This window comes from Carassius auratus, chromosome 30, assembly GCF_003368295.1.
Source record: "Carassius auratus strain Wakin chromosome 30, ASM336829v1, whole genome shotgun sequence".
Lineage (NCBI taxonomy): Eukaryota > Metazoa > Chordata > Actinopteri > Cypriniformes > Cyprinidae > Carassius > Carassius auratus.
In genome coordinates this window covers 19,229,153-19,301,241 of record NC_039272.1, presented here as the reverse complement: position 1 = coordinate 19,301,241, position 72,089 = coordinate 19,229,153, and the positions used below count along the sequence as shown (strand labels likewise).

The 72,089-nt window shown below is 36.7% G+C and overlaps 3 protein-coding genes across 5 annotated transcripts in view; 2 read left to right on the top strand and 1 right to left on the bottom strand.

Annotated features, from left to right (window-relative positions):
- LOC113049539 (tetratricopeptide repeat protein 33) overlaps window positions 1-16,064 on the top strand; it is a 19,797-nt gene extending 3,733 nt beyond the window's left edge. For all 3 annotated transcript variants that reach the window (XM_026211963.1, XM_026211962.1, XM_026211964.1), the window contains exons 3-5: window positions 6,261-6,342; window positions 11,982-12,113; window positions 15,469-16,064. In XM_026211963.1, coding sequence (XP_026067748.1) covers window positions 6,261-6,342; window positions 11,982-12,113; window positions 15,469-15,837 — 583 coding nt within the window. In that variant the 3' untranslated portion in view covers window positions 15,838-16,064. The remainder of the gene's footprint in view (window positions 1-6,260; window positions 6,343-11,981; window positions 12,114-15,468) is intronic.
- A 3,282-nt stretch (window positions 16,065-19,346) lies between these two features.
- LOC113049538 (prostaglandin E2 receptor EP4 subtype-like) lies at window positions 19,347-22,934 on the bottom strand. The gene is made up of 2 exons (XM_026211961.1): window positions 21,725-22,934; window positions 19,347-20,934 (listed from the first exon to the last, which is right to left on the bottom strand). The coding sequence occupies exons 1-2, from the start codon at window positions 22,505-22,507 to the stop codon at window positions 20,341-20,343; spliced, it is 1,377 nt and encodes a 458-aa protein (XP_026067746.1). The 5' UTR covers window positions 22,508-22,934; the 3' UTR covers window positions 19,347-20,340.
- A 31,829-nt stretch (window positions 22,935-54,763) lies between these two features.
- Window positions 54,764-71,802, top strand: LOC113049537 (microtubule-associated protein 1B-like). The gene is made up of 7 exons (XM_026211960.1): window positions 54,764-55,126; window positions 56,987-57,088; window positions 64,006-64,088; window positions 64,628-64,768; window positions 64,943-70,145; window positions 70,300-70,532; window positions 70,701-71,802. The coding sequence occupies exons 1-7, from the start codon at window positions 54,793-54,795 to the stop codon at window positions 70,854-70,856; spliced, it is 6,252 nt and encodes a 2,083-aa protein (XP_026067745.1). The 5' UTR covers window positions 54,764-54,792; the 3' UTR covers window positions 70,857-71,802.
- Window positions 71,803-72,089: the final 287 nt, after the last annotated feature.

The following is a 72,089-nucleotide window of genomic DNA, read 5'->3' as shown; positions in this document are numbered from 1 at the left end:
AGCTGAGTGGGTGTTAGGAAATATGAGATGGAGAGGTAAAAGGGCTTCTTCTCAAGTTTTCTCATCCTTTAACCGCTTAACCGGAACAATAAGTCAAATTAGGCCACTTGTTTTTTTCAGTGTCCAAAGAAAGGCAATAAAACGTCATAGCCAGCAAGCATTTGAAGAGGATAAAAGAATAGCTTGAACTTACTGGAAGATGGTTTAGAGGCGTGTATTAAACTCAAGCCGTTGTTATTGCAGCCTTACTCTGCAAAGCCTTAACAAGACCAAGAGAGGTCAGGGTGAAGTGTCACTCTTCATTTTTACAACCTTTTATCTCCTTCTTTTCTTCTTCCTCTTTGTCTCCGTCCTTGTTTGGATTCCTTTAAGAGCTAGTTTGAAATGTTTTTAATGGCATGATTAAGTAGCACTTTGGCTCGAACTGTGTAATAATGTGCCATTGCTTATGATGTGATTACCGTAGCTGTATGCCAATATTTGTTGCACCTGCTTTTTCAGAGAAATTAAAGGATGGCCTCATAGTGTTTGCTAGAAAATGTGATGATGTCTCCAAAGCGTTTGTAGCAGCTGGTCTTTGGTGGGTGGTTTAATCTATTTATTGCCAGACCAAGTAAGGTAAATGACAGGGCCACAGGTTTTAGTGTTTATGTATAATTACCTCTTTGGCTCTGTCTTGCTAAAGGACCGGTTGTCCTTGTTGTGTTCTTTGGCTGCAGATTTGGTGATTTGCATTTGGTGTAAACAGTGTTGGAGTTGGGCTCATAAAATTGACTGAAAACAGCAGGTAACCGTATAATTTGTAAATAACCAAATAATTTGGAACAATGCACTTATTGTGTTACATTACATGTATTAGGGGTGCACCGATCAAGAGCGGCCGATCATCAATGCGCATCTCGTCAGTAAAGCCGGTTCTCTAATCAGTGGTAATCTCCATCAGGTGCGTGATTTCCCATAAAGCAGCTGTTACTACACATAGCCGTTGTTAACCGACTAGCTGCGCAAGTAAATGCTGATAATGAATGTGGATTTGCGCTGCTAGTCAGTTAACAACGGCTCTGTGTAGTAACCCTAACATTTATAATTACACTGTTGACCCATCCCTTACATCTTAACTTACCCTTAACTACCCATACCACCAAACCTGTCCCTAACCTTAATCATATCCCACCTCAATTAGACCAGAAGTGCAACACTTTATTTTAAGATGTCCTTGTTTCACATTACATGTATTCCTATTATAATAACGATTAATTTTTACATAATTACATTGCAAGTAACCTTAAGTCGAACCCTAATCCTAATATAGTATTACATTGCAAGTAACCTTAAGACGAACTCTAATCCTAATATAGTAAATACATGTAGATAATTAATATTATTCAGTACTACACTGTAACAAGGACACATTAAAATAAAGTGTAACCAGGAAAATGTGTACAGGTCAACACAGCATTTGAAACTGAAAGGGTGAAAAATATGAGGTCAAGAATCGCCACTGCTTTCCAACTGTAGTGCCATGCTTAGAAGATGCATTATATTTATTTCTAACCCAATATAACAAGTTAGATCTTGTGCAGCATGGGAGTTTTGAAAGCTGGATTTTCTCAGCAGTTTGCTTACTTTGCCATTTAACCCTGAGACCAATTAGTTATCCCAGTATTAACATGAGTTTCACTTTGTTTCTTTTACTTTTTGGTGGGGCTTTTCTTTCTTATAAATTTCCACTCAGATCAAGGATTACAGCCATTGTTACTGATTATAAACTGCTGATAATGCAACAATTTAACAATTTTAACATGTGAAAATAATGTGCGTATGTGTTTGACTTTTTTGCCATGTGACTTAAGTGGAAAATTTAGATTTTTATCTCAATCGAGTCAAAACTCATCTTATTTAACTATTTGATTTTTCTCTTGGTGTATATCATAAAATTGTAATTTATGATTCACACAAGATGAAGTATTACACAGGTACCATATCTATCTATCTATCTATCTATCTATCTATCTATCTATCTATCTATCTATCTATCTATCTATCTATATATATATATATATATATATATAAAATACATATATATATATATATATATATATATATATATAAAATACATATATGTAGTTCAGTCATGAAACTCTAGACGGCGCATGCAGACAGGTTGTTAACGTATCTGATGATATTCAGAGAGCTAAACCACTTGGAAGAAGCTGATTGGTCCAATGAGCTTACTAACCTTCATTTATATGGCTGACTAGCATTCACTTGAGATTCTTGCACCACGCTTTCTCAGTTTCTCTAAAATTCTCCACCTTCCCCAGCTCCACCTGTGTAGATCTGCTACTGGTTCTTTTATATGCTATTTGTGCAGCAGCAGTATGTCTTAAATACTCATGGATATCAAATACCACTGTAACAGCTGCAGAAATGTACTTAGTTCAGGGATATGTGTATATATATACAGCCATTACAATGAAACAAAATATTATATATATTTGCCTTTTTTATTTTCATTTTAACATATAGATAAATTGAATACAAACCAAAGACAACCTGGTAGATTTACCCAAAATGAATGTTATTTTATGTTTAACCACTAAAGAGACATCAGAGCCAGCGGCACATATCAGAAGGTCTAGCCGAGGAGAGGCTGCTCACGGTGGATACAAGAGGACTGAGCTCCCACTGATCGAGTGGAGCTCACCGTCTCCGAGATCGGCGAAACACATTTTTAAATAGGCGCTGTCTTTTTAAATAAACCACAGATTTGAGTTTTAAACAACTACATTCTCACCTGAAATACTTTTAAAATTAAATTTCATGACACAATAACAGTAATATTTTGAAAATGATCTGAATAAATGGTGGTTGAACTCAACCAATGCTGCGTAAACTCAAACAATCAGGATGTTTAGCACCCAAGTCTCGCCCTCGAAAGGTCCGGAACTTTGAAAAAGTACTACCTCGCCAGCAGGGACTTTCTGAGGGGTATTTTTTTTACCACGGAACTTTATTTAGTTCCTGGTTCCTGCGGTGGAAACACACCGAGTACAAGGCCAAAGTCCCTAGTTCCTGGGTAAAGTTCCTGCGGTGGAAACGGGGCAATTGAAATATATTTGAAGTGGATCAAAACCTTTCATCAAAGTTAACCTAAAACCTATGTGTGTGTGTGTGTGTATATAGTGAAAGGGTGTGAAACTTGCTTTTTAACAGTGTGCTTGAATTATACTTTAAACAAAACATTGGTAAAATTTTACAATAAGGTTCCTTATTAGGTTAAGGTTAATGTATTAGTTAACATGAACAAACAATAAACAATACATTTATTACAGTATTAATTAATCTTTGTTAATGTTAGTAAATGAAAATACAGTCTTCATTGTTAGTTCATTTTAATTCACAGTGCATAACGTTAACAACCACAAATTTTGATTTTAATAATGCATTAGTAAATGCTGAAATTAACATTAGCTAAGATTAATAAATGCTGTAGAAGTATTGTTAAAGCATTGTTCATGTAAACTAAAGTAGTTGACTAATATTAACTAATGAAACTTATTAGTGTTATTAGTAGTGTTACCATATGCAGTTCAGTCTAGGAGAGATTCCTGTTTTGACCATGATTTGAAATCAGCCAAATTTCATTATGTGAAATTAACACCCTATAAACCTTATCTCATTGATGTTCTCATGAAAAAGTGACAGGACAGATGGCTTGTATCTCCTGTCAGTAATGTTGACACATGTCAGGGCTTTTCCACTATCAGTGGGACTGTTTCCTGGGTGACATTCATTTAGAGTTAAATTTTCCCGCCAGACTTGATCAAGTGGGATGAAATGAGACCATTTGAAAGTTTCCATTGCAGATCTTATTTTACAGATGCTAATAGTTAAAAAGTGAGAGATTTTGCTACCAAACAACAGAAATACTAGGTGTCTTATTATTACCTAGCGTATTCCTAATGCTGGACTCAAAATCTGCTCTTTGTTTTTGATAAGCATATTCTGTGATATTAAGACTGAATGTTTATGCTTAAGAGAGAAGCGATAAGATGAACACGCTTGACTCTGTGCTTTCTCCATGTCATTTGTCACACAAAACGTTTGTGGTTTCACAAAACCACACCCAAGCATGCTTTTACACTAACACATGCAGCACATGGCTTGCAATTCGGAAAAGAAAAATGACAGGATGTTTTGTTTTGCAAACACTTACTTACTGTTGTACTACACTGTACTACTAATCATTTACAGTAAGATTGTGACAGAGCATATATGTAATTGCAAATTTATTACATAGCCGGCTGACCTTTGTTCCCATAACATTACCTGAGGTGTTCCAACATATTATATTATGCTGTTGAACTTGATGTTAAATAGTGTACATTCCATGTATAGTATCAGTAAAACGTTTTGTGCAGGCAGCTAATTTTATGTTACTCTAGTGTGAGGTACTTTTGAAAATATGAACAAGAGTACACCTTTCAACATACCTACGCTACGCCCACTTTTGCAGGTACAGTAACACTATGTACTCTTTCCCTTTCCATAGCTTCTGACGTGTTTCACAATCATCTACTTGGAAAACATCTCATAAACCGACTTTGAGGCCTTTTTTTCTCTCCCCCTGTGGGCGCATTTCTGAATTCCTTCGTAGGAAGCCCTTATCTCACCAATTACCACAGGTCTCTGAAAAGTATCTCATGCTTCCGTTTAATCACTGTATATTATTTGCATGATAAACACAGACATAGCACAGCTTAACGAATCTAAACCATTTTTATGGACTCTTAGAAAACTGGCATGTTGTATTTCTCCAGCTGATGTTTAACACTAGTTTATTTTTTACTAGCTTGCATTGTGTAAATACAGGAGCTGCTTCTGTGAAGAGGAGGTGACTGCTTGGTCTGGAGTATTACAGGAATTTATAAGGGCTTCAAATTCAAAGGCTTCAATTTAATGCGGTGATGAGGTCTGACCCTCATTGCCTGCATTTCTAACAAGTGATATGTTTTGAAATTTGAACTTATCATTTCAGACTTTGTGACGTAGGTACAGTAATTACTTTGGTTTTCTTAGAAGGCTGCAAGTTCTGGCATAAAGCATTCCTGCACACAATGTACCTCTACGTCTGTTTTCAAAACAGCTGATCAATTAACCAGCAAACAGTTCTCAATTAACAAGCCTTTTGGTTTCTTTCACAGTGAAAAAAAATGGCCTGATCATTTACTGTCAAATTGTCTACGCAAGATCAGTAGCATGCCAAGAATCTGAACACAGCCTAGTGTCAAATAACATTCAGTCTGACTCCTTATTTTGGGAAATCTGACTCCTTTTTCCCCAAAAACATTCCTTTGCACCCTAAAACGTTTAAACGTATGATGCAAGTATCTGAAATATTCAAATAGCTCTTAATTGCTCTATAGTTATAGGCTGTAGACAGTTTTCTTTTGTGTAATGGAAAAGAAAGTGACTTTTTTAAAACCCCATTTTCTGATAAGCTATCAAAACACTTATTTAAACTCTTTCGTCAGTTAGCTTTTTCTGGAGGGAAGGAAAACATGAGAAGACTTGCAGTTGCATGTGTTAAACCTGTCATCAAATATCCTGTTTTACCCCATACATACCTTACGTTGCTCACTCTGCCTGAATTTTCGTGGGGGTCTGTGTGTGCATACATCAGTATTCTATAGTATATTATATATTTTGCAAACCAGAAAGCTCTCTGTTTATGCTTAGAAATATGTGTCTTGCCTTGATGATTAGCCACTCAAAATGCATGCTTTCTTTAGTCATCGCAATTGCCTTTCTGTTTACTAAAATTGACTCTAATTGCTAAAATTGACTTTTTTTCTGATGCTTACCAGTTAACAGACTTGCTAGAGATGTGTTTGAATCATCCATTGTATGAGTGTGAATTTGATTTTCATTCAGCCCAACAAATATTTGTTGTGCTCTTGGTACGAATAAGACCATTCGCCGACAGTTAGTTTAGCTTTTTCGTTGACTGTAGGTGCTAATATTTAAAATTCCTTTTGTCATATAAATCCACCTTGCTAAACAGATTTTGCATTCTAGACATTTGGCCTTTGATAACAGCGGTATTATAATGAAGTGATTTAATAAATGTGTGCAGCAGTGTTTGGGTTCTTGTACATTGCATTGATGTGTGTTTAAATATACTGTAGTTGTTATGCGTGTGTGATATTTTAAATGATCATTTACAGGAGTATTTTCTGTATGTGTTTTTGCTGTAGGAACTGGGAGGCATTGAAGAGGTGGGATGAGGCGATTCAGCTCACACCAGACGATCCTGTGCTGTATGAGATGAAGTCACAGGTATGAAAGAAAATTTCATTCACACTATACAGTTTGTTTGAATGTAAATGCAAGTCTGCAATAGTGGAATTTACCGCAGATGTAGAGACGCACAGCTGATTTGCTGACACACTATTTTCCTCTCTTCTCTCTTTCTCTCTGGCTGTTATTTTCATTTCCTCCTCCCTAAATTTAACTGGCCAAACACACTCCCTATTTGCAGCTTTATAACAGAACGTTTTGACATCTAGGGTTTTTTTTTTTTCATATTGTACCTTCTCAACTCTCACCGTCTTGTGCTGTTACCACACAAACTGTATCTTACATTGAGAACATAATGGACATACTGTATCTGTCCTTCACTCTGGATGGGATTATTATTCCTTGAGGACACCACTGATTTTAGATAGTGATCTGAATAGGCAAGCCACATCAACATAAATAAACGATGCCATTTAGCAGATGCTTTCTCATGTCTTAATGTAGGGAAAGCCCCGTTGGGTTTAAGTGTCTTGCACAAGAGCGCAGTGGTGATCTGACAAAGCTGTTACACTATGTCATTTACTCACCAGTTCATGAGTCACATTTGCTTGGGATCAGACATGGGATCCTTCAAGTTAGTAACCTATTGTGTGGTAATCATCTGTCTACCACCTCTGTATTTGTGAGGAAAGGCATTAAACACAATGACATTATATAAACTGTGTTGAAGGAGTGCTAATGTCCTAACCCTCCCTGACTAGTAAAAAATAACAAAAATTATATATAATTTTATTTTTGTTGTTCACTGAATGTTTGTTAAAATAATGTCATGAACAGGATCCATGGAGTTTGCTTCAGCTGATGGTGGGCTGTTTATAGAAAAAATATGTTTACAGATCACATTAATATGTTAACAGCTTGTAATGAATAGTAAACCTGTTTTATGAATGATGAATGACGGCGTTAAGACCATAAAAGAAAGAAAAGCACTTTGGCGACCCTGCAGGCGGGCTGCTCACTCATCCTTTAACAAGCCAGAGCAACGTCTTCATCCGGTGTACACATGGGAGAATGTTTGTAAGCTCCTGCTTTTATACAAATCAGATGGTGACAGAAACATTTGCATAATGCTCACAGAAAACCATTGATTAAAATCACGGATTAGATCATATTATTGTTAAGATGGCAGAGCTGGTAGAGCAGATGGTGGTTTCAGGTTATCATGAGCCAAAGATGGCCATTAGTTTCAGTCAACAAATGACCTAATCAGCCTTTTTATCTGCTCCGTCATTCGTTACCTCATTCATTCATCTTACCTTTAATATCCTGTCTTTCACTCTTCCTGTCCATTATCCACTCCTAGCGTCTCATCTCAGTTTTAGCTCTGACAGTAAAGATGAGAGTCTGCTATCAGGACATTACAGAATCTTGGATCTGGCAGAGGCAGATCGACTCAAAATATCAGTTTTTCTGTCGAGCATTTTCATCTCTTTGACATATTACTTGAAATAAATTTTGCTCTATACAGAGGGTATTGATAGATTGAAATGTTATGTCATTTATTTTACTTGTTTAACAGGATCTTAGTTACTGTATGTTTTTCAATTGTAGGTATATTTTTGTATATTTGTATTTATGTTTGTTTCTTGTAGTGGGGACTTTCACTATGGGGAGTAAAGGTGTAAATTACCTAGATAACTCAGTATGTTGGGAGGTTAAAGAAAAACTACAACTCCCACCATTGGACTACAACTCTCCTACCTGGCTTTCACAGGTGTGGTAATCACTGTTGATTGTACAGATGTGTTTGAACACAGTTATGTTGATTGCTACATTTATTGTCTGTATGCCCTGAGGATGGTCGTTTCACCGAAAGCTTGGTGATTAAATTTCCTTTAAGGATTCAAGTGTGGATTCAATTTTCAGGCATTTGAGATGACCAAATTCTGTGATTAAAAAACAAAGACCATTCTAAGCTTTAGACTTCGATGATTTCAACATATCTGCAGTCTAAGCTCGTCTCAGGAATTGTCTTGGATTGCATCATTTGGATTTCTCCTTTATTTTACTTCACTAGTCTGTGCAGAATTTGCTGAATGGCCCTAAATCTTGACATAGATGTTTGCGTACGTGCTTGTCTTACTCAATCATACTCAAACACATATGTGCTATAGAGCCTGTTCAGTGACTTAGCTGTACAGTGGCCCACTAGTGCACAACGCCACAAAATCACCACAACATAACACTTACTGTTGTGCTGTCATTGTGTTGTTGCTTGTTTCAGTTGTGTTGCATCTTGTTTCCATTGTGTTGTGCTAATTTTGTGTATTGCAACTTTTTTCCATTGTGTTGCAACTTGTTTCCATTGTGTTGTGCTAATGGCTTTTGTCAGTTGTGTTGTGACTGGTTTCCTATTTGTTGTGCTAATTTCCTTGTGTTGTCTTGTTTCCATTGTGTTGCGACTTGTTTCCGTTGTGTTGTGCTAATTTCGTTTCGTTGTGTTGAGTTAATTTTGATGTTTTGTGCTAAATTCGTTGTGTTGTGTCTTGTTTCCTTCGTGTTGCGACTTGTTTCCACTGTTATGCTTATTTTGTTGTGGCTTGTTTCCATTGTGTTGTGCACTACTGAGCCACCGTATAGCTGTTTACTGAGATGAGTGCACACACAAACACAGTTGTTTGCTCTCTTATTTCACTAACATAGGACAGATTACATCCAGCAGCCGTCATTACATCTGGTCTTAACCCTGTTTTGTCTTTCTCATCTTTAACTGTCTTTAATCTTTTTCTCTAAATTTCCATCCTCTATTATTCTTACTTTAAAACTCCTCTTTCATCACTCTACATCTTATGTTTGGCACAAGTGTCTTGGGTTTGATGTCTGTGAACATTGCGGTTGTAGTTTTGTTTTTCATGGCAAAGACGAGTGTGAGTGAATGACAGGTTGGACTTTAAAACTCCTTTCGACTGATTGATTTCCTGATTAAATTTTTGATCAAAGCAACAACAGTCTGTTCATGTTCTCATCTAGCACTCTCATTCAGAGATCTAGCACAGACTCGGTATGTGGGTGTTAACTTCAGGAACAGGATAAAGCCTAAATCAAATAGTCTTTGCGAAACTGTGAATGTAACCGTGATAGAGCAGCTTTTATAATACAATTGGCTCTCTATTATAGGTTTTCAGAATGAATAAAGACATACGTACATGCATAGAAACATTTCTTTGCAAAACACTGCATCTGGAAAACCTATAAAGTTGTTTTTCTACATGCTATAAAGAGCAAGTCAATAGAAAATGGTATGAAATTAATTAAGGTCATTAAGTTTAATGATAAATAATATCAGTTAAAAGTATATAACAAAGCATTGCATTTCTTATGTGTTATGAATGATTGGCAATCATTGCATTGAAGTGAAGCTTCATTAGAGGCTGAACATCTGTTGGTCATGTCAGAATGATCACAATTTGTTGAGCTGATTTTTTGAGTTGAGTGCACATGAACAACACCGTAAAGGAATAATTACCAGAAGAAAACTCTGCACTTTCTTTCAAATTGCTATTGATCACAATTACAATACAATATACACAATATATATTGTATGTCATAGACAATTGTCTATTGTATATTGTATAAAATGTGCATACTGTTGTTTTTTTGTTTTTAATCTTGTTGCTTGTACTGCCATAGCACCGTGAAAGAATTTCACCATCGTTACACTATATGTGTGACAAAGAGGTTTGATTTGATACATTACCATGAGTGCTGACTTTACACTTGTAATTGTTGCAGTTGCACCTAATGTGGAGTTTTTTTTTCTTCCTGCCAATAATAAAACTGTCCAGGCTGTCCGTTTAATAAAAAAAAAAAGAAATAAATACTTGAAATCACATCATATAATTATGACTTCCCAGCTCATTAGTGGGAATTTCCCAGAAGCACTTAAGTGCAGGATAGGTCAGGTATTCATTTCAGCACTGGCTGTCCTTATTTACTCCTTCTTGTAGTGACCTTTTCCTGACTGATCACATGATTATATGAGGTGAGTCCTGAAAAGAGTGATGATTGAGTGTGTCTCTCATTAGTAACCTGATCACATTGAAGTGGCAGGTTGGCTCTGCTCTTGCCCTGATCCATCAAGAAGCAATGTTTCACATCATGTCGAGTTTGCATAAAGTTTATTTTTAAATCGTCCTTCTCAATTTGTCCTTTCTTCTCTCTCACCGTGTCCCCTGCATCTGCTTACTACACACCTGCTTAGCAGTGGCTCTCAACCTCATGGTGAATCTAACATATTTCAGCCTCCCTGCAAAAATTCAGAGCCAAACCTGCTGGAAACTAAGATTACAGCCCAGTTTTGTCCTTTAACTGCTGTTACTCTGGCAACACCCTGCCCTGTATAAAGCTTGTATTTACTTTGATTGTTGGGCTGACCTGAATTTAAAAGCTTTAAGTAAATAAAACTCCATAATGGAAAAATCTGTGATGTAAGAACATCCCTGTGTTACCACGTAGTGGAGTGTTTGCTCACCCGTTGCCATTATATAGTCTCTCTCTTATGGCCTAAGTGGATGCTTTGTGTTGTGATAACACTTTATTGATGTTTAAAATGTTAAATTACATCAGCTTAGAAACTGTTGTAACTGAGTAAATATAAATAGAGTGGCTCATTCTTGACATTTAATTTGTAGACCAAACCTGGAGGCTAATTAACCATGTTCAGTCTGGAGAAGTTGGTTACCATTGCCAAAAGTAACAGCCAGTCTGAAGATTTTGGCCAGTTGGAGGAAACTGATTTCACAGATGGGCTCAAACTCCATTTTTATCTCTTTAGTTTCAGACAGTGATCCCATTCATTTGGAGGAGTCCGTTTTAGAGCTCATAATGTTGTGTTTTGTCATGTGTCTACTAGCAATGAGGCTCATTTTCTGTTTGACTTTGTTGTGTTGGAAACAACCGGTAGTCTGGTAGATTGTGATCATCATTCATTTGGTCAGTAAGTGTTTGATGCCTAGGGTTTTAAAGTGCTCCTAATATGCTATTTGAAAGCTTCATAATTTGGTTTTGAGAGTTTCCTACAACAGGTTTACATTCATGCAAGGTTAAAAAAAAAAAATTCTTATATTATGCATCTAAATGTATCTTATTTCTCAGCAACGCTCAAATGATTTATTTGAAGATTCATCTTTCCAAACCCCTCCGTTGCGTGAAGACTACTCTGATTGGTCCAATGACCCAGTCTGTTGTGCTTGGTCTGCTGCTGCATACAGTGCATGCCGGAAACGGAGTGTATTACAGACCCAAATAGCAATTATGTGAATATGTTAACTTTTGAAGTATGAACTTACCGGAAAGGGAATTCAAATTTTAAACGACTCGATTAAGCCATTCAGAATCAACTCCATCTTTTATGAAACAATAACTTACAATTTATGAAAGTGTATTTTTTTATTTCAATTTATTTGAATAACTAAACAATCTATGATGTACTTTCAGCTTTACTTTGCAGGCTGTTTACAATCACATACCGCTACACACTGCATGAAAGGTTATTTTCAAAAATCTATAATAGGGGATACTTTAAAATCTAGATTTGAGTTTAGATTAAAAATTAGGGTTGAGAAAATATTTCAGAATTGAGTCTGGCAACTTCTAACTTTGTGATGTGTAATCCTTAGGTGTTGATCACCCTTCAAGAAGTGTTCCTGGCTGTGCAGTCTGCAGAGATGGCCACCAGACTCCGCCCCCTCTGGTGGGAGGCGTGGCAAACTCTGGGCCGCGCCCAACTAAGCCTTGGCGAAGTAGAACTTGTAAGTAGATTTTATGTAATGAGCTGCAATTACGCCAAAAGAATAGAGTTAAATGGGCACCTTTCGGATCCTACCGTAATAAATAAATAGAACAAGCAAATAATTTTATTTGTGTGAAATGTGCATAAATGTGACATTTAGTCCAAATATATATATATATATTTTTTTTTTATTCGACAAGCAGTTTCTTTTTCTTTGAATGAAATTAGAGCATTCTTGCTTTTTTGTTTGTCTATTATTTTATTATTCTATTTTCTATATTTTTTTTTTTCCTGTTTGTTTAGTAATGAACATCATTGAACAAATGTTCTCTTTTATTGAATCCTGTCCCACAACATCAGGGCCCTAGGCGACAACCTGTATAGCCTAAATGAACAGCCGACCTTGGGAGTCAATTTATTAGGTGTTGAGTGATGAATTTCCACACAGTTTATTCAGCCTTCTGAGGCATCGCTTCCAATTTTAAACTCCAGCATCCCTCCATGTTATGCTATCAGTGTCCTTGTCAGTCAGTATGACGTGAATATGTCAGTATGAGTCCTCTTGCCATTTATCCATCACACAAATTGAGTGTCATTGTGAAGAAATGTGTAGTTCAGTACATCCAAGCCCAGGAGCATGGAAGATTACTTGAAGAGGAACACTGCCACACCTTACATGCCCCGACCTGTGTGTGATTGTGTGCATTAGACAGACCTGCTTAATGAAAGAAAACCTTGCAGATCCTGCAGTTCTCCAGCTAGTAACTACTTGCGTGTGTGTGTGTATAGTAATCCAAACACTCATCGCACACACTGAGTTTGACGTCTTGGCTAGAAGTTGAATAAATACTTTACTATTTTGGGCTAAGCATGCCTTGTCAAGTCATTCACCAAAGAGAAAAATAACCTGAGGATGGAGAGGGACTGAAAATGTTGAAATGTTAGGACTAATGTTTACGTTCTGTGATTTCTAATAGGGCTGTAGTCTTCTGCAGGATCATGGAACACATTTTCTTAGAACTGCTGAAATGATATTTAACTTTCTATTAAAAGGTTGTTCACAAAAAGGATAACTATTTTCCCACCCAAAGCTTTAATTCATATCACAGGATATTTTTTTCAAGATTTATTCAAACTGTGCCAGTGTTCATTCTCAAATGAACATGTGTAACATCAATAAGAGCTCCTGCGTTTATTTTGCTCAAATGTAAATGATTAGTTTTAATACAATTTATGTCTGTTGGGTCAAAGTAGAGTTCATAGTATCAATGTTTATGCATTGTTGAAGCTTTTGGAACCCTGCTGATCATTTGTAATCGTTTTAAATGAGGCCTTATTAGCATTTTCTTGATTCTGAATCATAGTGTCCGCACGATATTGCATAATTTAACACATTCTTTAAAGAAAAACAACTCATTTTACATTGGGCAATTCATTCCAGCTCGCAAAAGATTAATATCCAATCAATTTTACCACATTTTGAGCACATTTTACTGAAAATCATGCGGTTTTCTGGAAATCTCCAGTTCATTCCAAAGGAATGTTCTATAAAGTTTGAGTAATAAATAAAGAGGCTGGAGAAGAAGGTTTAGGTTTTTTCCGTCCCCTTAATATTTTAATAAATTTTTGCAAAAAAAAAAAAAAAGCTGCTTTGTCTGGAGTTAAAAAAAAATTATTATATGCAGAATTGTTCACATTAAGATCAATAACATGCATTTATAAAATTGATAGGATGAATTACCCTTTCATGCCTACTTTTGTTGTTATAACCACATAAAAATGTCAAGTAACTTTTGCATTTGTAAAAAAAATAAATAAATAAAAGGAAAAAAGTCATCTTACAGGACTCAGCACTTTTCGGTTTGTACGTTGGTCACTTCTAATGGACGAGGCAAGATTGAATGAGTCTATATCATGACTTCAGCACAACTGTTGAAATCATCTCTGCTAAATCGATCAGGACTCTGGAGGAGGAAAGGTCTCCCGAAGCCATCAGATAGCTTTATTCCTCATTAAAGGTTTTCTTTTTTCTTTTTTTTTCTTTTCCTTCTTGACAAGGGCTTGAGATTCTTGGTTCCTGCTCACACTGGCTCTGATATTCTTCCTCTCTCAGCCTCTGATACGTGATCTAGTGTTTCTGTTGAAGGAGTCGACTATTCCTTTTTAGATTGTCAAGTCAATAGGGCAATTATGAAAGTAAAATGGCTCGCTAAATCCTATTTCTGAATTCATTATTTTCCCAGGGGATGAAGAGAAAGCAAATGTGGTTCTTTCTCTCCCTTTCATCCCCTCGTCCCCTGGGTAACACGAGCAGGGTGACTGATTCACAGCAGGAACTAGGCTTAGGACCTCATACAGAATTAAATGAACATGTGTTAGATCAGTTCTCCATGGACTGAACGACCTCTTCAGCGCTCAGGCAGCTGTGATACTGTTTGCACATAAAAGCCATCTTCAGGAAATAAATATTTAGCTATCTGACGGTCATTTTAATACTTTGGATACCAAATATTGAGTGTAGAATAAATCGGACACATGTAGTTGATGTTTCATTTTTCTTTTTTTTTGTATGCAATCATGGATGATGTGATTTGTTAGGGCTTATTATAAGTCAAGCTTATTATAAATTGAGCTGAAACCACATGCGTTTCTTTTTAACTTATTTCTTAAAGTGTTTTTCTGGCTAGAAATGGGAAATGACTTTTGTGTAAATAAAGTTGTTTTAGTACATTTTCATTAGTTCCAGAAGGCTGCTGAGGTTTATTTTATTATGAGAGCTAGCAGGGAGTCATAAATGCTCATTTGGTTTGATTGAAACATCTGTTCATGTTCATTTTGGAGTGTAAGGTATGTGCTCATGCAGTCCATTCATGTTATATTTTGGGCAAAACACAGCAGAGGGCAGAACTAGCATTCAGTGTGCCAATGCTTTTGGTTATATTAAACATTTAAGTTCAGATAAAAACATGAACTAATTTAAATGAAACTGGACTTCTTGAGGTAGAAGTTAGACATAAAGATTAACAATGTTGCGAAAGATTTATATCTCAAATAAATGCTGTCTTTTTTAACTTTCTATTCATTAATGAATGTATTATTAGGGTAGTAAACCATTTTCATGAATAATTTCTGAAGGGCCATGTGACAAGACAGCAAAGGCTGCTGAAAATTCAGCTTTGCCTCAGAGGAATAAATTACATTTTGAAATATTTCAGATTTCAAAATAATAGTGTTTACTCTATTTTTGATCAAATATCACATTTACAATAAGATTACATTTGTTAACCTTAACCTAAGAATGATAAATACTTCTAAAGCATTTATTCATTTTATGTGAATTCCCACTTGTTTCATGTTCTCTCTGTATGTTCCAGGCTGTACGGTCCTTCCAAGTGGCATTGCACATGCATCCGTCTGAGCGCCCCCTCTGGGAGGAAGACCTAGGCTGGGCCCTAAAGCTCCGGGAGCAGCAGAAATCTCTCCGTGAAAGAGAGAAACAGGAAGAGGAAGCCCGAAGGCTCCTCGTGGAAGCTCCTGAGCTGAAGAGTGATTATGATTTTGAAAGCGATGAAGTGATTGAGGCTTGCACTGCCATGGCTGAAAGACAGAAACAATATGAGGAACTAAAGAAAACAGCGCTTGTTGTGGACACACACGGGGTCACCAAAGAGGTGATTGTCGAAGATGACAGCGAACCCACTTCATCCTCTCAGAGTGTTTTAGTCAAGGCACGGGGACTCTGAATGAAATAGAGGCTAGTTTTGTGTCTCCCCATGTGTATATTGTTTAGATTATGTACGTATTGTTAAGTTTATTTGATAATCCAGGATTTTGATTGACTTCCTCATAGTGTTTAACAAAGTTACTATTCCCAGTGAATTTGTAAAGTGAGATTCAGATTCCAAGAAGAATTTGAAGAATGCTTCTGGATCATTTTCACTCAAACAAGAGCATAAATTCCTTCCTTCTACTGAAGCGTTCTGTGGTTATTTCATAGTTTTAGCACAGCTAAGCATCGCCTTTTAAGTTTCCAAAATAGCAGAGCAATCCCTTTTTAAAAGGGTCATGATCTGCCTTTTTTAATTATTTTGTACTGTTCTTTGAGGTCGCCTTATAATGTTATAAAGATTTTTACATCAAAATCATAATAGTTTAGAAGCAATTGGCTATTTTCTGTCCTGTTCATCACCCCCCGCATCAGAACGCTCTTTGCGTTTGACAGATTGTAGGCTCGGAAGTAAACACCCACTGATATGATTGGCTTACATTTCCTTCATAGATGAAAAGTGCTGTCATTTAGGTTAATAACGCATAAATAGTACATATCAAATGATCTGTAATGACAGACAAAGCAATAATTATATTTATTATAATTATATTATATTATATTATAATTATAATGCAAAAAATTTTACATCAAAATCATAATAGTTTAGAAGCAATTGGCTATTTTCTGTCCTGTTCATCACCCCCCGCATCAGAACGCTCTTTGCGTTTGACAGATTGTAGGCTCGGAAGTAAACACCCACTGATATGATTGGCTTACATTTCCTTCATAGATGAAAACTGCTGTCATTTAGGTTAATAATGCATAAATAGTACATATCAAATCATCTGTAATGACAGACAAAGCAATAGTGTTCACATAAAGATCAACAGTCACATTTGTGTGGTGCCACATTGCAGTACTGCTGGAACGGATCCAATATATAGCATCTCTTTTAGTTTTTGTTCCTTGTTTGTAAATCCGCGGTAAAATGATATGAGGACCAAGTTCTCACTGACGAGACATCTTTATTATTTGGTTTCTGCATTTGTCTCTTTCGTTACGTGCACAAAACGTTGGGCGGGGCTAAACAGGATGTAGAAGCAGGCGATTATCTTTCTCTATGGAGGCGGTGTTAACCACACTATGATGTCATAAAGTGCTATATCCGTCGTTATGACAGACTGGCTCAGTTTGGACCCGAGTGCTGTTAAAGCAGTGTGAATCTCTGATGGACCAGTGGGAAGAGCAAGATACACACAAACACCCACATTTGCTCCATTATCTATCTACAGAATTTTGGAGTTTTGTTAGTATTACTAAGAAATGAAGCAGGAGTAATGGAGTCATGGGTTAAACTCCAGCTAAAGATCATGCAGGAGAGGAAAGAGGTCATGCAGGGAGGAATATTAACCATTGACTGCATGCTTTATTCTAGGATTATATAAGGATTTAATGTGTTCTTTGTGCAGGTAGAATAATGTTCGACAGGTTGCTACCTGTTGTTTTTTTTTTTTTTTTTTTTTACTTTTACATAAGAATACCTGACATTAACATCTTCATAAAAAACATTACTCATTATCCAATATACAATATATTATATTATTGAATATAATATAATGCCTAAAACTACTCGTTCAAAATAAAATTTGCTTTACTCTGTTATTCTGTACCAAGAACCCCAGAATTTCAGGTTGATTTTGACATGACTTACATGTGTTATGTGTTTTTGGCTGTTACTGCCACTGACCCCATTATTTATAGGCATTCATACACTATCCGCACTGATACTGTCCAGCTGCCTGCGTGGGCTGCAAACTGGGCCATTTACGTCTCTAATGCTTTTTATTTGGCACCTGTGGGACTTGGCGGAAGCTTCCAGCATCCTTCTGCCTCCTGCTAATCCTTTGCTAATTGTTGCTTCATTCAAATAAATGAGGACACTAACGTCTTCGCTAATGATGTTTTAGGGAGATGCCTGAAACTGATGCACTGTGGACTGTGCTAAAGATTGCTTTTGTCAGTTCTCATTAATGTATACGTATGGAATCGGGACAGGTGGCAGTTTGTACGTCACAACAAGTGCACAAATGCATGATGCATGCTGAGAATACTTGCAGTGGAGAGTAGAACTGATTATCCTTCACAAGCTAATGAAATTATGGGATGTCTACAGTTGGTGAAGGTCTCCAGATCTGTTCCTGCACATTGGTCATCTTGTAAAGATCATATAATGAGACCCCAGTGAATCACTTTTTTTAGTTTGAACCACGAAAGCAAACCGAATATATATAGTTTATATATTTAAGGATGGTGATACAATTTGATGAATACATGAGGTCAAACATGACCTAACCTAACCAGTCATTTATTCTTCTAAAAATATAATGAGCTCTGACCTTTTGAAAAAGTAGATGTAAGGATTGCTGACACACTGGAAACATTACACTTGAAAATACATATGGATCATCTGTCTTTTTCCTTTTACAGATGCAATCTATTCTGTGAGTAGGATGAGTGTGCACGTCTTATGAATAATGGACTTGTTTTTCAATTATTGACTTGTCCAATCAGTAAATTATTTATAATTTTTGAACAGATCCATTGTGTTCACTGATGTTCTCCAGACACTTTTGCATCTCTGAAGTCATATTTATTTGTGTGAATGACAAATCAATATATATATTTTATTAAAAAAAAGTGTCACAAATGTAATTTAGTTAAAAATGATGGCTTTCTCAAACAATTTCTAAAATATTTTTGATTAGACGTTTGCCTTTGATTTTGATTGCAATTGGAGAATTTTATTTTAAACTTTATTCCGTTATCCCTAAAGCTAATTGACACCATCGAATTTTGTAATAATCTGATATATTAAATTGATTTGTAATGCTTGGTAGGACTGGGAACTTTTGATTCATTTAAGTGATTTCAATGATATTTGAATGATGTTATATAGCTGCTATGCTTATATTAATATTTAAGCGTGCGACAAGAAATACCTTAAGATTTTTGTTTTCTGTTTTCTATTTGTCTTCAGTTCAAGAGTTTATTTCAGCATAAATAGCTGGCCATTGCACATTCTGGAGGGTCACATCGAGGGTAAGAGAAAGACAAGATATGAGGAAATGGTGAAAATACACACTGTGATGTTGAATCATTTATATACATGCAGCAGATGATGGTGCTAAGTAGTTTAAATCATGCCTCATGCTGTTTTGATACACATTAGAATTGTGAAATTAAACAAAACCCATATAACTGCTTCAACATGAGTAGAATCATCTCAAACTTTACCTTCTCATAGAGAAGAAATATCTAGTCAACATATTGTCTAAAAAAGACTACAATAAATTAAAGCAAGACAGCGTTCACATTTTAACATCACAAGTATGTACAGATGAACTCAACAGTTCTTCCTTGTTGACCACTGACTGATAGTGACAGTTCACAAGGATTTAAAAGTGCAAAACATATAACCTTAAAAGACATTCAACATCTTAATAGCTTTTACAATTTCATCTCCTCACTATACATTCTATCATCTACACTTACTTTAAAAGAAACAAAAATGAGCAATAATGTGCTGTATATCATGTGCTCTTACACTGTATGATGAGATTTTGGGTACCGCTATATTTTGTGATGGTGTTACTCTTAGTAAACATGGATGTGAAATTGCTTGGTTAATTCACAGAATATCATATTACACTTAGCTACATCTTATGTTTGAAATAGAGGACAGTTGTTTATGCAGCAATGGAAATGAAAAGTGTTTTGGTCACCTTAACATAAGGAAAAGGACATTTTAAACCACGAGTTCCAGCATGAGAAAAGCTAACAAGGCACTCTGGTTACTTGATCTTGTGACCTAGTGGAGATCTCACCAGAATGTCTGCAAAAAGGGAACTTGAAGCAGGGCAGTAGATATTTGCTCACATGGTCGTCCATCAAATCTATTAAAGATTTGCCCGGGTCAATCAAATCAGTCAGTCAGGGCCAAACGGAACTGTGTTCATTTACTACGAATGCCTTTTCTGCAGAAATTCACAAGAACTTACAATAAATTAAATCTACATTTTTAGAGTTCTGTTTCACTGTTTGGAATATGCAGTCTTCTTTTGAAATGCATCATAAGTTCCTATCAGAAAATGAGGCCAGTTTGCCTCTCCACCCTCATCTGCTCTTACACTCTTTTCAGAACCCCATCATGCAATTTTTTTTTCATATATAGTAACATTGTTTTTCCTACTTTAGTAAGCACTTTTTTCACTTTCTTGCTCCAAGTTTAGTCCTTTGGTTAGTCTTTCTTTTAAACTTTTTCTCTTCAGTCTCATGAGTTTTTAGGAATTCTTTCTTTCTTTCAGTTTTTGCTCTGAGAAGTTCTGATTCTATTCACAACACTCACATCAAGCTCTTGAAATGTTTTTCACCTCCCGACACATCGTTCTGCTGAACTAAGCAGGTTTTTCAGCATGCATCATATGCTTCTTTCTTGTAAGCTCAAAGTCTCATCTGTAAAGGTCACCTGCAGCAGCTGGTGCTTGGAACACTGGGATTCATTTGTGTTGGAGTGCGTGCATGAATGTGATTTCACGAAGTCCGTGCCCGTTTCCATCCTGTTTTCTTCACTGCTGAGCTCTACCTGAGAGTCCCGCAGAAGGGTTTGCTCGGTTGAAGTAGAACACGTCCTGCTCTGCACAGAGCCACCGCAGCAGCCCATTTCCTGTCCCGCCTCCAAGGGATACAGGTACATCTGTGATGTGCTGATCACCTCTGGCAGCTCGGGTAACGCTAGCGACGGAAAATCACGAGACATGACCGATGAGCTGTGGACGCCGTTCCCGCAGTGGAACTCCGCAGGGCTACTCCCGTGTCTCCTCCCACCGATACGGCAGAAGAGGCACTTGATCTTTTCCAGAATCTTCTGCACGACTGTCTTTCTCAGCAGAATGTAGATCCAGGGGTCCAGAATGGGGTTAACAGAGGCAATTCGGATGGCCTGAAGGTCCGGGTTCGGCTTTTGTTCAGTCATTACTGGAGAATTATACAGCTGGTTCACAAACACCCGCACCTAAACAGGAAGCAAGACATTATCTGTTTAAATATCTGTAGTTATAAAACATTGATTTTTGACACAAACCTATTTGATACTGCAGGTGATGATGAGCTCTACCACCAAGTTTAGAAAATCTTGACACACACACTGATATCAGATACTGGTTTTCACCTCAGTCTTTCCACTGTGAGTCAACACATAACTGTACAAATTGTAAATACAGATACAATCCCATTCAATGAACATTTTGCGTCTGAACATCTCTTATCAGTAGATAACAATCAATAGATGTCTCATGTACTAAGATTGTGACTGTGACAAAATGTTTGACCTTTTTTTAAATCAGTTAAAAATGTTCAATCTAAGTGCTGACTGAAATTTTACAGTATGTAAAAAAAAAAACTGTCCATGTTTATATATATATATATATATATATATATATATATATATATATATATATATTAAAAAATATATTTTACAACTATAGCCTATTTATTGCCCAGTAAATAATACTGTAATTCATACTTTTCACTTTAATTTACAAATTTACTGTAGATACATTTATAATGTATGGGGTTTTTTTATAGTTTTTTTTTTTTTGTGTGTATGACGCTGTTTCACATAATTTTATGATTAAAAAACACTCCTCCGTAACATATTTATACTACGTTTATGTGAACTCGTGGACTTTTATTAACAAACCATCTTTGCGTTTAGTTTCGTGAGTTTTCCCACATAATTTAGTGCACCTTCCTCTAAATCAGAGTATTCTGTAATTTCCCGGAGGCCACCAAATCCCACTTACCACTAAAGGAATCGAGCAGATGAGAACCACAATGGACGTGGCTATGAGAAGGATGACCATCTGGATCTCCGCGCCGGCCAGACGCGCGAAACTCCGCCTGCGCCTGATCTCCGCGACTCGCGCCTGGTCCGTCCCCAGCGAGGTCCGGCGGACGAAGCGCTTGTGCATCAAGATGAGAGCCGCGCACACCAGCACGTTACAGAGGACCGTAGCGAGGATGAGGATGGAGCTGAAGCCCGCGTACATGTAAGAGAAAGTGGCGTTTGTGCTATCGTTGCTATGCCAGTCAATGAAACACCAGGTTCCTGGATGCTGCTTCACCACGGATCCCAGTCCCATGCTCGGAAGAGCGGAGAAGAGTGCATTGGACACATAGATCACCACCAGAGCCAAGCCTGCCACCCGCTGGTCCACGTAGTGGTTGTAGAAATACGCGTGATTGATGGCGAGGTACCTCTCGACGGACATGGCACAGATAATACTGAGACCCGCCAAGGAGAAGAAGAGTAAAATGAAGCCGGAATACTGACACAGAGGTTTCCCGCCGGGCCAATCTCCCTTCACATAGGTGGCAATGGTGACTGGGCTCGCGAGGAGAGTTCCCAGGAGGTCAGTCACGGCAAGTCCACACACCAGGGTGTAAAAAGTGGTCTCTTTTTGCTCTTTTCGCGACTTTCGAAGCACTACGATAGCAATCACGTTCCCGACCACACCAAATATGAACATAATGACCGGGATGGTGGGGTCATAACCTTTGCCACGACTCGTGCTCGTTTCGTTCATCTTCACAGAGTGTTTTCTTTTTCACACGCAGGTTGATGTCCAAATCAAATCATGCGTTCAAGACGCATTGTACGAAATCCTTGACTTTCTCAATCGATGTCAAAGATCCCACGATGATACCGTCCACATTGACGTTTCACGCGCCGTTACGCGTCTCCATCATCTCCAAAGCGCTTGTCGGATTAGGATGCATTTGGACTCGCCAGAGTCGGGTACTCATGTAGTCATTCACAATTCTTAAAGTTCAGTCCTTTGTTTTTGCTCGTGAGAGGTGTGTAGTCCACGGTTGCCCTCAGTCTCACTAAAGTGACTCGCAACAAGTTTTTCCTTGAGAGCTTTCTGCCAGCTCCGCCCCTTGAATGCACTCTTGCACCATCCTGTCAATGCAAGTTGACACATACATGTCTCTGCATAAAATCATCTACGAGGATAATATTTATCTGCACAATTCGCACTCATTGGTCTTTCTTCATTTCGGCAAAATGATGCCCGAGTCATTTAAGGAAAGTATGTTTTTTGTGTCCCTTCTGAATGTTTTTTTAAACGATGCATTTAGCAATTTTCTGCTTTTATGTCCTACTTTTTATAGAAGAAAATGTCAATTAAAGCTAGATTTTTATCCTCTCTTTTTTTTTGGTTTGTCTGGTAAAATGGTGCCGACTTCAAGAGTACAACTTAGCATAACTTGACATTAAGGAAGTGCTGCTACCACAATACATGTGTTGAAACACAAACACCACAAGAGCCTAAAAAAGACAAGTGTTTTGCTAAAAATTCCAGTAACAGCAATGATAATCATGCTTTATTTAAAAATATAAATGATTTTGTAACATAATCATATTTTAAGTCCTCAGCATGATTTAGTCAACTGAAAAATTCTGTCTGTTATTAACATAGTGTTGTGATGAAAGTAGCTCTAAAGCCCCAACACCTCATCTACCTCACATGACCATAATCCATTCTTTAAGAAGCAATAAAACTGCACATGGTAAGTGCACAAAACAATATGCTTCTGTTATTAAATCCTCAAGATTTACATTCTGGCTTCATACTGAGTTCTTGCTCCGGGGGGGTTAAGTATTGCTATATAATTTATGCATGACACATTCATAACATTTGGGAGCTGCAAAAAATATATAGTGCTATCCATTTTATCTGGTACTTAAATCTTTAATCATTGATGATGAGATTTACACACTTGTTCAAAAAGTTATATTAACAAATCAAGTGAGATTGAAAGGAGTTAGTAAATTATATTTGGTTCTCCTTTTCACACACTGAAAATACTTTAATGATATAGATTAAATATATTGGTCAGTTTTAGTTTCTTTAAGCACTTGCACTTTTTCACACTTCTATGACCTGGATAGTTCTGCAAGGTTTTCTGAAGACAGTGACTCACTCAGTGCACAGCCTTTGAAATGTCATTGTTCTAGTTGTTTCTGGATTTGTTTTTTTTTTCCGTCTTGTGGTGTACCTTGTGCTTACTGACGTCTTATATCTGCTCAAGCTACGCCGTGCATGCTGCAGCTACACACAACACCAATGCATATATGAGATCTGAAAACAGTGTGGTTTTCTGTGAGGTTTATATTTCAGGAAAAATGCATTTCTGATGTTATTGCCGTATGTCACTACAAAGGAAGTGTCTGCCATTAGTACATTAGGTACACACAAAGTTCACAGAAATGTCACCTAGGAGTTAGCTTGTAGGAATGCACAGTAAATTAAGTGATTACAAGCCCAGATAAAAAAAAATCTTTATCTAAAGGGTTAAAGAATACACATTCAGTCTGAAAATAGCGCAGAAGTTCACAGTGAGTAACATGCACTGGGTAATATTCTAAGAACTGCTCTTTTCAGTTCTGATTTAAAATACGAACATATAACACTGCATTTATTTGAAGTTGCAATTACAAGAACTGCAATCATGACATAGATTTACAATTATGAGCAATAAAGTCACAACTGACATAAATTAAAATGTATGAGAAATAAATTAATGATTGCAAGAAATAGTCGTAACTGTGAGACATTTGTGGGAGATAGTCTTAATTTAAGAGAAATAAACTTGCAGTTGTCAAAAAAATTGTGAGATATAAAGATGCAATACCTAGTAATAAAGCTTTCTAGGACACATTTGTAAGATTTAAACACACAATTATAAGAAAACAGGTTGCAAGGAACCCCTTTAAAAAAAAAAACAAATTCATAGGTTGAAATGGATTTCCTTAGATACCAAGGGTAAAACAGGTCAAGTGGGGATGACATCAAATGGTCCACAAGCATTACTCTAATAGAACGTCTGTGCAGGTATTGAATCGTACACTCGCAGTGCAGCAGTATTGAAAACATTGATTCTGTTTTTAATTATTGTCTGAGATGATAGATGACCCTCCATCACACGTCATGTATTTAACCTTCTTCCCACTCACTCCACTGCTCCGACTGATGTTTAATCTGCAGTTAATGAAAGATAAAACCTCCTAAGCTACAGCTTTTTTGTTGATTGAGCTGTCTGTGTTTGGAAGGGTGGTGCAGCTGACTAAGTGGCTGTATTACATTTTCAATGCTTCTGTGACCAAAGTCAATAAGCATAATTAAAAGTCATTCAGTGAAAGCAGGGTGCGTGATTGGTAAGCTCCACTTACACCGTATTTTGTTACCTTCCCAGAAAATGAGCAGACATAAGTCAGTTTCTAAAATATATGAACATTATCTCCAATTTGACAGCTATATTAGCAAATATCGAAGGTTTTTTTTTTTTTTTTTCAAAGACATGATGTTGTTAGCTATCCCATCAGCTATCCCATCAGCTCTCTTTGTGGTCATTTTGGCCCCCCGGTCCTCAGCTTTTGTCTCCCTTAATATTCATGTTTTAATATTCATCATGGTTGACTTAATGACCTCATCACATTAACGGTCATTAAAGGTTTTCCTTCATTTACACTCAGAATTTCAAAACATCTTCATTTAAGGGTTATAGAAGCATCATTCTGGGCTTTCTCAATCCTGGTCTCAGTACATTTAGCATGTTTCATGATATTATTTAATGGTACACATATTCGAGCTCAGTATTTATTTTTATTTTTTTGGTAATATAATCCAACTTATTTTTAACGTAGAAGTAAGTCAAGGAGTGTCAAACGTAGGAGTGTCAAATTAGTCTGTTATGCCACTTGATATCGTAAACTGATATTTAATATCATATCATTTTAATTCATCATTGTAATCATAAACACACCAATTTGTAGCACAAATATTACAAATCTAAATAATTAACTCTAATAATAATAAATAATTACCTGCATTTTCCCTAATGTGAATGTTTTCATGTAAAATTGCAACATACTTGTTGATTTTTGACAAAAGGGTGGGGTGTGTGAATAAATTCAGAAGAAATAAACAATTTTTTTTCAGGGAACTAAAGAGGAAGGAAGCAACTGGGGAAACGAGCAAGTGTTGATGTGTGTGTGTGTGTGTGTTGTGTGTTGTGGATCTCAGTCTGTTTGTGAATGTTGGAACGGTTTTGTTTAATGACATTTCCAAGCAATGTTTTTATGCAGCTTGCCTGGATTGTGCATGCTTACATGCATATGCTTTTGCTTTTTAGTAATTTTGGGTAAATAAAATAAATGCCAATGAAATACTGAAGAATTATAAAATGTACTGTGAATCATCCTACAGAACTATACGATGCAAGTAAAAACATAATGACCTTAGATGCAATGATAAAATATAAAAGCATTATGGGCCACATCACTGGAACAGTTTAGATCACGTCCTGTTTTGCTCTCAACTTACAGTAGGTGAGACCTGATGTGACCACTTCCTCCACAGTCTATATACTTACAGTCTACATTCATGTATTTGAAAAAGTGATCTTGGTAAACATTGCTTTAAATACACAATACAGGGAAAGATGAAATAAGGAACTGAGAAACCGTTAACTGACACACACACACACACACACACACACACTCACTCATGCTTACACAAAGGACGAGCGAGAGAAAAAGAAAGAGAAAGGGTAAGAGAGTGATCTGTGTTCGATCCCTTGAAAACTAGAATGCGCATGTAGAAGAATTACACCTTTGCTATAGTCAACTGAAGACTCTGAGGAGTGGAATTTGTTGTGAATGTGTGCAGTTCTCAGTTCATGTGTGTAAGCAAATCAAGCTTGATTGTTGTCCCTCTAGACACCCCCCCCCCATAACTCTTCGGAAGAAAAACCACAGTCCGAAATCATGTGTTAACTGGAATCACCTCCTTAGAGGAGATGAGACATGTTCTTTCTCAAGATATGTAACAGATTACATTGAGAGAAAAATTACATCTTGAGAGAGTTCTGCTTGTTTTTATTCTATTTTAAGGGGTCACATCATAATTGCTTATCATTTTTGTAACTTACAATGATTTGGACTAGATTTTAAAAGAAAAGTAAATTGCATACTATTTCTTCAGTATGGTTTCCTTTATAAAAACAAATAAATAAATAAAAGAAGTGAAGAGAACAAGGTTGTTTCTCAATTTTTGACGCCAGTGAGTGTTATCACTGAAGTGATATACTTATGATGAATTACCACGTCAGCATTCACGAAAGAGTCAGACACGTTTTGAGATGAAGCCAAGTCAAATGGCTGTTCACCCTGGGGTGTGTTTCTACTAAATAACTGCTCAGATAAAACATCCGATTACTGGAATTGTTGTTCTGGTTTGGAAAGCATTGCGTTTTGCTGTCATGGGATATAGAGCCAGTGTGTTGACTTAACTGACTGTTTAAAATGTTTAAAAGAGAGGAAATGAACAGAGTTATGATTTGGCACTAGAGACATGACAAGAGCGAGAATACATATCTCATAAATCATCTGATGTAGTTTGCATGAGCACTGAAATTAGCTTTAGCAGAGTCACCATGTGCCATTTATTGAATTAAAAAGACATAAAATCACCAATGGGGTTTTTTTTTTTTAATCGATGTGCTCTGTAGAGTCCTCATACCTTATATACGAATGCATATTTGCACCGCATTGACCGTTCTCTGCAGATCTCACACCTCCTCGAACACCATGATTGGTCAATTATATACAATGTCTGCATGCTATTGATCAAACTACTTTTCATCATTACCTTTAGCAAGTATTTATCCCGATCAGGAAGATATGCCCAGAAAAAAAGAGGATGCACAGTATATTCAACCTATCCAATAGTCTAGTTCTATTTTCATTAGAAATGCAAATATGGCATAAATGATTATACATAAAAATAATGTATATAACAATTGTGGCTTATTTGTTTCTTTCATTAAATGTGTGCTGTGGGCAGAATGTGTGCCATCATGTAGGTGCATCACATCAAGTTTGTGTTTTTAGAAAGCCTTGGTTTATTGTGACAGATTTAGTTGTGTTGTTCCCTTCGGCAGGTTGATTTTGCTCCTGTGGTAAAACCCGACAGAAGCCCTCTTTGTATTTCCTCTGTGAAACTGGGGGTAAGTGTTTACAGGGCAAGCCTCAATCTGCCCTCAGTCCTCATCATTCCATCAACCAAAAAATCCCGACTGTCTCAGCCTGAGAAAGAGCTGAGCATAATTTGGCTTGTAGCAGAACAGAGTCAGCTAAAGTGGTTAACAGTTTATAATTAAGGACGATGAAACACTTAACTACTCAACAGTCTGCTGAAAGTATTTCAGTTGTACATCATAAACCTGGTCCAAAATTAACACATGTCAAGTGCTAAATATGAGTAAAAGTGATTTAGGTGAGTAAAGAAATGAGAGGCAATCATTGACTTCACTAAATTCTAAAGCATAATATTTCATTGTACCTTAGGGCCTATAAATACACACACGTACAAACGCACACACACACACACACACACACACACACACACACACATAGATAGATAGATAGATAGATAGATAGATAGATAGATAGATAGATAGATAGATAGATAGATAGATAGATAGATAGATAGATAGATAGATAGATAGATAGATAGATAGATAGCAACATGTGTACATGCATTTAGTCATCTTATTTTCATAATTCACTCACCATTGTCTATTATAAATATCAAGTCAACAAATTTCACTATGCCTCTTGATTTATCTGAGCCAGCTGGAGAGAACGGTACATGAAGTCAACTGATAAAAGACAAATTGGTAGTAATTGTTTGTCTCTTACATTTAGATTAAGACACATTGTACTGGGACATTTTATGTTGCTAATGAAAACAGTGAAGTGAATTTAGACTCACGGCCAAATTGGCCATACTGTGATCAAGACAGGTTTGAGCACAACCCACTCTCTTTGTGTTGGAGGGAGTGTTCATGCATGCACACTACACTTGTCATCTGTCCAATATTGTGGGCTGCTCAGTGCACATATGTTCAAATACTCTGTGAGTGTCTTTTCTTATCAGTGTTCCACCTCTCTTCTGGTGCAGCTTGTTTCTTCGTGCTTCCCATGCTGTTGGGAGAGGGAGGAAGTCACCAGGGAACTGTTTCAGAGTTAAACGATGCTGGGACTGTGGTATTCAGCCCACATTTAACTCTTTGACCTACATTACAGAATGTGCTCGGGTCATGCAATCCAAATCAAAGATACAAAATGACAACAAATCCTAGCGAGGGAGAACGGGAATATATGTATGTGTGTGTGTGGGCATGAGAGAGATTATTCTCACCGTTCTCAGCAGAGAATCTAGTACCTATTCAAGGAAATGCACTTTATTTTCTGTATAACTTCACATGCTGTTTGTAGAATGAACACCTATTGCTCACTCAGACAAGCTTTACAGAACGTCCCATAGGGATGACTTGGGATTTCAATCATTAGTCCATGTTTCAGTAAAATGTGTTTATGATGTAGTAAAAACTGAAAGGATATTTTTCTTCCCTCTATGGCGGCTGTAATAAAGTCCAACATTACAAAGCATTTATACTGATTTTCTTGAAAGAAATGATTAAAAAAACAGTAATGTGAATAAAAACTGGACTGAGGCAAAATTAACTGTTGACTGTAAAAAGACATTTTTTATAGCTGACAACATGAAATGTGAACTCTACTATGAGCTTAATCATTAGAAATAATCAATAATTTACTTTGGAACAAATGCATGCTCTTACTGATCTCTTTTTCAAAATAATAAAAAAAAACTTTTTACAACATTTTTAGGTATAAAATTGTAGGTATAAAATTACAGTTTAATTTAGTTTTATTTATTAAGGTGGGATATCCCTCCATTCCCCCTATGCAAATCACACCCTGTATATATAAATATAAAATTATGTATAAAATATATCTGTATCTAATAATATATATATATATATATATATATATATATATATATATATATATATATATATATATATATATATATATATATATATATATATATATATATATATTATATATATATATACTGTATCTATATATATCTGATGGTTAGAAGGGTTCATAGGTCAACCATGAAAATCCTCTGCACATCAATATTTTGCGAGCCTTGAGCTAAAAATGAGGCAGAGAACCAATCTGCAGTCTAAGTCACTTAATGCAGTACATCGTGACAAGAATATACAGTACAAAACCACTCACTTTGGCAGCAATTGTTACAGTATGTCATAAGTATGACAGCTTTGTGGTTTATCAACAATAAACAATGACCGACGACATAATAGCTCATTCTGACAGGCTAGCAGGACACATTCATTTCAGACATCTGTAAAACAGCATATCACACAGCATCTGTGTGAGTGGCTGAAGGATAATATTCTGTAGGGAGAATTTATAGTTTGACCTCTTGAACAGGTTTCTAACACACTGTCGCACAGGGCTGTTTGGATGTGATTGGATTGCAGAACGCAGAATAAAAAGGAATTGCTGTGAAATTTCAGTTTACAAATAGACACTTTAACATGCATAAAAGGAATACTGGTTTCCAGTAATGTTCAATATATCATTTAGCAAGATGGAGATGAAAGGAATAGTACGTAAACATGCCAAATGTAATCAGCTGGAAAAAATGATGAAGGGGAAACACCTGTAAGCACTAAAATGACCAGAATATGTTCCATGATAACTTTAAAACCATAAGTGTACATTTTAACAGAAATTCATGTTCTGGATATAAAACAGGACCATATCTGATATGGTGAGACATGTAATGTATTATGCAATTAAATGCAATGGCCGGTGTAGTATAAATATGAAGCACGGTATGTGCTTTTATGACACTTCACAGATAAGGAACATTATTTGAGAGTGATAACACAAAACAGATGTCACACTGAACTCCTTCATACTGTTAGTGCATCTGTGTTTGTGTAATGTTTGAAAAATTGTGTGTTGGTAGCTGTGAGATGAATCCTAATCATCTTTCAGGGGTTTCCCAGGAGTACCTCGGTCTCTGTCGTTAACTGTCCGTTCTTTGCTATTCTCTCCTTCCTTCTGGTTTGAATTAAATTGCTCATTTTCGCCTATGCATTTGTCTATTAAAACAGCCCTGTGTGATTAAATTGTGTATGTGCATATGTGTATGAGAGAGAAAAACAAAGAGGGAGGGTGCAAATAGTAACAGACTGTCAATTCTTTCTTTTTTTAATAAATGAACAAATCTTTTGTTTTTGCTTCATGCATAATTTTAAGAACTTGGTAAGATCCCAGGCTTTCATAGTTTGTGCTTCACCGAGAGAACACTCATAAAAGAAATGATGGCTTAAATTATGTCTGTCATCTCTGACTTTCATGTGTGTTTTTAACACAAGCTTTAGTAGAACAAGTCTTGACACTTGCCAAGTATTCTCCCCTGGGCAAACCAAAAACAACAGTGATCACCAACTCAACCCCTGGAGAAAATGTGAGTGTGTGTATGTATGTGTATTCTGCTTATGATTCTTTGTATGTTTATACTGGATACTGTATGTGTGTGAGGAAAGAAGATAGCAAAGGTGGTTATCGGGGGCTTTACCTGGGTCTGTAAAATACTTTCAAAGACAATACTGGATACTTAAAGGACATCAACAAAAACCAGACTGTCAAGTTGTCTGCTAAAGCTAGCTAAATTTAGCTTAAAGAGACATGAATTGAGTAACTCACTAAAGAAGCTGCTTGTCGAGATATCACGTTGATGCCTGCGGGTTTTCCAGATATACCTGGAGATTTTGTTGAGTAAAAACCGCTTGAGGATTTTGAACATCAAATACCCATAGCTTTCACAAAGATTCTGCATTTCTCGAGGAGCACATTTGCATTTATGCTGACACTATATATGCACATTTATATACATACTGTATACTAAATATTTACTCCAAAGCTAAATGGATACTTTTACTAAAACAAAGTTAAAACCAGAGTGTCATTCACATTACTGGAAACCAATATTCATTTTATGCATGTTAAAATATTTCCTTAAATTCCAGTTTATATTTCGATGGTGATATTTGGGCTGCAGAAATTTTACCCTAAGCTGTAAAATATACATTTGCATATGGCAGAGTCTTGCATTTCCACCTTTGTTTATTTCACTGGTAATTTTGGAGAGTGTGATTAGCATAGCTTGAACATCTGCAACATAAAATCTGAGGTATCAGTTTCAGAGATAAGCAGATATGAATGAAATTTAACCACATGAACTGACACAAATAGTTCCTATTGATCTGTTTACTATTTCCACTGCTGACTAGTCATTTAATAACTTTCTCAAAACTCTTCTCTCATATATTCTTCCATTAGTATGCCATATAGGACTGACATGAGACAGTTGAAACTGACTCATCTCTAACAGGAGTGACGGCAGGAATTGCTCTCTGGCCACTGTCTATATTGCTATGATATGCTCACTGGATGAAATCAGAAGAGCATTACTGTGCATTATTAGCACAGTGTTTGCTGAATCATTCAGATTAATATCCATTCAATCGAAAAAGTTTAATAAAACTATTTATAATCTCTAAACTGACTGACTGCATGGACTGACTGCAGTCCAACATGCTTCATGTGTTTGAGTGTTTGCGGTACAGCACGTGTGGACTTGTTACCACTTCACCCAGTGGCAACAAACTCTCTGCTTATCTAAATAAGAGATAAAGAAATAAACTTTACTGATGCAAGCAAACCACAGTCAGCATCCCATATACCAACAGCGTCTCACTTCTCTCTATTTTCTTTCCTTTTCTTATTATTTACAATTAAATAACTTATCTACAGACTGCATTTTACAGAATCTTGCTGATAACACGCTGTCAGAACTGTCATGCACGTGCATCATCAGATATATTATTCAAACCTGATAAAACCTTCTTTGATTAAATCTTTTTTAGTCATTACTTATGTACTGCTTTTGACATAATTGTTTATTTTTTTTGTAATAATGAATTTAAATGTTGGTTTGGCAGACACTTGATTTGTTGCTGCTGCTTTTGCACTTGTGTGCAAATAGCATCCAGTAGATTTCCATTCTGTAAAACTGGAACTTGTTGATCAAATTACTGCTTACGTAACATGTCTGTGTATGTGTGTGTGTGTGTTTGAGTGAATCTGTGATTCATACTTGTACAATAAGCCCAGATAGACATTAAGAGCTAATATCAAGAGCAGTTTATCTCTCATGTCTAGTCTACATATGGGAAACACTCATAGGCTTATATTTGAAAAACACTCCAAAATGAGTTTTTAACTTGTTGACTGATTAATCCAAGAAAGATTACTTTCTTTCCCCAAGAAAGAAACTATTCTCAAAGAGCAATTCGTTTAATAGGATGAGATCATATTTCCCAAAGCACATGGTCTCATGATGATTTTAAAGTTGATCAAACACTGTATTTTCCCAAGAGTTCATTATTACCTTATGCTCATATTCAGCTCTACTGACATAACCTTCACCTGTAAGCATTGAGCACATGGTAATATGTCTGTGTGTAAGTGTATGTGGAATAACAAGGTCATTGAGCACTAATGAATCCGAGGAAAATTGTGTTATCCTCCATCTGTCTGAACACAACCTCATATCCTGTCCAGCACAGGTGAGCTTCCCGCCCCTAAAGCCCTTTTCATGCTTGGACCCGTAATTTGACCCACAATTTTTGTTTCACTATTCTCAATTCAACCACAAAACATGTCTGAAAAAAAAAACTAAAGGTCTCTTCACTAAACATTAACAGTGATCATTTTTTTATTATTATTACAGGACGTGCATCGACAGTCAAACCAAACGGTCAAAATTTTATTGCTTCCTCCTGTTAGTAAAAGGTTGCCAGCTCCTTTAGCTGTTATCGACCTTGTTCTGAGACAGTAATGATTATTTGAGAGGAGTTACAAAAACAGCGAAAGAAAGAGAATAATTGGGTTCCTCTCGAGTCCAGACATCTGCTTTTTGCTATCATCAGTTTTCTGTCACATGAAAAACACCAAATTTACTTTGGACTGCAAATATATTACTCACTGAATGATTACTACATTACACAGTTTCCACTGTTGTCAGGACAACTGTTTTTGTAGAGAATTATCACTTAATATTTCTGTCTAGGTATTTCTAATAAGACGTCGGGCTTACTTGTGATGGCTAAAAAACTAAACAAAAAAAACTGATTTGTAAGGACATTTGAAGCAGTTTTCGTCTGAAAGGTTTATTAATCTCATTAAAACAAATGTCTTGTTCTAATAATTTTAGATTTTAAGGAAACATTTCAGTGATTTAACAGCAGATGTGCATGTTCAATTCTCTTAAGTTGGTTAATGTTCATATGAAATGAAGGTAAACAAATTCAGAAAATTCCCAGTTTATGCACTTGTAATTGACTCAACTGTTGCAGCTTTCCTCACATACTGTATGACAAAAATGAGCTTTTAAACCATGTACATACACACCTCACAGAAAATTGATCAGAATAGGTGCATAAGCATGCATATTAGGATGAACGTCTTGCTTGATCCGGGGTCATGTTGGTTACTGTTGGGATCGCATTGTGTAGTTTTTGAAACTTCAGCTTTTGGATTCCTATACACTTACATAATATGGACTCACACAGATGGTTTATTTGTCAAAAAAAAATGTTGTTCATCTGAAGGGAGTCATGTACATATGGCATAAGTGTGAATAAGTGATTAAAGAATTGTCTTTTTTTATTTGTCTTTTAGGATATATGGTACCTAAAAAGCATGTTGTTATTTAAGTATAAAAAACCATGTCTCCTTCCACTATAGAAAAGTGAAGCCAAACTCTCCCAAGACGACGCATACCCTGGTTGCAAAATTAAGTCAATATGGCAGGCATTTCAATTTAATTTGCAACTTGAGTATGCGCAGTAATCTTACCCATGGTATAAATACCCGACTCATACTCAATTTTCACAGCATTTTCATAGCATCTTATTAGATAAACAAACACTTAAACTTGATATTAAGTGTGTAAAATGACATAAACCTTTGTGAAAATTTTGATTTGAAAAATCTGAAGTTTAAATCTTTTTTTTTTTTTTTTTTTACATGGAGAGTGCGGAGTTTAAGACCTAAATCAGCCATCGGGGGCAACCAAAATGTTTTGGCATCATTTTTCAGTAAATTTGTGCAGAACACTTCATGTAAACAATTGCATCAATGAAAGCTTCTGTGTGTCCACATTCATTCAGAGAAGCAGAAAACAGCTGGCAGCCTTGTATTTTAGTGCTTCATGAGGTTACAGTTTACAAGCAAACTTACATCTGTCATTTTTCAGGACTCAGTCACCTGTTTAGTGCAGTGGTTCAGTTTGTTTTTCTTGACCTTTGACCTTTTGAAACTTAAATAAAATGTTTAATATAATATAAGGAAGTCTCACTAGAGGGGTAATGTTTTTTGTAAAAATCTCAAATGTTTTCTATCAGCTTGATTATAATTAGCTGTATAACACAGTAGAAGTCTACATTATGCCTCTATTTAGAATGAGAATGAGTTCCTTTAGTAGATTTGTCTCGCCTGCATAGGAGTTGGCTATTTGCTGAATGAGACAAAGCACTTCCTGTTATCACTTCTAACTTCCTGTGTGCAAGACAGGGTGAAATATTTATCCAATGAGAATACAGAAACAACATCTATTCTAGTCCATCAAGGCTCTGTTAGTGTTGCTAAGCTTGTGTATCAACAAGCAAGCTTGAGGCTATATTTCAGCATCTGAGGGCATGAGAAAAGTCTGAAAGTCACAAGGATGGAGTAAATATGTGAAGTATATTGAAGCAGAAATGTTCAAGTTTTGCAAAATGTAATTTGATATCAGAATTTGTACTTAACTGTGGCATAAAATATACTTTTATGCCACAGTTTTGTTCAGTTTTTTATCTCCAAAAACATGCAATAAATGCAATAAATGTTTTTGCATCAGGAATTGGCATCTTCCTCTTATGCGTCATTGGTTATCTAACCCTTCCTCCCTCTTCAGCTCATAATCCTGCAGTGAATCAGAGTGTCACAAAGTGAATCCATCGATTACTTTTCGTGTCCTCAGATGTGTCTAATATACAATAGACACAAACTATTGTCAAACCCTGTAAGTCAATTGAATGGCCTGGTGGAAGTAGTCAAAAGGAACAAATAGAAACGTGTGTTTATGTCAGTTTACATGCTTCATTCCAGCAGCTGTTGCAGTGTTTTGCGTTTGTGTGATCAGTATCTTCATCTCTGTGAAAAGTTCTTACAGCCAGGTGAGAAGTAGCTATCCATTAGTTATCCATTAAATTAATTAACAACACAAACCAAATAACATTTTATCTCAAAGGCATTGCCCTCACACAGAGGATCAGTCAAAAGAGGCTGTTTTCTTTTTTTTTAAAGGACAGTTCACCCAACCTGAGAACTCTCACTCTCATGTTGTTCCAAAGTTGTTCTGAATGATGTCTAGGAGCTGTCAAGCTACCAAAAATATATAAAAGTGCAATAACAGTTGTCACAGCTATGGTGAATGAAACACACAAAGAAGACAATGAACAATGTAAATAGTCTAATAATCCATGGTAGGCCAAACACAGGATGGACAGGAAGGATCACATTTAGTAGACCATAGTAGACTTTTTCCATTTTGAATGAACTATACCTATACCTATAGTTTAGTTAAAGCTCCAGTTCACTGAAGATTCACTCAAAAGATTTATTATCCACCTACTTTAAATGATGTACTTTATCTCAGATTTATACCTGAATTCTTTCTATTAACTGATTTTATATTTCAGTGACCATATTTGATAAATGCAAAGTCATGGATGTTCAAAACAGGATGTTCTACACCACATTAAGCTCAATGTTTGAGAGACATTCGTGACTCTGGACCACAAAACCAGTCATATGTAGCACAAGTATATTTGTAGCAATAACTAACAATACACTCTATGGGTCAAAATAATAATTTTTTTTCTTGTATGCCAATGATCGTTAGGATAAAAGGCCACTCTAAGTTTTACCGCACAATGCCACAGATGTTGCAAGTTTTGAGGGGGCGTGCAATTGGCATGCTGACTGCAGGAATGTCCACCAGAGCTGTTGCCTGTGAATTGAACGTCCATTTCTCTACCATAAGCCATCTCCAAAAGCATTTCAGAGAATTTGGAAGTACATCCAACTGGCCTCAAAACCACAGACCAGCCCAGGACCTCCACATCCAGCATCTCCACCTCCTAGATCATCTGAGACCAGCCACCAAGACAGCTACCGCAACAATCGGTTTGCATATTTTAAATGATGTACTTTATCTCAGATTCATACCTGAATTCTTTCTATTAACTGAGTTTAGATTTCAAAGACCATATTTGATAAATGCAAAGTCATGGATGTTCAAAACAGGATGTTCTACCCACATTCAGCTCAGTGTTTGACAGACATTCGTGACTCTGGACCACAAAAGTAGCATAAGTAGCAGAGGTATATTTGTAGCAATAGCTAACAATACATTTTATGGGTCAAAATAATATTTTTTTCTTGTATGCCAATAATAATTAGGATATTAAATAAAGATCATGTTCCATAAAGATATTTTGTAAATTCCCTATTGTAAATATATCAAAATTAAATTTTTTATTAGTAATATTCATTGCTGAGAACCTCAGATTCCAGAAATTCTAATATCTCGGCCAAATATTGTCCTATCCTAACAAACCACATATCAATGGAAGGCTTTTTTATTCGGATTTTAGATGTTGTATGAATCTCAATTTCAAAAATGTAACCCTTATGACTGGTTTTGCTGTCTATGGTCAAATATCTTTGATATGTACTTTTCAGTATTAACATTCCTTTTGGCAATCACATGCCACATTAACAATAGCAACAAGTGCAGAGTCCTTTTCCCTTTATGATTTGCTTAAACAAAGATTGATCTGTTTCATGTATACACTTTTAGTGAAAGTGAAAGTGAGACCTAATTTAAAACCTAATATTCACCTAAAACCATGGATATGTAATGTAGGGATTAGTACATTCACCTATATTAAATTCTGTAAAGTTAAATTAATTTTAATTAATGTTCAGTGAATAATTACGAAAGAGACTGAACAAGAATGTGACTCAGTCATGCCATGCTTTTAAGTGAACTAATGATTTACACTGAACAAAATTATAAACGCAACACTTTTGTTTTTGCCCCCATTTTTCATGAGCTGAACTCAAAGATCAAGACATTTTCTATGTACATGAAAGGCCTATTTCTTTCAAATATCATTCACAAATCTGTGTTAGTGAGCACTTCTCCTTTGCCAAGATAATCCACCCAACTCACAGGTGTGCCATATCAAGATGCTGATTAGACAGCATGATTATTGCATAGGTGTGCCTTAGGCTGGCCACAATAAAAGACCTCTCTAAAATGTGCAGTTTTATCACACAGAACAATGCCACAGATGTCGCAAGTTTTTAGGGAGTGTGCAATTGGCATGCTGACTGCAGGAATGTCCACCAGAGCTGTTGCCCGTGAATTAAATGTTCATTTCTCTACCATAAGCCGTTTCCCAGGACCTCCACATCCAGCATCATCACCTCCAAGATCTTCTGAGACCAGCCACCGTGACAGCTGCTGCAACAATTGGTTTGCATAACCAAAGAATTTCAATGAAAGCTGCTAGAAGCCGTCTCAGGGAATCTCATCTGCATGCTTGTCGTCCTCATCTGGGTCTTAACCAGACTGCAGTTCGTCGTCGTAATCGACTTGAGTGGGCAAATGCTCAACTTCGATTGGCACTTTGGAGAGGTGTTCTCTTCATGGATGAATCCTGGTTTTCACTGTACAGCGCAGATGGCAGACAGCATGTATGGCATTGTGTGGGTGAACGATTTGCTGATGTCAACGTTGTGGATCGAGTGGCCCATGGTGGCAGTGGGGGTTATGGTATCGGCAGGAATATACAACAAGGCCCATTGTTGTGCCATTCATCCACGACCATCACCTCATGTTGCAGCATGATAATGCACTGCCCCATGTTGCAAGGATCTGTACACAATTCCTGGAAGCTGAAAACTTCCCAGTTCCATCATCATCCCATCATCCACATAATCCCAGATGTGTTGCACTGCGTGAGGCAAATGGTGGTCACACCAGATACTGACTGGTTTTCGGGCTTAAACCCTGTTTTCTCTCTTAGGAACAGCACATGGGGAGAAATATGTTTGCTTAATAGCCTCTCTCAACTGCATAAATATTAACAAGGACGAGCAGGCCATTAATGTGTGCACATTCACAAAACATTGTGATGGTTAAATATTAAACATGCAATGTGTCCAATGCTCTGAGAGAACGCTTAGCCTATGTATACAACTTAAATCAACAGTTGTTGTTTTTTCTCTCTAATATATTATAAAATCAATTTATGTTTCCTTGATGCTATGCATAAAATATTAAATATATACTTTAAAGAAAAGTCCAGCAGTAAAAATGATATGTCATAAACTGAACTTTGGCCTAATTCTGGCTTAACCCAAGCCCTGTTTGTGAAACCAGGCCCATAAGTTTTTAAGATGCTTTGTCTCAGAACATTTTTATGGCACACATAAATTCTAGTAACATTTTTAGTTGTAGTAGTCATTAGATTTGAATTATTTTTCTCAAGCATCACAAATCTTTATTGTGATGAAGCAACAACATTTAGGAGTAAACTTTGTGAATCTTAGTAGAGTCGTGTAAAATATAAAATGATATTTGAAATGTGCTAAAAATTAAATTATGAAAACACTTGGTTGGTGGAAGCCATGTCCTTAATTTCCTGTAGAAAAATATTTTTTGAGTCATTCACCGAGTTTTATTGTTTTATCTAGACGAGGTTAATTTGTAAAATGTCTTATTTTTCTAGCTCTTTGTCTGTTAGACAACATCTCTGAACAGTCTAGTTCTGAACATATTAGCAGGCAAATGTGCCTGAATCCAATTTAATTTGCGTGTAAGATTAATGTCGCTCTGGACAACTGCAAAAAAGTCTGTGTTGTGTGTTCATGGAAAATACAACAAACAATAAACCTAACAAAATGAATGGGAAAACAAACATCATGTCCAGAGGTTAGGCTCCCTGCATTGAATAGCCTTTGTATGTATACAGTATGTGTGTACCTGTGTTCTTGTGGGATTTTGTTGGTATGTGTCCCAGACTAAGGGGTTTTGAGAATTTACTTTTCATGTGCCTGGAAGCTGCGTTCACACAGCAGAAACACTGGAGGTTTTGATCCACAGTGTGGGAGATGTCATGGGTCATAAATTACATAATTCTGTGAGTGTGGTTTCTTTGTATGGCTTTGTACTAAAGCCATAAAGTTTGGAACAGGCAAGTACTTTAGTTAAGGACTTGCAGTTCTTGACTGGCACTACATGTTAAGCACTTGCATGTGAGTACAGTATGTTACAGTAAATGTCATTGTTTTTCCTGATTATATTTTTTTCTTCATTTAAATATTTTTGAATACAAAGAAGTATAGTGTAGTTATTATTTGAGAACACAATTTGCTTGTAGCTTGGCAATGATTACATTTTAATCCAGATTTACACAATATAACTCATGGACTGAAAGGAAAAACAGATGTTGTTTAAGACTGCTGAGATGGACCTTTATCTAATTCAGAACTTTCTTTGATGTGTTTTTTTTTTTTTTTCAAATATGAGGTGCAAAACACATATATAGATTTTGTAATTGTGCTTTGTATAATACTTTTGATAAAACATTTTCCATCTGAAACATATACAAATATTACGACATTGATTCGATTCAGGTCATCTGTTAAATTCTAATAAAAATAAAATCATTAAATTATTATTTATATTCTCAAGTCATCTTATCCGTTGGTTGTTAAAAATGCATTCTTAACTCAAAATGTGCTCTACACATGAGTTATAATGATATTTGTTACATGCTGTTATTATTATTATTTTTTTTTTTTCAGGAAAAAAGACATGAGAGAGAATTACATATAATGCTATGTAATATACAATATAATGCATTTAGCAGTGTTGGGCAAGTTACTTTTAAAAAGTAATTAGTTACAGTTACTAGTTACTTCTTCCAAAAAGTAACTAAATTAGTAACTCAGTTACAAATTTTTAAAGTAACTAGTTACTTAAGAAAGTAACTATTGCGTTACTTTCAAGTAAAATTAAATTTTAAATGCTCAAACGTGACCCCACCTCTACCCCTCTTTAAAGGAACTTAAAATACATGTGCATGTTCAATTATTTATGATAAATCTGAATATTATAATGAAATGGACACTTAATACAATACATTATTAACAGAAACATGAAACATTGTACACACATCTAAAAAAAAAAGTTGCTGTGGGACAAAGTGAGACTAGCCTCCAATCAAATGGCATGTATGTAGATATTATGTTTATATAGTGGATCAATGCAAATAACACGATAGATTTTGGGGAACTTTTGATATTTCCTTTTATTGTTTCTTTAATTTCTTGAAGGAAAAAGTAATGTATATACTTCCATTTAGAGAAGGCTACTTTTGGATTATTTGGGCTCGTCGCCATACCTGTCTCTGGTTGACTGACTGGCTTGTGTTGTTCGTTGTGTGTCCTGTCCTGTCCGATGATGGGTCGTTCGCGAATGAGCGTTAGTGATGATGGATCGACTCGTTCGCGAATGAGCTTTTGATGAGTCGTTCGCGATTCGCGAATGAGCCGACTCTAAGAGCCGGCTTTTTTAGTTGAACTTCGGGAGCTGGCTCGCATATCTGAAGAGCCAACTCTATTTTTTTCAAATTTAGCCTATAGAAATTAAATAATTATGTAATAAAAATTGAAATATTATAGTCAAAGTCATTTAAAGAGCCGTTTGTGAGCCAAAGAGCCGGCTCTTTTCAGTGAGCTGAGTCAAAAGAGCCGAATTCCCATCACTACTATGCGTGCTTTCGAAAACCCGCCCAACTCTACCTCTGATTGGCTTACAATGAAATTTTACTCTACCTCAGCCAATCGTCAGCATTTATGCGCTTGTCTCGTGCTCTGCCCACTAACCAAGGAAGAACAGTAAAAAAAAGTATTTGCCTCTCGCTCAGAGATCTAGTTGGTCTGATGAAAAAAAAAAAACAGCTTCATCATCAGTTATAGTAACGCGCCGCATTTTTTGGCAGTAACGGTAACGGCGTTATTAAGATGAGAAGAGTAATCAATTAGATTACTCGTTACTGGAAAAAGTAATGCCGTTAGTAACGCCGTTATTTATAACGCCGTTATTCCCATCACTGGCATTTAGTCCCGTATTTTAGGAGTTCAGCTGTGTTAAGTCAGGAAAATACAAACAAAGCGACTCAAGAAAAAAAAATGTATGTATGTGTTTGATTTGGCTGCCATGAATACTTTGGGAATTGAGAGGTAGCACATTTATATACTCTATTCAACTATTTCAGAGCTGTGTTTGGAATAAATGGCAGTTTTGATAGCAGTCCAGAGCATTGGGCATGACCTGCTAGCCTTTGTCTGATATCATGTCATCTGGGAATTATGCCATCAACCACAGACATTTGGCCCAGGGAACAGATTACATGAAAGACATAAAAACAACTCACTGATGACCTAAACTCAGACCTCAGAAAATCATTCATCAGGAAGAAATGACCTTTTGAAACATGTTAATGAGATTTCTCTCCTGGACGTTATTAGACTCCATATTTTAGAAAGGCTTTTTTCTCATGCTGGCTGCTGTTGATTAGCTAAGAGAAAGATACTCTGCTTTTGATTAGAGTTCTATTAGAGTTGTTTTCTTAATAGCATTGTCCTTTAATTTATGGTTTCATTAATATTTGCAGTAATCAAGATGCCTATAGCGAATCTTCTAAAGGGCTTAAAAAGAGTGATGGACGGCAAATGATGAAAAGAAGAAAAAGAGTGTCATCATCAGGTGAAACATCATCAGACATGGTTTTGGTCTTGGAAATATAAATGTTGACTATAAAGTGCTGCAAATCATTTAAACAATAATCAGCTTATCATTTTAAGTTGGCTGCTTTGAAAGAAGCTCTTATTTTGGACAAATTTGGTATAATGTGATCCTGCTGTGCTATGATGCTTTTCTGTGGAAAAACCTCCACAGTTTGCAAACATTAATTCCTTGAGATATTTCTCATCATTACACATCAAATGAATGGGTTGCAACAGTCTATTGAGCATTTCTATGGTAGTTCCTATTAAAACCTAATTTAAACTAAATTGAAGTTGTTGCAGAGTCATTTGGTAAAGATTCTGAAGTTTATATTTGTGTGATAATTAGTAGTTGCAACACCATAAATCTAAAGCAGAACTCGCTGACAAAGATGTAATAATAAGTAGGCTTGAGAAAAGCAGGGAATGAGGGATGATTAAAAGTAATTGTGAGTCTGCAGTATCAAGCTAATAGAGAATGATTAGAGAAAACGTGTTGCACAAATCAAACCATATGCACCATTTTTAACTCCACTGTGAAATTGCCTGTTAAAGCTCATCAGTTTTTGATTAATATATATATTTTTTTTAATTTAATAAAATCAACACACTTTGGTTCGATGTTTAAAAGAAAAATATGTTTTACAAATAAATGCATTCATAAAATGTTATTATTAAATCATGCTAAATGTAAAGGCTTGAGACATTAACGCTCTAACTTTCGAGAGTGTAGACACTTCTTGTTTTCTGTGGGTGTGTGTGTGTCTACACTTCCCAGTGCCATCTGCAGTGGCTCATTTCAGAGCAGATGCGTCAATGAACATAAACATAGACAGCATCCCCGATTAATTTAATTTATAAAGGGAAATAAATATGCCATTGCATACTTTTATGGATGAAAGCATGACTCAGAAACATCTGATTACCAGTCGCAAATGAGATTGTTAGAAATATTGGTCAGAATTATTAGATAATCTCTTAAATCCAAAATGTCCATATCCAAATATATGGCTATGAGTCAGAGGCAGCGCTGTCTTCTCCAGCTCACATATTTATGGGAGTAATTGATGGAGCGGGGTCAAGTTTTCTCCCACAACAGCTGTCATTCATCAGCTTGAATGTGTGAACATGAAATCTAGATAATGAAACAATTTCTTAGTGTAATTTCTTTAAGTTTTTATTTCATTCTATGCTACTACCAAAAATAATTATAAAATAAAATTAATACTAATACTACAAATTAATCAAAGAAAACAAATTATACACTTGATATTAAATGCACTTTCTGATTTGTAGATTACATTTAATATATTACATATAATGAATACATTTGCAGTTGGTTTGTAAAAAATAAATTGAATCATTCTGCGTTAATTCAGAAAAGCTGTAAGCAATATTTATTGATCCTAATGATCATACGCTCATTCACTGAAATAACTCTTCTGAGATATCATATCACAGCCATCTACAGTATGTTGGCACATAAAATGGGGGACATCCCAGTGAGAGGAACTTTTTGGACCATTTTTGCTATACAAAAAGGTTACACCAGAGCGATGGAATAAAAAAAAAAAGAATCTGCATATCTGGATTGTTGGTGGAATTCAGTAATGTTTTTGTGTTTGTGTGCGTTAGACTGATATACAGGTATTTGACCATTCTGCCACGTCTCTGTGCTTTAATTGTCACTCTCTTGTGCATGAGCATCACATTTCTAAAACGAATGTCAAATTTAAAGTTCAGACTTTCAAAACTGCATCTCAAAAACCTGTGTTCTTTTACCTGCATTGCTCTGGAAGTTCTACAGTGACTTATATCCGTTTTAAAGCAAATACAACAGCTTGCAACTTTTTGGTTGAGATAGGAAAAAAATTCAATCTGAGATGTCTGTAAGAATGTTAATACGCCGTAGAAAACAGAGGCAGAAGACAGACGTTTAGTGAGATGAAACTCACAATAAGAACAAAGGAAAAAAATAATTTTAGGAAATAATTCAAGAGTGCATATGCGTGTTTGGCAAGAAATAAAATGCAGCTTGCTCAAGAGAGATTTAGGAACCCTACAACGTGGTATTTTGACCCCTGAGATCCTCTGGAGTTTTCCCAAGCGTTCCTGGCTGAGTAGCTGTCCCATGTTGGCCTTCTTGTTGAACAAATACTGTCCAAAAATGCTGTGGTTTCAATGAGTATGCCAGTGCAACTGATCTTTCTTGGCATTTCCCTTGGCAAACAGATGGGCATTTTGAAGGTATTTATTAGACAGACAGCAGTCTCAAATCCAAAGGATCTAGCAAGCCACCTGTCATAGCTACTGATGCTATTATCCATGCCAATATACAAGATCTTTAAACTGTTTTTATGATGTGGAAATTGCTTATAAGTCATTGTGCAATGACCTTGCAATTGTTTACCAGATTCTAAAATAGTTGCTAGTTTAGTCTGTGGGTCATAGAGTAGGTTTAACATTTTTGAGGGTGAGATGTCTCAGGATTTCTGATTATCAGAGCATTCAAATTGATTCATTTGCTGGCTGGACAAGAAATGAAAAAGCGTTGGGTTGGAAAACATCATGCCAGCATACAAAAAAGTACAAAAGAAGTTGGTGAGTGGGGGAGGTGGGGGGGTTAAGTGGATGCAGGGAGTGGGGAACAATAAAAAATGTACAGAGAGTGTTTTGAGAAATTAAGTGCCCTAACTTCTGCAAAACTTTAGTAAGTTAGACGGTCTTTTTCCCGAACAAAAGCTGTCCTTTATTCTAACATGCTATCATGAATCAGTGGTCAATGATTTCATTATGAATTGGCTGAAATTTTGAACTAATTCCCACTCATCACAGCATGAGTGTTTCTGAGAAATTAAAGTGTCCTAACTTTCTTGCAAACTTTAGTAAGTTAGACGGTCTTTCCCCGAACAAAAGCCTGTCCATATATTCTACATGCTATCATGAATCAGTGTCAATGATTTCATTATGAATTGGCTGAAATTTTGAACGATTCCCAGTCATCCACACATATGAGGTTAACCACAACCAAATCCACATGTAATGTCTTAGTTCACAGCTAACTTTTAAGAAATGTTGCCAGTGTTCTCAGCTGTTGAGACCAGTTAGTCTTGTGAGATTTCCCGCTCTAATGCCTGTGACTGAACTGTGAGTTGAATGTGTAGTTAGATGTACCTGTGCACACGGTTTGTTTGTTTAAGCAGGCCGTGTGTTTTTAGCTGCCATAGTGGAAGACACATTGCAAGCCAATATGCTCAGTCCAAAATCAAGCACACTTTCTGCTTGGCATTAAGTATTGTGCCAATGTTAACAGAAGCTGACATGGTGCTATTTTCATTCAGCAGTGATGCCTATTAAATCAATCATCTGTTAAGAGCTCAATTCTAGGCAGTTTAACACACTGTTACATGAATAACTGGCAAGATATGTGGTGGTCAGGCAGTACCAGATTGTGATGATAATAAAGAGCAGCTATTGTGTGTCATTTACTGTTAACTGTTTTGATTCGTTTTTGTATGTTTCTTTCTTCTGAAAAAGTGTAATTCTTTGTTCATGGGAATGCATTTTTAAAGTGGCAGCAGATTAAGCTTTTCGGTTTAATTGGAAGTCTAATTCTAGCTTTTTAGGGCAGCCAATAAGAAATAATAGCTGATGAAAAGACAATCATTAGTGAGTTGAAGGCATGTTTATGGTAAATTAGACTGAAAATGTGTTGCAAGTCCTTCTTGAATTGAGCTTGTTGATGTGTTCCTCTCACCAGCACATGAAGTCTTTAGTTAGGTGTTCCATATGTTCTGCACAACCTTTATATTTCAAATGTTTAACAAAACAAACTGCTATATAGAAAGTCTTGTCTTGAGATTATAGAAGAATGACTATGAAAACAGCTGCTTTCCAGCTCAGACTAACTGGTTTGGGAACAGTGTGTGTGTGTGTGTGTGTATATGTGTGTGTGTGTGCTGTGTCCAGACCTGCTGGTGCTTTGCTTATTAGTAACAAATGTTCTTGTCCCGCTTTGCTAATGGAGCAGCGCTTTGATCCTCAATGTTCTTACAAATTGCTGTACAACTTTGACCTATTTAAAAGCTTTTTGTGGTAAATTTGAGTGATATTCCACAATATAAACAAAACAAATATTTTGTATGGGTTTTCATGTACTAGAAAGCATGTATTATTTTACCTTGATAAACCTAAGATGTAAAGCCCTTTGTAAATAGCCAGCAAAGAACATTATTAAAACCGGTGTCATGTTGATTGTTCTTACGAATATCTGTCTTATGGATGTTCTGTTCTATGTATTATGAGGGGATACTTTATCACAATCATAATTATCCTCATTCATGAGTAACGTGTTGTGGATTTGCTCTTGATGGTGATCAAGTGGAAGTGTGCAGGGCAATAAATCACAGCTGTATGGTTTCTTTTATAAAATGTCTGTAAATAATGCTGAATGTCGTCCAATAGTATAATATATTGGATGTCTTTCAAAAATAACAGAGGGTCAAAAAGTGTTTAAAAGCTTTGTAAATGTTTTGTATAAATGTCTCAGACATCACAGTGATTTACAGCTTTGTTGCAGATATTTGGCACAGGGGCTGCATCTCAAATTTCTGTTTTATGGCTTCATTGACTTAATGTGAATTACAATCATGATGATGATGCGATGTAGTTCCAGAGAACTCCCATACTGTACCAGCATGATAAAAAGAGCATTAACCAAACCGGTCCCTACAGAACCCGGAAATGTCTCTGCTACCATGACATTTGGTTTGATAGATGGACATAAACGTGAACTGTAGTCATACCACAGTTCCTGTCTATTATGATTGTACAAAGGAAATTGCACAATTTCATATGCTGATCAGAGCCATGCTTACATTGAATTTGTTGCAAAATGTACTGTAAAAACGTAAACTGTCTCCATTCAAGCGTGAGAAGAGATTTAACTGAATATTAAAAAAATACAAGGCTTAATGCTATGAGTAACACAAGTATTCTGGGCTAGAGGCAACAAGTCTGTGGTGGCATTTGCTGAGCTCATGTGTTTAAATACTAGAGTCCTTCTCTACTGGAAGCACTTGTAAAATCTTCTGGGACTTCAATTACTTTTAGTAGCAGAAAAACATCTGCCTGTTGTTATCATGAGACCACAGCTTTAGTTACTGGATGTGTAAATGCTGAAGGATCCTTAGATCCCCACGTGAAAATTGTGTGTGTTGTGTTTTTAGTTTTCATGTTTTTTTTTTGTTTTGTTTTTTTATTTATAATAATTTATTTGCATATTCATTTTATAATCATTAGTCATTCACATGATTTATTATTATTTTATCATTCGATTATTTTTATTGTTCATCGTTATATAATTCAAGTTTTTCTATTGTTTATTTAAAAAAAAAACATTTATTTCTTGTTAATTTTTCCTTGCTTGTGCATTTCCTTTGTTGTTCAGTCTCATGCTTGTGGGGTTTCATGAACTGTTTTGTATGTATGAATAAGAGATAGATAAGGGAATGTTTGTGGAAAGCTGAGGTTTATCGGATGTTGCTGTGAAGCAGTTTTGGTATAACAGTACATGTTGAATTTGTGATGGTCAGATGAAGTTTGAACAATGAGTAATATGCAACTAAGATTGTTCAGTAAACTCTGTTTATTGACTCTTTGTCTCCTGCTTCGGCTCTTCTCTGGCATTTCTCGCTAAACTTCTTAACTGACAGAAGACTGTTAAACACTTGTTTTGGGTGTTTTTGGATACCAGCCAAGACTTGTTGTTAACAGGTTTTGGGTATCGACAGCTCTCCTGACTAGTTGTTTTTTTACTGGACAAACTGACATTCTTTTCACACGACACATAGGCTACAGTCTTTGGTTTTAGCCTGTCGCCAAGTGGAAAATTGGCTAAAGTTGTGTGGTATGCAGGTGACACAACAGACCTAAAACAAGCAAAACATTTGTAGCTAGACATTGTTTAGCCTCAGTGTTGTGCGCATGCTCCGAACAAGAGTTGATGCACAACGTTTATATTAATCCTTCAGATATTGAAAAAAATGTGTCATGTACACTTGGACAGATGGATGAAGGCTGCAGCTCAGCTATGCAAAAAACCTGTAACTCAATTATAAGTTAACATCTAAACATACTCAATGTGAATTCCATTTGACATTATTTAATAAGGTTTAATCAGGCTAAAAATGGCTTGATTATCACAGAGACAAACACACATTTGAGTGATTATGCCTTGAACATCATCAAACTATTGAAACTTATTATAAAATAGGAATGAACACAGGTTGTCGAGAAACATTGCAGACAAGATGCATCTGCAATTGCATACTGTCTGAGCTACTTCTTCTGAATGTGTACTTGCATCGCAACCTTCGCAATGAAAGTATGTTTCGTAAGGAGTATGAATGTAATTCACTTGTAATACAAATGTCAATTGATTTACCACCGTCCGTTGCATTGAATTTGGGCATAGGCTAGTACTCTTTTTACTAGTACTGTTTTTTTTTTGCCTACTAGATACAAAAGTATGTATATTTAGATGCAGCTGAATAGTTCCAGGCCTTTAAAAGAAATGTAACCAGAAATGTAAAATATTTGTTTAGATCATGGGTGACAAACTGTTTTATATCTTCTACAATGGCGAAAAAACTGAATCAACTTTTTCTTTTTCTTTTTTCTTTTTTTAAAAGCGTTTTAAGCTTTGGCTATTGAGCAATAATGAATAGGCCAATCATTATTAAAGGAGTCTGGCACTATGTGAAGAGTGATGAAGGTATCATTAGACATACCATGAGGATTCGCATATTAAAAGATTTAACTAATAGCTAATTTAAAACCGTAGATGAGCTGAAGAGGTGCGTCCTTATCCTCAGTAAAAAGCTCTTTTAAAAGAGCCATAAACTATGATGGATAAATCATGACTCATGACACATTCCCTTTATACAAACAAAGGCTGTTCAGACATGTAGTTAAACGCACTGTCTACTGACAGTGAAACTGAGTCTGATATGAGGACGGCTCACCATTTATTACTATGTAGAGCCTTGAATGCTTGAATATGGACTCATGAGAGGAGAAAGTGCAAGATAGAATAATAGTGACACCTTGTGGAGTATTAATAAAACGTCCCACAGTCCAGAAGATCATACAGGTCCTTCTCAAAAAATTAGCATATTGTGATAAAAGTTCATTATTTTCCATAATGTAATGATAAAAATGAAACTTTTATATATTTTAGATTCATTGCACACCAACTGAAATCTTTCAGGTCTTTTATTGTTTTATTACTGATGATTTTGGCATACAGCTCATGAAAACCCAAAATTCATATCTCAAAAAATTAGCATATTTCATCCGACCAATAAAAGAAAATTGTTTTTAATACAAAAAAAGTCAACCTTCAAATAATCATGTTCAGTTATGCACTCAATACTTGGTCGGGAATCCTTTTGCAGAAATGACTACTTCAATGCGGCGTGGCATGGAGGCAATCAGCCTGTGGCACTGCTGAGGTGTTATGGAGGCCCTTAAGCTCATCCAGAGTGTTGGGTCTTGCGTCTCTCAACTTTCTCTTCACAATATCCCACAGATTCTCTATGGGTTCAGGTCAGGAGAGTTGGCAGGCCAATTGAGCACAGTAATACCATGGTCAATAAACCATTTACCAGTGGTTTTGGCACTGTGAGCAGGTGCCAGGTCGTGCTGAAAAACAAAATCTTCATCTCCATAAAGCTTTTCAGCAGATGGAAGCATGAATTGCTCCAAAACCTCCTGATAGCTAGCTGCATTGACCCTGCCCTTGATAAACAGGACACAGTGGACCCAACACCGGACACCAGCAGCTGACATGGCACCCCAGACCATCACTGACTGTGTACTTGACACTGGACTTCAGGTATTTTGTCATTTCCTTCTCCCCAGTCTTCCTCCAGACTCTGGCACCTTGATTTCCGAATGACATGCAAAATTTGCTTTCATCCGAAAAAAGTACTTTGACCACTGAGCAACAGTCCAGTGCTGCTCTCTGTAGCTCATTTCTGGCACACGCCTGTGCACAGTGGCTCTGGTGTTTCTATAAACTATAGCTCGTTTAGAGAACCTTCATATATGCTAATTTTCTGAGAAGAGTTTGGTTTTCATGAGCTGTATGTCAAAGTCATCAGTATTAAAACAATAAAAGACCTGAAATATTTCAGTTGGTGTGCAATGAATCTAAAATATATGAAAGTTTAATTTTTATATTACATTATGGAAAATAATGAACTTTTATCACAATATGCGAATTTTTAGAAGGACCTGTATTTTGCAGGCAAACGTATTGTCGTATCATGCTGAGTAAATAATAATCTGAAGCCTCTTTGAACTAGACAAGTAGGACTCAGGAGATGACCATGCACAAAATTTATAGCTATAAAAAAACGGATGTATTTAATAATTAAACAAATATGTGCACCCGGAATGATCAAACACATTAGGCTATCTTGTGCTTGTTTTGAACTGACTGCTCATTAATTTTTATTTTTTAGGGCAGGATTTGTAATTCTTTAGATGCCGTAAAAAGTACACGCGGATCTAGGAAGTACCGTATAAATCTGCTGCGGCATTGTGTGACACGTCATCAGAACACTAGGGGGAAGCACAACACTGATTACGCTCTGATTCTTGAACAGATCATTTCTGCATGAAAAATATGCATAGTAAAAATATTTTGAAATGTTGCTTCATAATGTTTTTTAAAAATGAACTGGTTTTATCAAAAATTTTATTTATCACAGAAACAACCTAACAACATTTGATTACATCAAAAATAAATTAAGAATCAAATATGTGTATATGTGTGTATATACTGTATAATGTTATATATATATATATATATATATATATATATATATATATATATATATATATATATATAAAAATTAAGATTCAAATATGTGTATATGTGTGTATATACTGTATAATGTTATATATATATATATATATATATATATATATATATATATATATATATATATATTTAGTTTTAATTGAGTACATCAGTTTGAACTAATGAGAAACAGCCTTTTTCAACTACATGAAATAAAATGTTTGATATATTTTATTTGATCTTATTTCAGTTAACATTTATTTTATTTTAAGTAACACATTTTTTATGATTTTAGTTTTAGCTACAAAAACCCAGATGTGTCCACTTTTCAGTGTAAATGAATAGTTACATTTGCATAGTTGAACCCAATATTTTCATCTTTAAAAAAATGTGAAAGGTATTGGATAATGACAGTGATTCAAGATATTATTTTATATTAATTATTTTACACCTCTACAATTGCTCTCTAACTGCATTTTATATTTTCCATCTTTTACCTTATTTGACCCTTTTAGCACTTGTTAATTTGACAGGCAGAAGGTGGCAGACTCCGACAGAGCAAGGCCTCTGTAGAGACAGATCAGTGGGAGGTCCTTCTGACTCATCAAAACAGCACACACTTATTCAGTCCAAAAACGGTCAAGCTGCTATACTGTTTTCCTGCTTGCCCTGCAGAGGAAAACAGACTTTCCTGTAATTTGCTGCTTTTCACAAGTTTACATAATGTCAGGTTTTTTTTTTTTATCACAATAATTACACTGAGATCATTTTATTTTTAGGTGCATTTGACAACAGTGCTGCCACATGACTGCTAGGATAAGTTGTTGTTGTGTGTGTGCCTTTCACAAAACTCAGAGTGTAATGGGAGCAGGTGGGCATTTGGGTATGTGCTATTACCCTCAGAGTGCCCCCTGCTGAGTCAGTGTCCAGTACACAAAAGGATTTGCCAGACTAAGACTTGTTCTGCTCTTCACTCCTTTGTTAATTCCAAACTAAAAGTTGTTATAGATCCTCATCTAGGAATAACCTGTGTTGGAGCTAACTATGACATTATTTGCCATGTGATGCATGAAAGTATGTGAGTTTTGTACAGTACATGATTTACTGTAAATATAAGCATTAAAGAACTGCTTTAGTGTGGAAGAAACACTTTAAAATTGAAAAAAAAAAATGATAGAAGACAGTACATTTGTAAGCATATCTGTGTAATGACCATATCATATTTTGTAACCAGTCACTCATCTGCCAGACTGGGCATTTCCATAGCAATGATGATTGATTCATCTTGTGCCCCATGCAGTGATGGGCTGACTGTGGTCCCCTGGCACAGCTACCATGGCAACAAATGTCGTTGTCATGACAGACACCACTTAACATAATTGTTGCTGAAATTATTTCATTCTCTTCCTTCACTCTATTACGATTTCATTCCCCTTTATTGACTCAAGGAAACAAAATTTCCTACTTCTGTTTCAAATTTGAACTCTCTCTCTCTCTTGACTAGCACCATATACAGAAATTAAGAATAATGTGGTTACATATACTTTCAATATTAACACCTAAACGAACAATATTAACAGTTCACTTCTTCTTACATATTACATTCTGTCACTGTACATCACACACCCTCCAACAATTTATCATCAAACTTAACAAAAACACCTCTGGTTGGTTCACATGTAGTCTTATAAATGATTTATAACGGCTTCCACTTTTCCAGATGTAATATACTGAATGTTTGATGTGCTGAATCATGCCCCACTTCCAGTGCTCAAAACTGCAGTGACTCACAGGCTGATTTATCTTACTGAAATATTTGCATATGCACATACTGTAGATAACAGGTTCATTTGAAACAGCTGCAGGAAATGCAAAACAAAGGTTAATAAAACTAGACTGTGACATGACAAATCAAATTCGCCATTAACAATCACAAATGAAAATAACACTGAATAAACATAAACTTAAGTACAAATACATAAATCGGTGTGTTTATCAATCTTATTTATAGTAGTAACCTGCATATGAGTGCTAAATGCACAGCTCTAGGTGAACCTCAGTGACACAGCTGTATTACAGCTCATCCTCCTTTAAAATGAGACAGTAAAATATGTGCAATGACTCTGCCTAAAATGACATCATCAAGATGGGACAAGGAGGAACACCCTCTTCTGCATCAGTGGGAAAAGCACAGCAAAATATAGACAGACGTTAGTCTTTCAGAAGCACATAAAAACACAAAAAAATAGGCTATGTTCCGGGAAATATATGTATATTTCCAGCAAGGAAATATATTATTAAATATTTTTATAGATAACATTTTGTGTACCTGAGAAACGTTGTAGTATAAAAGAAGACTGATAACATGAAAACTGAGGGTGACAGTTATTATATTACAGTATTTTACAACTGTAACATAATAAAAAATATAATGTAATAAATCCATGACATTTGAAGTGGATCAAAACCTTTCATCAAAGTTGTCTTAAAACAAAAACAAAACCGTTCTTGTCTTAGGACAACTTTTATTCTTTTTTTCCTTTTTTTACCCACTTCAAATGTTGACTACTGTATCATAAGTTGTAATTATATTATAAAACTATGTTCTGTTTGTTATTTGTGAAAGTGAAATGTGTAAATGGACATGCTCAAGACAAACTTTGTGAATTACATAACCCAGTGCAAAGAAAACTACAGCCCATGTGAGATTGGGAACTCATAAAAACGATTTACACCTGCACAGTTTATTCAATATATAGAGAATATCAATACTTTTAAATATGAATTATGTTGTATTGAGATACTTTATAAAGATGCTTTATTTATAGGCTAAAGATCACCGTTTTGGCTTGTTTTTCTATTCGTTTTAAAATAACTTAATTTGTATGGCTGTTTTATGTTGTCAATACTGAACTTCTATATATACTGACCCTCAATCCACATGTCAAACAAGTTCTAAATCTAAATCCTGGGCATCCTTTAATTATGTAACGCTTTTCAAGGTTCCGACTGGTCTCGCGCAGTTTTATGATTTGCTGCATGACATCAGCTGGATGAGAGGAGAGGCAGCAGCGGTTCCTCATCACTATGACACACAGTCTGGGGATATAAAAGCCTGGGCCACTCCTTCTGCGCCCGCTGCTCGGCTTCAGACAGCAGCTCACTTCAGGTTGCCGGACAGAGAGCGAGTGTCTGAGAGAATGGCGACGTTAGTTGATTCTGTAGATCCTCCAGCACCCTTCGGAGGTGTCAGCAGCATCAAGAACACGGCATCACCCACGGCCTCGACACATCACTTCGACGAGGGCAAATATTACCTACTGGTGGTCATCGGGGAGCTGGTCACTGACGAGCATCTAAAGTGTGCCATTGCGGACATTGAGAAAGGTAGCTCAGCTGACACGAATAACGTGCAGTGCTTTAGTGTTATTTATGCCATGAATCTGTTTTAAATTTTGCCTGGACGCGTATGTCTTCTGCGGTTGCTTTTTCAATTTTTTCTTTAGGGTTGAGTAGCCTATAGGTGTTTTGAATGGGGGGGGGGGGGGGGGGTGCACACATTTCTGCTGACTGCAAGAAACTTTCCATGCATCATGTTATTGGATTTCTTTGTTGTGAGAATATGTAGGATGGAAACTGTAGCGCAGCCCCTCCCTGTTAGTAACTGGCGAGTGCGATGCATGTCTTATCAAAGCCATCGCATCGCGCCACCCAGTTTCCCAAAGACATCATCATCACCATCAGCACCATCAGTGTTTTCGCAGGGCGTGCAGCTCTATCTGATGATCCAGATGTGGTTTTTGGCCATATGACGAACTTTAGCGTCTGACTTGTGTCGTGGGCTAGGATGATTCAGCATAGCTATATTTATAGTCTGTCGATCAATAAGGCGTATAGCTTGTTTTGCGGGGTGGGGGGTCGTTATATGGAGCTTCGATTGGCTATGCAGTCAGGATTTGCACCAACACCTTGGGTTTGCGTTGATTTTTTGATGTGGCGCGCCAGTTCTTTGTTTCCCTAGTTCGTGCTTTTCTTACTATCTTCTTACTTTGATTTTTCGATTCATGCGGGAAACACATTAAATAAGAACGAAAGGTATTTTCAGTAGGCTTAATAATTAATTCAGTTAATCAATGAATGAGTTAATCATATTCAATAGATAGCTATGTTGTATAACTAGCAAAAGCGGCGTTACATGGCAAGAGACATAACTTTTGTCCATTTCACTAGACCTACAGACACTGTTGCTGGGTGCGCATCTTGATTTATTTATGTCATTTTATATTCCTCTCATTCCTTTCTAGTACGACACCGGCTTGTAGGCGTGGCACAGTCCGCACTGCAGTCCCTACGGAAACTCAGAAGGGCCCCTCGTTCCTGCCAAAAAGGGCGTTTCAGTTAGTCGTGGTACTCGATTGATTTACGCAAACCGGTGCTTTTCAGCGGTTTGTAAAAATAAAAATAATAATAAAGAGGAGGAAGAAGATAAAATAGAGTCGGCTGTTTATATCGTAATTATGTCGTGCAAAAAATACTAAAAGTTTTACTGCTGTTTATTGTAATAAACAAAACTACTTTTTTTGTATTGTATTAATCACTGAAATTAAATCAAACAATTCCTGTGCAGTTGTGTTGGGAACTTTGTGAGTAAATGAGATCTGACATCTAAATTGTAAACAACAAAATAATCAAGCCAGAAATGGAGGTGAAAAAGGCAAAGCTTAATAATGGAAACCATAACCATTGTAATGACAGTATATTATTATACTTGCCTTGAAGACATAGACTACACTATGAATTGTGTGTGGTTGAGGAAATATAGCTATGAGTAATATTCTTTTGTGATCCAATGAGGGGAGTAAGAACCATGCTCATGTTTATCATGAACCATGTGAACAACCTTCTTAACGTTTTACCATTCAGAAACAGATAGCACTTCATTCTTATTTCGAGAAATGTCCGCACAAAAGTTCTCTTTTGGCTAAACATTGATCATAAAGAGAATAAGCACAGACGTCCAGACTCAGAACATTTCATAGATATTTCCATACATTGATTGACTTTTGGGTGTAAACCGACAGAGCATGGCATTTAGTTACGTGAACATAGTGATACTGGTCTTCAATTCAATACAAAGGGAAGATCTGAATCCCAATCTGTTTGTGATTTGAATACCTTCCCTTTTAGACTGATCCAGTGTAAAATATGTTCATGATCTTTATTCACACTTTTCCCTCTGATTTGCAGGAATCCGTTCATGGGACACAAACCTGATTGCTTGCAACCTGGACCTGGAGTTGAAGCTTTTTGTTTCTCGACACTCTGCCAGGTTTTCAGCTGATGTGAGAGGTAGGCTGAACATAATCGGCTCACTTCTTATCCCTTAGCCAGCTCAAAACTCTTACGTAGCAATTTATAATAACCTAATATTAAAAATTTAAAAGTGGTACATTAAAGAGGAAGTATATTGTACTGCTTATTTTTTTTCCATATAAGAATTAGCATTACCATGACTTAGCAAAATCTCTCATGTTCCAAGGTCATTCAAACAGCTAGAAAATCAGCTTCAAAAATCTACTTTCTATAAATAAAGACAGGAAGAATTGCAGTGACATAATTTCAGTGTCAAGTAAGTCCACTTGTCATGGATGAAAGATGTGTCATTCACTTAGTGCCTGAATCTATATCTACATTACACCTGTTTACTTTTCATCCACAGTACTTTGCTCTGTGACTCTTCTGAACATCCCTATCACAACAGCAATATATTTTGTTAGGTAACGTCATGCTTCAGCTGTTAAGTAAAAGTGATTCTTATCAGTTTATTAGCACTTAACAATGTTAACATTGGTGAGATAACCACAATTAATAGAACTTATTAGATGCCCTATTTCTTTCTATCATTAACCCTCTTCTATATCTGGAGTCAGATTGTCTTTTACATAGATTTTTTTGTGAGTTTGATGAATTCTTTTGATGAAGATAAAAGAGGTTGGTTTAGACGGTCTGCCTGAAGCTCTGTCTGGATCAAACCCTGTCCCTGGTGTCCCCTCCTCTGTCCTCCCTGCACACTCGCTCTGTCTGTCTGCCCCTGGATCTTTCATTCTCTCTGTTTTCCTCTCTCCTGCTGAATAGCTGCAAGGGATGAAACGCTAGATGGAAGATAATTAGTTAAAAAAAATAATGAAAATGGTTTTGTTTGCTTTTGAACTCAAGGCTTAACACATAGGGCTTCAAATGCAGTCATCCCTGGACAATAGTACAGCATTTTTCACAAAACAGCAAGAAATTGTGGGGGTTTAACCATAATGGAAATATCTTCCAAAGAGACACTCTGTCTGCTAATGTAAGCAGATTATGAGCCAGCACTGACCTTCAGTGATTGAAATGTAATATGTGCTTGAACACACACACACACACACACACACACACACACACACACACTGTTGCTTAATAGCACAATAACTTACACTAATCATGACTGTCTCCTTGATTATATAGCCTATGTTAGTACAGGAAGCACTTGAGACGGTTCCGGTATTGCCATTAGGCAGCAAAACTTATTACTTTGTCAAGATCATTAGAATTCACTGGGGAATTCTTATTTACTCATCTGAATGGCTGTCGGAGGAGGACAAAGCATGAATATATCATTGGCTACTAATTCCCCCTTTAGGATAAACATGACACATGTAGGTGTTGGTTCATTTCCATAATCAGATTTATTTCTCGATGGAAGGCTTTAGACCAAGCTTTTTAGAAAATTAACAGAGGAATTTGCATTGGTCCGCTTTTGGCCATTAAGCCTTTTAAGTGCAAAGCCATTAGCTGTCCACCACAGACAAATACCTAGTGGATGTCATGATAATTGCTTTGGCCCACCAACTTCCCCCTCCTTTTATGACAGCAATTCCAATTTTGTAACTTGTTACTTTCAAAGGATTTTAATTTAATTTATCCTTTAATAGTTTTCAGAGTAGAATACAAGAGAGTTGTAGGATAATTATCCGTTGAACTGGGTTTTCTCGGAGGAAAAGACATTAATGGGGGCAGGGGGAAGGTGGGTTATTACTATTAGCGGGGAGGAGGCATGTGAAGAGCACAGTACGACTTGAGACTCACACACACACATATATACATTTATTTTTTATTATTTATTAGAAGATGTTTTTATTCACAGCAGTGCACGGAAAAGGCATAATACAATCGAATTGTCAAAAGAAAAAATATTGGAGTATGCATTTTTTATTTTTTTTTATTTTTGAAGTACAAAAAATGCAAAAACACAGTTATTCTCATTATTCTCATGGAAATAGATCAGACAAAATAAGAAAAAACAGAGAGAGAAAAAATGAAGGTACAAACAGGAAATCCTCTATTTTAGATTAACTCCTTTGTACAAAATGCCATCCCAATGGCTTTGAAATGCTAGCAACGCAATCAGAATCACTAACAGAAGATGAATCACAGTGTGAAATTTGGTTAAAGAGCTTACATTAAAAAAAAAAAGATTAGGAAGCACTTGAAAGAATGCTTTGAAAAAGAATTATAACAGAGCTAATATAGTGTCTGTGAGCCTCAGGAGATAAAAGGAACGTGGAGGATCCCTTTGCTTTTGAGGTACTTCAGGGCCTTTAGATGATAAGCATATTACCTAAACTTTGACATTTCCATTGCTCTGAGTCGAGACTGAGGCTTAAAAATGTGCCTGGAGGTTTAAAATTAGATCAGATTCACACAGCTTCAGTGCAGTATGTAATCAATACTAATGAATCAGCTTCTGTAAGGTAATCAATAAGCACTTAACAAATGATTGCACGGTCTACTGTGTATTCTGTTCACCTGGAATTCTGTGATAATATTAACAGTATGACATATGAACTGGCAATGTTATACATGTTAAGACCAATTATTATGATATATTATCGTTAAAATAGGTATCTTTCAACAACTTGACAATTTAAAGTTCAGCCAAAAGTTTGTCATTTACGTACCTTTATGTTGTTCCAAACATTCTTTCTTCCCTGAACATTTTTAAAAATAAAATCTAATGAATATCCAGGAATTTCAATACAGTTTCATAGTAAAGTTATACTGTACCGAGTGAGTTTGCAATTTATATAGATTTTTATACAATTCTATAATATGTTTGTTTGACATGAGTATAAAACTGAGCATGAAATTATGTCTGATATGCTTTGCTTTGATATATGGGCTAGAAAGTGATTAATATGCATCACATAAAGCTTTTTCTTCATCGTGATATTTGGTCAAAGAGATTTCTGCTGCAGAAAATGTTTATGTCTGTGTTGTGTGTTTTTTTTTATGACACTATGGCACTAAAAAAATTTAATAGGAACTGTGATAAGTGGTATTGATATTTCTAACTATTCGTGTTTGTGTTTCGAAAGGGCGGTGCTATGTCCTGTTCAAAATCCTATTTTGGCATTGAAAGGACAGGTCAGAGATTTGGAGAGAGACAAAGTGAGGAAGATAGTCGAGTTCATGTTCATGGCACTGCGTTTGTGTGGATGCTTGCTTTGTTTGTGCGTTGCGCTGAGTGTCATTAGATCAGGCTACGTGCCCAAAGGGTGTTCAGTCTGTATTAGTATCAGAGACAGTGCGAGTTGAGATCAGGGCAGGAGGGGTGAGGACGGGGTTGGGTGAGTGTGGAAGAGCAAAGCTAGTGGAAATTAAACAATACTGCGGCTGACACATCTGCACCCAGAATCAAACTGGAATGGAAGTAGCCCAGCTTTTAGGTGACCATCAAATATGCCTGCTTCGCTTACTAAGGGCTGTAGGTTTATAATTGAACATGATATGGTTTGTTTTAAGGTTCCTTAACAAATATTAGACAAGTTCAACCATATGCCCTCTCTCAGACAAGAAAAAAAAATCTAAGCAAATCTGAACATGCATAATGATTCACTTGAAAAGAGGATTTTGGATTTGCTGTTTTCTGATGGACAAAAAAAAAAAGTTGGTCCACCACCTTAATTTTTTTCTTTCTTTCTTTTTTTTTTGTATGGGTATCAGAGACATATATAATCCAGATTTGATGTCTGTAAGGTGGTGGGGACATTTTATACACTCTTAAAAATTGAGGCGCTTAAAATGTTCTTCACAGCAATGCCATAGAACAACCATCAATTTTTGGTTTCACAAAGAACCATCTCTTTCTTACCTTTTTATAATCTGAAGAACTTTCTTTTGCCACAAAGAACCTTTTGCGCAACAGAAAGGTTCTTCAGATGTTAACAGTTCTTTATGGAACCATTTAGACAAAACAGTTCTTCTATAGCATAACGAATCACCTTTATTTTTAAGAGTGTATGTGATATTTCCAAAAAACTACCTATAGCACCTTTAAAATCTATTTGACAGGAACGAAAGAGATAGGCCACCAAAAAATGACAATTCTCTCATTTAACACACACTGATATTGTTCCAAACCTGTATGGCCTTTTTTTTCTTGTACTGAACACTCAAGGAGATATTTTGAAAAATCAGTTGTAACTGTAATAACCTATACAATAGAAGTTGATGGGGTTCAAAACAACAGAAGGGGGTGAGCAAAACACTTTGATGTCAGGTATAGAAAATCAAGGTATGGTCGGGGATCATTTCATCATAAAAGCTCCATTTTACTCACCCATGTGGATAATAGTTGATGGCAGCAGCTACATTTTCCAAGAGCAGAGGACAACTCTGCTATCGACCATAGCATAATTTGTCTGAATTTTAGTTCGCACCACTGATTTTAATCACATTTTTTCTCTTCACCTCTTCGGAGTTCCCGGCAGTAGTTGTTTTTGTCGTATAAATGGGCTTCCCCCTGGTGTGCGAGTCTGAGTGTGTGCTGGGCAGATGGAATAGCATTCGTGACACGTTACTGCCACCTCAGCCATTTTAACAGACCTGCTCGGATTTAGAAGAGCAAGGAGAAAATAAATTTGGTTAGAAGAGAATCATTTAATACAGATACACAGATGTCTATGCTCTGAAGAGTATCTGCAGCTAAAGTAGAGCAGCGAGTACTGCAGTGAAATGAATGCAACACCTCAGAACACCCCTGTGGAGGAGAAATGAAGCTACAGTGTGTTCTACATCAAGTATGCTCCACTTGCCATGCAGATGCCAATTTCGGCATAGTCAGATGCATTACATTTCTCTATTTCTATTCCATGGCTCCTCCCTTCCATCCTCATACTGATCTTTAAAAAAGCTGATTCTCCCAAAGGAACTCTAAGTCCCACTACTAATGATCAAAAAGAGTTTGGCCTATATTAGGATGTGGAATCTCAGATATGCAGTATACCTACTTAAAAATGGGGTGTTCTTGGGGGAGGATGCACATGAAATTAAAATGAAACACTTTTAACACTAATTAGTCACTACCCTTAGGAAAAACATCACACATTCAATGGTTGTTGCACTGGTTGGTCTACAGTATTTCTCTGAAATGTAATGCATGTATAATATAATAAATATTTTGTGGAGAGCTGTCGGAAAAAGCAAAAGAATGCAGGGAAAATAATAGAAGTAACAGATACAGGTACAGTGAAAATGGTGAGATGAGAGAATTCGGAAAGGTATGAATTCGGAGTGTTAATGATGACTCAGCAGGTGGGAAACACACTGTAATTACTTACACTGCATGAGAGAGCCACCTGGATTTATGCACACACACATACAGACTCAAACAAACATATTCTGTCCTAATAAGGAGAACAGTTTTTAAAACCCACACAGAACCTACAAACATATATGTACTAGGATGATGAAAGAAATACAATAAAGATGTTTTTATAGACCTCTCTGAGGTTCACATTCACTAATAATAATTGCATACAGCTGTGCCTTTTTCCCAACAAAGGTTCTCATGCAAAATTTCCAAATGCATATGCAGTTTTGTCAATGTCACTGAATTCAGATTAGCGTGAATGTGGCTGCAGTTAGTAATTAGAATAATACACCCTGTCAAATACAGGATGGGATTTGGAGTTTGCAGTTCAAACTCATATGAACCATGAAATCTGTTTGAGAAAGTTTGCATGCCGGTTTTACACACTTTAGTGAATGAGACCAGATATCTGCAATCTAAACTCCCTTGTGCACCAAAGCATGTAATTTATCTACAAAGCGTTTTTACAACTAATTTTGTCTGTGATGTGACCAGGCATGTAAGAGGTTGTGCACGGTTTCGTGCAAATGGAAAAATTGTGCGTTTCCTCTTGTGTTTTAGATTTAGACCTTAACATTTTTGATAACTAAGGTCTTATTCTTCAAGCAATTCTCAGCACCTATGGAGCGCGTGGTCCTTGATCCATTGCAAACAACCTCAAAGGGGGGATTATGAGACTATGAACAACAATTGCTGAATGAGTGATGAGGCTGATGTTACAGAAGGGGCTCATAGACTCTGCAGTAATAGCAAACACTCTAGTACCGGCAGTGACAGAGCTGATTGATTTCGGCAAGCTTACAGCTTCACTGCTTCTGGACAGCTTGATAAATTTATAATAGGATTGATTCACCCAGAGAGAGACTGGGAGATTTTCACTTGACTTTATCTAGAGTCATTTGGGCAGGGGATGAGAAAAAAGATATTGAAAAGTCAAAGGCAGAAATACATTGTCAGTATAGTCACCTAGTCAAAGGAGCTGTGTGGAGAGGATGTACAGAAAAAAGTTCTCCATTAGCAGAAAATAGGAACACACAGTGGAATACTAGAAGCTTTTTCATGTTCCACCCATGAGGTGATTGAACAAGAAAGGATGTCAAGTTGCTGAAGGAGGGCAGAGGTTAATTGGATATCTGTGTCAATAGAGCGTATAGATAAATTATGAAGAGAAGGGGAGAGTAGGTGCATGAGTACACACTATGTAATTAAGTGAGACAGATGTCACATAGAAAAACAACCCCCTGACCATCATAACCATTTTAAATGAAAATTTAAAACACAATAAGGCAAATATGCATAACAAAAGGAGCTGAAAGAATACCAGTGAAAAGGATGACTGGTCTGCAGTAAAATTACAGACCAAATAAACTTACCAAAACTAGTTCTGTCTCTGCCCTTGTGGTTCCTTAAGCAGCAGCATTTGTTTTGTGTTAAGTGTAGACAATTCTTTATATATATTGGTGCATTCATAACATTTGTCGAATCCAGTGTACAAATACAAACCAAAGCATTTGAAGATCCCCATGCGCAGTTTGTGCACATCACACTGAACATTAGTAACGTGTTATTTTATTTGCAGGACAAAAGATTCTGCATCACAAAAGTAATGTGTTGGAGACAGTAGTGCTCATCAACCCTTCAGATGAAGCTGTTAGCACAGAGGTAAGCACCCTCTTTCTATATTTTAATAAATATATCTAGATGTCTGCCATTTAAACATACTTTTACTACTATTTTTGTTGTCTGGTTAATACAGAAACAAATATGTGAGGATAAGAATAAACATTACAAACAGACAAACTCACAACGCACAACACGCTGACTGCTGACTTTGACTGCAGTTTGACTCTGCATTAATAATATGATAGAGCACTGCAGGTCTGGCCCTGGCAGACCGCCCAGAATAGTCAATGGCAACAAACTGGAAAAAACTGGCCCTGATAGCGAACAAGAAAGAGAGAGGAAAAGGGACAGAAAGCCAAAGTAATACAATTCAGTAATACTTAAGCTTATAGAAGAGCTTATAGAAACAGATGTACTTCTGTATGCTGGGTAATTCAAAAATTACATGAAAATAATTTAGGATAACCTTCACATGCTGTGTTGGTTTTGTTCCAACAAATGCAAGCCATCATCAATTAAAGTCATATCAATGTTTAATGAATATTATAATATTTTATACACTTTATGTCTAAACTCAGGTACGTTTGATGGTCTCAGACACAGCCCACCATAAGCTGCTTGTCCTGGCAGGACAGTGTTTTGAAAATACAGGAGAGCTGATTCTCCAGTCAGGCTCCTTTTCTCTCTTCAATTTCATTGACATTTTTACAGATCAAGAGGTGAGTGATTGTCAGCTTTTGCTTTGGTTTGTTATATTTACCAGTGCTTAAAAAAAAGAGATTCTCAAACAGCCAGCAAATGCTAAAACTCACCATGCACAGTAGAGTTCTTCATGGTAATCCAAATTCAAGTAAACTTGTAGGGTGAAATGTTTCAATTCATTTGACTTACAGATTGGAGAGCTTCTAAGTACCATACATCCAGCCAATAAAGCCAGTTTAACTCTTTTCTGTCCGGAACATGGTGACTGGAAAAATTCGAACCTAGACAAACATAACTTGCAGGACTTCATCCATATGAAGCTAAACTCCCCAACCATCCTTCCAGAAATGGAAGGTCTTTCTGAATTCACAGAGTACCTGTCAGAATCTGTAGAAATCCCATCTCCTTTTGACATGCTTGAACCCCCAACTTCAGGAGGGTTCTTAAAATTATCCAAACCATGCTGTTATATTTTCCCTGGTGGACGGGGTGATTCAGCACTGTTTGCGGTTAATGGCTTTAACATGCTGATTAATGGTGGATCCGATAGAAAGTCATGTTTTTGGAAGCTGGTACGACATCTGGACAGAGTGGATTCTGTTCTCCTCACACACATTGGAGATGACAACCTTCCTGGTATCAATAGCATGTTGCGGCGCAAAATAGCAGAACTTGAGGAGGAGCAGTCTCAGGGATCCACAACTAACAGTGACTGGACAAAGAATATGATTTCACCTGATATTGGAGTTATGTTTGTCAACATGCCTCAGAACATAGGAAACCCTGAACCCAGCTACAAGATTAGGAAAAATGCTGAGGAGGCATCTCTCACACTGGAGTACCTAAACAAGCTGTCTTTAAAGCCTGAACCTCTGCATAGGAATATTGGGAATACAGTAGAACCAATTATACTTTTCCAGAAAATGGGCGTCGGAAAGCTTGAAATGTTTGTTCTTAACCCAGCAGAGAATAGCAAGGAACTGCAGTACTTCCTGAAAGAATGGACTGGTAGTGTTAAAGACAGAGCCCCCATCTTGTTGCCAAATGGAAAAGAATCAGAGCTCCCAATCTCATATTTGTCTTCTATCTCATCACTGATTGTGTGGCATCCTGCTAACCCATCAGAAAAAATCATCCGTGTTCTCTTTCCAGGCAATTCCACTCAGAATAATATTCTCGATGGCCTAGAGAAACTTAAACACTTAGACTTCCTCAAACATCCTGTGATCACCCAAAAGGAGCTTAATTCAGATTTCACACCAACGCTGAAACAAGCAAAGATGAAACATAAGACAGATAGTAAAGAGAGCCTGAAGTCCACATCAAAGCCATCCCCAAGCAAAAATCTCCATAAAGAGTCCAAAGAAGAATCCCCTGAAAAACTAAAAACCCTCAGTAAAACTGACTCTGTGAAAACCCTGGAGCCGGCACAAAAAATAGAGAAGAAAGAAAAAACACTTGTGAAAAAAGTGAAAACAGGAGACAAGGACAGTAAAAGCAAGATTGAGCAAACACCCAAAGTCGACACACCAGAGAAAAAGACAGTTGACCTTAAACCAAAAACAATAAAGAAAGAAACAAAGAAATCCGTGGAAAAAAGTGAGGCTGAAAAACCCACAGCCAAGAAAGAAGAAAAGGCCAAAAAAGAAGAGGTAAAGAAGGAAATTAAAAGACGAGTTATTAAGAAAGATTCCCTAATAAAGGAGAGCAGAAAGGATGAAAAGAAAGAAACTCAGAAAGATGAAAAAGAACCTAAAAAAGATTTTAGAAAAATCGGTGGCTTGAAAAAGAATGCACCTATCACTCCTGAGGTGAAAAAACCTGCACCTAAACCAAAGGTTGCAGCACGAGGCAAGGGCCCTGGTAGTCCTGCAAAATCCAAAGAGAAGGCTAAATCCAAGCCCACTAAAAAAGATGCTGGTGAACCAGTGGAAGCACCTTCCATCTCAAGTGCTACTGCTGAAGAACCTGCTGTTGAAGCCAGTGTAACAGATGTTCTTGAGGCAGAGAGGTCACTGATGTCTTCTCCAGAAGACCTCACTAAAGACTTTGAGGCTCTGAAAGCAGAGGAGACTGCTGAAGTTGATGAGACCCTATTACAGACCAAAATAGATGATTCTGATCAAGGAAAGTTGATTAAGCATGAAGAAATAACTCCTTGCAAAGAGTCTCCAGAAGCAGCAGAGTCACTGGATGAAGGAATAGCAACCACAGAAGCTGATGAGGAATGCGGTGGTACTCCAGGGGATCTAGAACCCAATCAAAAAAGCAATGGTATCAGTGAAAAATTTGAAGATGAAGGAACAGGTTTGGAAGAATCATCTGAGATAGGAGATTATGAAGAAAAGGGAGATACAGAGGAAGTGGATGAGCAAGACAAAGCAATATCTAAGTTAAAAGATGATGTAGAGCAAGAAGAGCAAGAAACCAAGGAAGGATCAGATTACGGTGCAGAAGAACCACAATATAAACACGACAAAGAAACTGAGTTGCAGAGTCTTGATGTAACCACACCACCAAAGATCTCTGAACCGGCATCACCTGCTGTTTCTATTCATGATGAAACACTACCAGCAGGTTTGGAAAGTGAGGGCGCCTCTGATGATGAAAATCGAGATGAGCCTCCAGAAGAATACACAACATCTGGACATACTCAATCTACAATTGAGATCTCAAGTGTTCCAACACCTATGGATGAAATGTCTACTCCAAGAGATGTAATGAGTGATGAGACAACCAATGATGAAAGTGAATCTCCTTCCCAAGATTTTGTCAGGTACGGTATGAATACAGATAATGAGAGAAAGACCCTTTCACCTCTTCAAGACCTCCCTGAAATAGATCACTCCAAGAGTGATGCCACTGAGGGGCATGACTATCATGCATCAGCTTCCACCATTTCACCACCGTCTTCACTGGAAGAAGACAAATCTGCCAAAGAGTTTTTAGCTAAAGACACATTCTCTTTTGATTCAATCAGGCTCAGTGCTACCAGCACAACTTTGCCTTTTGTCAGGTCACCTTCTGGTGAGCGAAATGTGAATGTTGACCATGTTCATACAGGTGTATCTTCACCAATTGAACTGGGAACCACACTGGCAGGGATGTCAAAAGGAATGGAATCTTACAGTCCAGATGAGAAAACCTTAGAGGGCCCTTTATCTCCTCAGTCCTCAGGTCACACACCTTACTACCAATCCCCAGTAGAGGAAAAAGCTGGCACTCTACCACTGGACAAAACACCTGAGTCCCAGGGTCCTGTTATTGTTGACATCACAAGTGACAAGGAATACTTTCCCAAAGAGGCTAGTCCTATTGATGAAGCAGTGCCTGTGTTGCCAATGGGTAAGAAGCAATCACCGAGTTATGAAGCACATTTATCAACCAATGTTGAGCTTGACCACAAGACCCCAAGCCAGACTGACAATAATGATAAAAAGTTAGCAACTGATGACAGTTCTTCAGTCACATCTGCTACGTCTTTACCACCGACTAATGTAGAGAGCCTTTCTGATACAAATCCTTTCACAGCATTTAAAGAGGACAGCAAAATGTCCATATCTGAGGGGACCACATCTGATAAGTCTGGCACTCCAGTTGATGAGGTTGTTGCAGAGGACACATTTTCACACATTGCCTCTGCCTCAACAGCATCACTCGCAACAAGTTCTTTACCAGAACCTACAACAGATGATGTCTCTCCATCCCTTCATGCTGAAGTTGGCTCCCCTCATTCCACAGAAGTGGATGACTCTCTATCTGTCTCTGTTGTTCAGACTCCGACCGCAATGCAAGAAGCAGAAGTTTCTCCTTCCAAGGAGGACAGTCCCCGGCCTATGTCGATCTCCCCTGATGTTTCCCCAAAGACGGCAAAATTGAGAATGCCACAACAGGAAACAGAATGCCCTGAGCAGTCTTTGTCAGTTGAGTGTGGACAAGAATCCCCAGAACACTCATTTGCATTAGATTTCAGCAAGCAGTCACCAGATCATCCATCTTTAGGAGGAATGCAGCGTACAGCCACTGAAAATGGCCCAACAGAAGTTGATTACAGCCCCTCAGATGGAACCAGGGTCATAAGAGAACAACACAGACCTGGGGAAGATGGGGAGAAGGCAATGCTTTTCAAAGATTCTGATAGCACCCAAGCTGCTTCAGTTTCCCCATCAGATGCCTCTCAGTCCACCCCATCAGTTACAACACCCTCCCAAATTGGGGAGCCAAAAGAAGATTCTCCAAATTTAGAAAATTTCTCAGAGTCTGTTACTCCAAAACAGTCACCCCACAATCACTCCCCTTTATCTTCTGACTCGTCTCTTGTTCTAGGTGGACCAAGCACCTCACATGAAGTAACAGATAAAGATAAACCTAGTCCCAGCTCATTTTACAAAGAGATTGGTATGGATGAAATAGAGGAAAGACAAAATCTAGAGAAGACTCCTCCACAGACCGGGTCCCCCTCATCTCCTACGGTGTTATCTTGTTTTTCTCCAAAGTCAGAAGAGCTGAAACTTGGCTTAGAGACAAATCCCTTCACAGACTCAAAATCCCCTACCAGTCCCAAAAAGACATCTCCAGCTCAACATTCTCCTAGTTCCAATCAGACAGACATTCAAGAGAAGTTTTCAAGCAGCTCCTCATCATATACCTACAGCTGTCAATATGGGGAATCTACTCAAATTTGTGATGGTGGGTCCATAGGGCCAGATACCACAAAAACAAGCCCTTCTCAGCCACAAGCAGTTGTGGACTTGTGTTTGGTGACCTCCTGTGAATACAGACATCCAAAAACAGAGCTTTCTCCATCCTTTATAAACCCAAGTCCACTTGAGTACTTCATGAATGAGGAACATCCTCTGGAGGAGGAAAAGCCACTTGCTAAGTCTGGAGGAGGACCACCCCCATCTGGAGGGAAACAGCAGAGCAAGCAGTGTGAGGAAACTCCTCCAACTTCTGTAAGTGAATCAGTGCCCTCTCAAACAGACTCAGATGTTCCTCCTGGCACAGAGGAGTGCCCATCAATAACTGCAGAAGCAAATATTGACTCTGAGGATGACTCAGAAACATTACCAACAGATAGGACTATCACTTATCGTCATGCAGACCCACCTCCAGTCATGCCCAGAGACCCTGCTCCTGCCCCACCTCATCCTGATGCCTGCATGGTGGATCCTGAGGTCCTTAAGGCTGAAGAGGCATCCCAAAAAGATGAAAGAGGAAAGCCAAAAAAGAACATCAGCAGCAAGACTAAGCCATCTGCAAACAAGAGCTTGTCAAAAACAAGTGCCATCAAAGATTCAAAAGTGTCCTCTCCGAAAAAGACTACAGAAGATAAAGATGCCAAAAATGCTACTAATACCTCTGCATCAAGGGGAGTGAAAAGCAGCACTTCAGGTAACTCTAGGTTCATACTCACAATTTGAAAACATGAAAAATGCATGGATTTACAGTATGTCTACAGTCTATAGCTTTTAACGAGTTATCTTTGCTTTTAATATCAGAGATGTATTGTATATATTTATATATGTGATCTTTTATTGTTATTAAGGAAGCACTAAGTCCAGCAGTGGAACATCACTACCTAACTGTCCTCCAATGTATATGGACCTAGTTTATATACCAAATCACTGCAACGCTAAGAATGTGGATGCTGAGTTCTTTAAACGGGTCCGATCCTCCTACTATGTAGTCAGTGGTAATGATCCAACAGCACAGGAGCCCAGTAAGGCAGTTCTGGATGCTCTGTTGGAAGGAAAGAGCCAGTGGGGAAATAATGTGCAGGTACCATTATTCTTACAATTCATATATATATATATATATATATATATATATATATATATATATATATATATATATATATATATATATATATATATATATATATATATATATATATATATAATGCCTGGCATGACTTTGACTTTTTGACTTTGCATATCATACTGATAGGTCACACTGATTCCAACCCATGATACAGAAGTTATGAGGGAGTGGTACCAGGAAACCCATGAGAAACAGCAAGACTTGAACATCATGGTTTTGGCGAGCAGCAGCACTGTTGTTATGCAAGATGAGTCTTTCCCTGCATGTAAGATTGAGCTGTGATTGCCATGAACCAGACTTGGTAGAGGTTTGATGGTGGACATAAATAAATAAAAACTTAGTACACACTTTCACAAAAGTAAATATTTTGGATCACATTCCATTTTATCAATAGAGTAACCAGTAAAAATGTTTCTCTGTAGAATAATCTCTCTAAATTTTGAGGTCTCAGGTGTTGAAAATGCTTGGTTAGTCATTGTTGACCACACAAAGAACAGTTTTTGGTGTGAATCAGACCTCCTTAAACACACTTAACCACCAGCAGAAGCTAAACTAAACTAAACTAAACTGACTAAATACATATGGTAGCCAGTGGATGAACACTATACTGAGCAGCTCCAATAAAAATGATAACAAACTACAGATGTATACACTAAGATGACGAAAGGAAAACTGAAAAATAACTCCTTAAATTGTATTGTTTACACCAAAGGTTGAGGGATTGTTTTAATGCCTTTAAAATTGAATGTACAGCAAACATAATGCACTTAATATTAGGAAATTAAATGGTATGTATGATCCACAGTGACATAAATATATCATAGGATGCAAATGCTACATTAAACTTCATATTCCAGCCACACTGCGTTGTATAAAATATGATTGTGAAGCTTGCTACATTTATGAATAAATGCAAAATAGAACAATTATCTAACCAACTTAAAATGACTTTCTGAGAAAAAAAAAATGCCTGAGAAAACGTGACATACCATAAGTTGTACGTAAAAAAATGTTATAGTATAAAAAGAAAAAAAAACATCTCATACCTTTTCTTCCTGGACGAGCAAAGAATTCATTAATTATATTGTCACCGCCCATCTTTAGCTTGAAATTTCACAAATTTCTCACCAGCCTTTTTTTAAAATATGGCAAACCATTACATTTCTGAACTCCAAAAATTGTTAATCATCAATTTGTAGTAGTTCTTATTTGCATCATTTATTTATGTTAATTTTTTTTTCTGAGCAATACAATCATTATATTTATTTGCTTTATTTAATGCTTAAATTATTTATAGCTATAAAGTTTGCTATTTTGGGCATTTTCCATGAAGTTAATCATGAAAAGTGATCTTTTGTGTCAAAGTTCAACATTATTGTTTTTCTTTGATAACTATTGTTTTCTTCTCTTACTCCAAATGGGGTTGATTATCTTTAAACTGAATATTTCACACAATGTTGAGAGCTCCTCTGTATGCACTGTTCATCCAAATCCATCAATGATTTTTATTTTCTT

Coding starts and splice junctions, on each gene's coding strand:
- LOC113049538 (XM_026211961.1), bottom strand. CDS start 22,507: ATGAACGAAACGAGCACGAGTCGTGGCAAAGGTTATGACCCCACCATC. Junction 20,935..21,724: donor TCTGCTCGATTCCTTTAGTG/GTAAGTGGGATT, acceptor CTTCCTGTTTAG/GTGCGGGTGTTTGTGAACCA.
- LOC113049537 (XM_026211960.1), top strand. CDS start 54,793: ATGAGAGGAGAGGCAGCAGCGGTTCCTCATCACTATGACACACAGTCT. Junction 55,127..56,986: donor CATTGCGGACATTGAGAAAG/GTAGCTCAGCTG, acceptor TCTGATTTGCAG/GAATCCGTTCATGGGACACA. Junction 70,533..70,700: donor AGTGGGGAAATAATGTGCAG/GTACCATTATTC, acceptor TCATACTGATAG/GTCACACTGATTCCAACCCA.